Source organism: Notolabrus celidotus, chromosome 10 (genome assembly GCF_009762535.1).
Source record: "Notolabrus celidotus isolate fNotCel1 chromosome 10, fNotCel1.pri, whole genome shotgun sequence".
Classification (NCBI taxonomy): Eukaryota; Metazoa; Chordata; class Actinopteri; order Labriformes; family Labridae; genus Notolabrus; species Notolabrus celidotus.
This window is the reverse complement of record NC_048281.1, coordinates 29,530,422-29,602,510: the sequence shown is the minus strand read 5'-3', so window position 1 is coordinate 29,602,510 and position 72,089 is coordinate 29,530,422. Positions and strand designations below refer to the sequence as shown.

The 72,089-nt window shown below is 41.3% G+C and overlaps 3 protein-coding genes across 10 annotated transcripts in view; 1 reads left to right on the top strand and 2 right to left on the bottom strand.

The window, feature by feature from the left end:
• The window catches only part of ankrd50l (ankyrin repeat domain 50-like), a 144,627-nt gene extending 138,973 nt beyond the window's left edge, over nt 1-5,654 (top strand). For 5 of the 6 annotated variants that reach the window (XM_034693387.1, XM_034693388.1, XM_034693389.1 and 2 more), the window contains one exon: nt 1,051-5,650. In XM_034693387.1, coding sequence (XP_034549278.1) covers nt 1,051-4,598 — 3,548 coding nt within the window. In that variant the 3' untranslated portion in view covers nt 4,599-5,650. Of the gene's footprint in view, nt 1-1,050 lie in introns of all 6 variants that reach the window. The other variant, XM_034693386.1, reaches the window with a different exon arrangement.
• A 5,258-nt stretch (nt 5,655-10,912) lies between these two features.
• Nucleotides 10,913-13,743, bottom strand: LOC117820318. The gene is made up of 2 exons (XM_034694046.1): nt 11,806-13,743; nt 10,913-11,711 (listed from the first exon to the last, which is right to left on the bottom strand). The coding sequence occupies exons 1-2, from the start codon at nt 13,741-13,743 to the stop codon at nt 10,968-10,970; spliced, it is 2,682 nt and encodes an 893-aa protein (XP_034549937.1). The 3' UTR covers nt 10,913-10,967.
• Nucleotides 13,744-25,835: 12,092 nt separating this feature from the next.
• Nucleotides 25,836-70,738, bottom strand: fam160a2 (family with sequence similarity 160 member A2). Of its 3 annotated transcripts, none has more exons than XM_034693851.1 (12): nt 70,575-70,738; nt 61,244-61,721; nt 55,413-55,817; nt 53,576-53,806; nt 47,034-47,279; nt 45,121-45,288; nt 44,518-44,597; nt 44,003-44,172; nt 40,796-42,178; nt 35,036-35,214; nt 33,507-33,669; nt 25,836-31,145 (listed from the first exon to the last, which is right to left on the bottom strand). In XM_034693851.1, exons 2-12 carry the CDS (start codon nt 61,370-61,372, stop codon nt 30,841-30,843), a joined length of 3,459 nt encoding a protein of 1,152 aa, XP_034549742.1. In that variant the 5' UTR covers nt 61,373-61,721; nt 70,575-70,738; the 3' UTR covers nt 25,836-30,840. The 3 variants fall into 3 exon arrangements, with proteins under 3 accessions (XP_034549742.1, XP_034549741.1, XP_034549743.1); XM_034693850.1 differs by having other exon boundaries at nt 70,258-70,729; XM_034693852.1 differs by lacking the exon at nt 70,575-70,738 and adding an exon at nt 70,258-70,568 and having other exon boundaries at nt 44,009-44,172.
• Nucleotides 70,739-72,089: the final 1,351 nt, after the last annotated feature.

The window sequence follows — 72,089 nt, the reverse complement described above, 5'->3', positions numbered from 1 at the left end:
AATCACAGGATCATATGGGTGATTAATATATGAGATGACCATGCGCTCATGGCGTCTATTTTCTCTCTCGGGAGTTTACAACACACGTGAATGCTTATGGACAGGAAAAGTCAGTTCTCCGTCTCATTATACTTACTTTGGGCATTCACACACACTGGAACGGTTATAAACAGGGCAGGTAGTCGGAGCGAGAGAGTTTCGTCTCGATTTAATCCCCCTGCAGTTCTGCCTCGCTGTGAGTGCGCGCGCCTGTCAGCTGCAGGCTCCGTTCGGCGCGCTCCCGCGCAGATGCAGAGAGCAGAGAGCAGAGAGACGTCCACCCGATCAGTCTCTGACTTTATTACATATCCACTCAAAATACTGAGTTTAAGACGAAAACTAAAGACATTTTCTCTATCATTTTAGTTTATTTTAGTTAGTTTTGTAAACTCACAATACAGTTTCAGTTAGTTTTTCGTTTTTTTGTGAAGCCTCGTTTTTTATTTTTATTTCAGTTAACGAAAATGTTTTTTCACCTCTCGTTTTCGTTATTTCGTTAGTTTTCGTTAACTATAATAACCTTGGCACGATCAATGTAGTCGTATCATAGGAATATATATCGATACATCGATGTAGTAGATGAATCCTTACACCCCTAACACTTGTTGATCCTGTGTTAGCCGTGGTGAGATAAACTGTGCTCATGTTGACTGTTTTCTGAGTGTGTTCTTACTTTAACACTAGTCGGGACTTTCATTAAAACAACTAGGAAATTAGTTGCTTCCCTAGTCAGAGTACTTCATGGTGACAATCAGAGGAAGAGACAAAGAGGGTGAAACAAAAGTCAACACTGTTTTAAAAAAGTATGTTTAGATACTTTCATTGCATGTATTACAGGGAAATGGTACCAACATGTTCACACATTTTCAACTCGCTATAAGTTCCTCTGCTGCTTCATCACTCTGTCTGGTGTCTCCTTTGTCCACGGTGTCACTTCTGTGTAATGTTTATGCAGCCTAGAAAAAAAGTAGCATTTGGGGTTTAAAAGCTGCAACATTTTCTGTGTTCTAGGTTTCCGGAAAATCTGTCTGGATGATCTCCGCAAGCCCCCACCAGTCCGTGACGTGCAGCAGTACATCCTCTGTCGGCTGGATGAAGACGCAGCACTTCGCCGTCAGCTCACCCCTGACACGGCTGACATGCTGAATCTGCTGCACATCAAGAGCGGCGGCTGCGTGCTTTTCCTCGAGCGTGTGCTGGATGGTGTGGCAGGTTCACTGGTGGGTCTCAGGGAGATCCGGGACATACCTGGGACTCTAAATGGCCTCTACCTTTGGTTGTGCCAAAGACTCTTCCCACGGGGGCTCTTTCTTTACGTCCGGCCTCTTCTCAATGTCCTCCTGGCTGCCCCGAGGCCCCTCACACCCAAACAACTATTCACTGCGGTCTGGACTCATGACAACCTGCTCAGTCTACCGGACTTCCAGAACAAGCTGAGAACCCTCTCTCCTCTCCTGATCGATGGCCCTGAGGGCACCAAACTACTTTTTCATGCCAGCTTTGCTGAGTGGCTGACAGATGTGAAGTACTGCACACAGAAGTACCTGTGTAGCAAAACTGAAGGTCACAGTATGCTTGCCATGGCTCTGACTTTGCAGGGACCCTACTTGGACATTGAGGATACTTGCCAGCTAGCCACACATTTAGTGTGCTCAGGTCACCATAAAGAAAATCCTGCATTATTAGCACTCTGGATGCTGTGGGCAGGTGTGCCAGTTCTTACTCCTAGCAGCAGGAATACTCTCACCACATCCTCACCCCAACCCCCTATTCTGGTCAGCCAGGAAGTCCTTCAGCTGTTAATGAGGAGTGGACTGATCTCTGCAGCCTTTTTTGCAGATGCTGACCCAAGTGTAGAAGTGCATTGTATCGGCGAAAAGGAAGCTAACTCACAACAGGAATTTGAAAAGGAACTGTCTGTGAAGAAGATGTTAGACAGTGGGCTGTCTTTAAAACATATAAGTTCCACAGATGGACAGACCTTGCTTGCCAACGCAGCCCACGAGGGTTCTGCAAATGTAGTTGAACTTCTTCTGGCACACAGGTCGAATCCACTGGACATCGATGTTCACGGTCAAACGCCGCTGACTTTGGCTTCCAGGCAGGGTCATGTCAAAGTCTTGTCTGTTCTCCTGGAGTGGGCCAAGAGCCAGGAGCATGAGACTGCAATGCAGATGATGGAACACATCGACAATGAAGGCTGGACAGCACTGCGTTCTGCTGCTTGGGGAGGACACAGCGAGGCTGTCAAGCTTCTTCTGGATGCTGGAGCCGATGTAGATGGATGCGACAGCGAGGGCAGGACCGCTCTAAGAGCCGCTGCGTGGGGTGGTCATGAAGAAATCGTCCTGACCCTGCTGGACTTTGGGGCTAAGGTTGACAAAGTGGACAGCAAAGGCCGGACACCTCTCATTGCTGCTGCCTATATGGGACATCACGAAGCTGTTGAGATTTTGCTGGACCACAATACAGAGGTTAACTTGGCAGATGGAGATGGAAGAACTGCTCTGTCTGTCGCTGCCCTTTGTGTCCCTACAGCAGCTGGGGTCAAAGGTTACGGTGAGGTAGCAAGTTTGTTGCTGGAGCGTGGAGCAGATCCAGGCCACAGAGACCACGATGGAATGACACCATTGCTTCTAGCAGCCTATGAGGGCAATGATGACGTAGTTGAGCTGCTGCTGGAAGCTGGTGCTGATGTAGATGAGACTGCTGGCCCTGATGGTAATATCTGTGCTGCAGCTGCTGTCACCCCCCTGCTGGCGGCTGCAGCTATGGGACACATGAAGACAGTTTCAAGGCTGCTTTTCTGGGGGGCAGCTGTAGATGCCATTGATTGTGAAGGCAGAACAGCCCTCTCCCTGGCAGCAGCAAGAGGCACTGTTGAGGTTGTCCGTTCGCTGTTGGATCGAGGCCTGGACGAGAACCACAAAGATGACCTTGGCTGGACTCCGCTGCACGCCGCTGCATGTGAAGGCTATCGGGCTGTGTGTGCTGCTTTGACAGAGCGAGGCAGCATGGCACGTGTTGGAGAGATGGACATCGAAGGACGCACCCCTCTCATACTGGCTGCTCAGGAAGGTCACGGGAGCACTGTCAGGCTGTTGTTGGATAGACGTTCTCCCATCGACCACAGGGCGTACGATGGACATTCTGCCTTGAGTGCCGCCCTCCTTGAGGGCCATTCTGAGGTTGCAGATCTGCTCATGAGGCGAGGTGTTGATACTGATGTCCGAGATGCAGAAGGAAGGCCTCTGCTCTACCTCCTGGTGTTAGAGGGTCGCCTTGAAATGGCTACACTCCTTATAGAGAAAGGTGGAGTGCCCTTAGAGTCCAGAGACCCTGAGGGCCGGACAGCACTTCATGTGGCTTCATGGCAGGGAAATGTGGAGATGGTAGGCCTACTTTTAAGGCATGGGGCAAACCCTAATGCACAGGACGCAGAGGGGAGACCACCACTGCATTCAGTGGCTTGGACAGGACATGCTGAAGTAGGACGTCGTCTCCTAGAAGCCACTGGTGTCAATATAGACCTTGCTTGCCACCAGAGGGCAACAGCTTTGAGCATTGCCGCCCAAGAGGGACATGCTAACATTGTTGGCATGCTCCTGGAAAGAGGAGCAAACCCTGATCACATGGACAAATATGCCCGCAGTCCAATCAAAGTGGCTGGGAAACATGGTCACTTTAACATTGTCAGGCTTTTGGAAAGCTACGGAGCAAAGCCATTTGTGGGCCTGTTATCCTCTAGCACTTTTTCTCCCATAAAACCCAACAAGATCTCCTCCTCAGGCATCTCAAGTAGTAATAGAGGTGAAGTCACCGCCACTACCTCCTCCTCTTCAGTATCATCACCGGGCTCCACTGCTGAACGATTCCACTCCATGCAGAGCTCCCAAACTTCATCCACGTGCCACTCACTGGCCACAGTTCAGACGGTGCCAGCTGACAGCCTCAGCTTCATCCAGCAGATCCAACAGCACTCATTGCCCCGCAGTCGTAGCCGTCCCTCCACCCTCCCCCCACCTGGGAGCTCATGCATGGGCAGCCTCCATGGAAGCAACCAGAGGCATCCCAAAGGCAGCCCCCCTTCTGTTTGTACGGTCACTGCCATGGTGCACAACTTTGAACTGCCTCAGAAAGGCTTAACTGGACTTGAATATAATGACAAAATGTACAAACAAAACTCAAACCTTATAAAAGGTGACAGGACTGCTTACGCCGGTGGGAAATGGCAATCAGTCATGACCTCCCTCGGGATAATGCCAGGGCAAGACAACCCTGCAGTAGGTGCTAAAGGCCGGGAGAGTCCCCCTCTGGGCTACCCGTATAGGCTCCAAAGCTCACTTCAAGGGAAAGCTTGGGATTCTATACCCAAAAAGAACATTTTATCACCTAATTGCTACAGTTTTCCCCCGGTCTCACCTTGTAGTGCCTTGCCAGAAGATGTTATGGTCGCTATGACAACTGCTGATCCACAGCTTCATCTGAAACAGGCCATTAAACTGCAGTTTGAGGGCCCCACCAGTGTAGCCTTATACAAGAGAGAGACACCCCTGTAGTCGCCTACCCAGAACATGACTGAAGATACAGCTACACTCATTTCCCAAACTTTTTACTTTGTACTTTATAAAGAATTTGAGTGAGTGCTGAAACTATTTGGTCTTAAAATGTAAACATTGCAAGTGAAACATTTAAATTTCAAGCAATCTTTCCTATACTTTGGTTCCTCTGCCCTAAATGTGAGGGCTTTTGAATCATTTTCAAATCATATATCAGTTCTTTAGGTTTATAACTGACTGATTAATCTGATAGGAATCAGATTCTTGTAGGTAATAGACTAGAAGAAAATAGACCACAGTTCATTGAGGTGGCTCTGTCTGGTTTTCAAAGACTTTCTGGGTGGGCGATAAGAGACAAAGTGAGCTGTTTCTTTGCCCCAAGTTTCAGAAAACACAGAGGAAGTACAAACTGAACATCAAAGCTTACATTCATGCCTTTCTGTTTTTGTTATTGAGCCGGACTCACACATACAAAATATTGCTTTTTTCGTCATCACTTTCAACCTGGAACTTATTTTCCCCATGTGTTTGGATCTTTATTGCTCTGTATTGAAAATAACACTGCCTATAATAGAGCACAGGACTTTGTGGGGAGTTATGATTTAAATTATTTTTGCCAGTAAAGATCTTTTGTCTTAGTGATAAACATCTTTGTTAAGGAGCTTTAAGATTGTGGCCTTGATCTTTATTGAAGCCTTGGATATTTACTATAAACTGGCCTACATCCCCCATAGGCCTGTTGCTGACGACCAAAATCATTTTGCAGTAATGCAAGCCTTCCAAAGCCTGACCCAGAGTGTTTATGATACAAACTATAAAAGACAGCCAAGTTAACTGAACCTAGTTGGCTCCCCCAGTGTGTCTGTGAACAGCCAGGAAGGAAAGTAAAAGTTGGACCAAATTGGATAGATGTGGGAGGGTTTGTCTATTCCAAACTTGTTTGTGATCAAAAGAAATGTCTTTTTTATTTTTTATTTCTTCTTCATTTTCCTTTGAATTAATATTTAATTTTACTCATTCAATAAAATGGCAAACAGTGCCATAACATTGCCTGCCTCTGCTGTGTCTCTCTATCTGTGAACATGTCTAAATGTTTTATGTCCTGCACTTTACAACATAATGTCATGGAAACCTTTTGATGTGTAGCGTCACGCAGAGATTAAAAGGCTGTGAGTCGGCTGATGGTTGATAGGATTACAAAACCAAATGCTTAAAGTAAGTTTTAAACTAAAGAAAAGAAAGCTTTGCAGACACGTCCACATTAATTGACCCTCTATATCTCTTATATGCTTTACCTCTTAAATATTACATGAACTTTTTACAATGGGATTCAGAAATCTGTGCTGCATTTTACATATATACAGGTGTGCAGAGCTCTAGTCAATATGTGTGCTGACGAATGTCTATTGCCTCAGGCTTTGTTATATTACTCTTGCTTTGGAGTGCTCAGAGCCTGTTTTTCTCCCTATTGTGTTGTGAATGTAATTACCTTCTTACGTTTTAAGCCAAATTGCTGCTACTTTTAAGAGATTTATTTGGCAAGAATCACAATGCATTATAGTTTCGGACTCAGTTGGATTTACAACACAACCTGATACTTGTTCACAGCAGGTTATATCTCTTTGGTTCTGACAGATTTCTAAGGTTCAGTACTGAAAGTTTTCAAGCCTTACATGCAGGAAGTATACGATTTACCAGTTTGATAGGTTGGAGCTGCACATAGAAGGTTCCTTACCGAACTGAGCTTTTTAAAGGTGACATATTATGCTCTTTTTCATCAAAATATATTGGTCTAAGAGGTCTCCAAAACATGTCTTTAAAGTTTATTGCTCAAAAAAACACTTTGAAATCCGATTTTGGTCTGCCTGTAAACCCCTCTTTTTCAGCCCTGCTCAGAACAGGCTGTTTTCTGTGTCTGTGCCTTTAAATGAGAATGAGCTCTCTGACCACGCCCCCTCAGGAAGTGGATGTGGCCTCAGCTCTCCAGCACGTTGATCTAATGTTTACATGTTGGCTGAATATACACGGCTGCTCACAGACCTGCGTTACTTCAACCCTCTGAATTTGATCCAGAATCTGATCCTGACGGAGAGGCGCCTGCAGCAGGACCTTTCTGAAGGATTGGTCACAGATTTAGTGTTTCTTGTTGTTTCATTTGTCAGTATGTCGGCGTGTGTCTTGGTACAGTGACGAACATGTAGCTATGTGGCTATGCTAACTAGTGCTAGCACTTTTCCATGAAAAATAAAAATCGTCCACTAGATCTTCAAATCTGCAGACGTGGGGAGTAAAACAGACCTTTGTGTTTATTAAGACAGCCTACAACTAGCATGCCTCCCTCCTAAGCTCCTTGTTTGCACACGTGTGCAGGTAATGAAAAACAGGGGAGGAGTTGAGTTGTATTTTATACAGTCTATGGGCTGAACAAGCTCTGAGCTCTGACTTCTGTTACAGACTGGATGGCGTTGTGACGAATGAAAAACACAGAAAACTGAAACGGCTCGTTTCAGCACACATTTACAGAAAGGTGGAGAAATCATTTTAGGGGGGTTTGTAGACATGCCAGGGACACATATTTCAGGTAGAGAACCATTGCAAACTCGATTTAGCATAAAATGTAATCTTTAAGTCATTACTCAAAGCTAATCAAGTCGTTTTAAATGATAGAAACCACTTCACTTTTTCATGAAGCTTGGTGGGATAAATGCACCATGAGACATCTACATTAAAAGGACATAGTTAGTCCAGGTTTTATGTGCCAGAGGTCTCTAGGAGAGCAGATATGACATTAACATGTCACAGATTTTGCTTTGATAACTGCACAAACAAGTCCTGAGAGTTTGAGGCTGAATTCGATACACCCAATTCTTAACCATGTCTGTGATGACAGAAATATATCTAGTTTTTAAAAAGCTCTTTTCCTCCCTTTTTTTACATGACTTGTATTTTGTGTGCTGGAAAAAAAGACAGCTTGGTGCAGACCAAGAGATAGCAGCAACACTGTCTGCATGCTATAGTGTGAGATGATATGCATACCATATTGGTGCTGACGGGTGTGTTGCTGCTTTTTTAGAGGCTGGCTGAAAAGGTCGGCTCTGACTTTAACTATGCTGCTGTTTTGTATTCCCTCCAGGAGAAACATCAGCCTACTCACTTGTTTTAATGTAAGGTAAGTGGAAAAGCTAACAGGTTTTGGAAAAAGATAACCATCATTTCACACAGGTGTGCGGTACTCGTGAACATAAATTAAATGAAACTTCTTCTGGAAGAATGAAGCAAGAAGGAGGACACAGACTAAGAAATGAAAAGCCTCTTCTTCTTTTAAAACCTGCAGTGCTCTACAACAGTCGAGTATTCTGATGTTGTTGTCGTGTGCGTAGGAGCCCAGTCATTTCCATATTTCTTCCTCTACAGCTTAAGTATGAATAAATGAGTCGAAGCAGCCGCCTTGATGAATACAGTAAGCACAGGATTATGATATCCTCATGTAAATAATCTGCTATTTAAATAATGACTCCATTCAAAAATAAATAAACATATGGAAGAATTTTATGCGTATTTTGTAATGGAATCAAAATCTGTCATCGACTGGAAAAGAAGTCTCAAAATTCCTTATTTTGGCAGCTCATTAGAGTGCTGAAAACCCTGTTGGATATTTTATTTTAGTTCATGTCGTGCTGCAACTGCAAGCTATTATTGTAGGATGGAGAGGGATTTATTTGGATACTATTATGACAAAGCTTGATTGTCTGCCATGTAAATGAGATGTAGGACGTGATAGTAGGGGTAACAGAGGGCGAGTGAACTGGGGAAAGGGGTTATCAGACTGAGGAACAGGAAAGCTGGATGACAGGACGCCCAGCTGGCTTGGAAACAAGAAGGCTTGCTGACGTGGAGAACAATGGAGAAACAGGATAGCTCAGCAGCTAGGAAACAGCTGATGGGAAACAGGAAGATTTACTCTGCAGAGAAGGAGGTGGAATTCACAATGAAAAGTGCACATCAATGATCCAAGACGAATAGCAAGGACGAGGATCATGTTATGCTCTAGCCAGAAAAAGTTAGAAAATGTATCTTTAGTAGCACCTAGTGGCTGGGGCAATAAAGTACAACTCTGTGCCTCGCCTGAAAATCACCACATGGGTTTCCCCAAATCAATATCTTATCTATTTTAGATTTGATTTGGAAAGACCCTAGAAGCTTTCCCTCAAATGACACTGACATCATCTGTCTTGCGATGTGAATATTCTGCCACCTGCACAAATGTATAGCATGCCAAATATTCAAAGGTTTGGTTGTTTTTGAGATTGGGATTAAGTTTAAGCACAACTGACTGTATAATGCTAGTGAAAGGGTGCTGCAGACAAGATAGCTGGTGTTTTGTTCAGTCTTTAACTGGACCTTGCTAGCTTAATTTGCTCATGTGCTAGTTTATTTAATTTCAATGGATACCTGTCTGCCATATGATCATAAAAACTGAACGGTATATATATATTTTTTTTTAATGTATTTATTTTGTCAGAGACTTCAGAGCATATCCAGGAAATACACATAGCCACAACCACCTTGTTCAGGGGATGTGAGAATGCACCTAGAGACTTGCAGGAGATGTATGTCCCCAGGTGAGTTTAATAGGTCTGTAATTTCAGCAGTATTTGCGTCTATTTGGTGAAAAAATAATAATAATAATACAGCAAATACTGTTGCTGACTCATACATTACATATTTATGGACCTGACTCTGTGGGAAACATAACTTTGTCAAATAAGTGGAGTGTAATTCACAGTGCATTTACCACAGCAAGACAAGGCAGGCCAAGTTTATTTGTACTGCACATTTCAGGGACAAGGGAATTCAGAGTGCCTCACACAAGACGTTAAAAGAATCAGGACGGAGAGTAAAATCACAAATGAAATTGCAAGAGTGCATTTTAATATTATTTAAACAAGCAGTTAAAGAACCTGAATGAAATAATTAAAGCAGCTAAAACAGAAGCCAAAATATAGACAAAGTTTAAGGGTCAAATTTCAGTGCAGAGATAATTAGTTCAGAAGTTATAAAATAATAAAGAAGTATGAAAAAGATCAAATAAATAAAGAACTAATTAAACCGTACTGAAGACATTGAGCTGAAAATACCTTTAACACATTGAATTTGAAGTTTAGTGGAAGATGATTTTAATTTAATTGCACTGCGAGGAACAGCTTAGTTGATATAACAAGATGAAATGATACTGATGTGTTTCAGAGACATCAGTAAGACAATAGAGAGAAACATTTTATTTAACTTATAAAGCTTAATTGACTTTATATGCTCTATATTGAAGCACACTGTTCCTGTTACAAACAAACTGGGTCGTTTAATATATAACATGGTCTCTTAAATATCTCTAGATAAAGCATTAACTAATATTTAAAGGTAATACAACACAGTATAATTAATCTCATTTAGCTGTTCTTGATGGCAGCTCATTTTATCATGAGATATTTTCTTACAAACCCTTATTTCTCCTTCTGCACGAGCCAAGATCTTAAAGGCACCAGAGTATACGAGTCTGCAATAACGGTATGATCAGTGCAGGGGGGTTTGTGTTATGGTAATGAATCTCTCAGATGTGGAGGAAATTGACTCAAAATGCAAACAAAGCTCTTATGTACTTCTTCACTTGGCAACAGATATGAGCAAGTGGGTGTAAGACCCATGGGAGTCCTCCTTCAGTTCTCTCTCCATGTTATGCCAATTTGCTGATATTAATTTTGTTCCTCACACAGATTGGTTTCATGGTTGGTGTGCTGCAGAACTTACCTCATATGCTCCCACCAGCACAAAAAACTAAGCGAGCAGTGTTCCTCTGAATGAAACATCTGCTAAAAACACACATTTGACAAAATACAGTCAGTGTTGATTAATTGCCCGAAAAATGGCAGTGATTCAACTCGTGAAATACAGTCAATCTAAGACATGTGGGTGTGCATGACTGACAGCTGATGAAAGGAAGGAGTATGAAGACTAAAAAAAGCAACACACTTCACCTCATCAGTAAAGATCAGTGACAGTGTGGAACATTTTGAAAAATACTGAATTGTGACAGGTTTTTATTCAAACATTAAAACCTCATTTTACAATTCAAAATAAAAATGCCACACTGGAAAAGCAAGAAGTCTGCATCGCCTCAAAATTTACATTAGAATTTAAATTGATGACAGCTTTGTGATTGCATTCATGTTTGTTTTGTACTTTGTGATCTAATCTCTGCAGGCTGACATGTCCTTGAAAAATAAATGAAACACACACAGACATTAAACAGACTCTAATACATGACTTATACTTATTTAGGACACACAAACACAACATATCATGTTGATCTCTCTAGTCCTGGTGAACTTTGTACTGATATATCTTAATGCAATGGTGCATGCTGTCAGACACTGCTAGTTGACCCTCAGGTAGCAGGGTCAGGCCACGTGGACTACTCAAGCCGTGGCTCACTATAGGACACCCCACTCCCTGTGCTGGGTATAACAGGACTCTGTGCTGCTCACCCCAGTCCGCAACCAGCACATTACCATCTGTATCTATACAGATTCCCCAGGGGCAAGCCAGGACCGGTCCCATACCAGCACACACACCTAGAACTCTCACCGTGTTCCAACCTGGTTCGAGGACTTTAATACAAGGCACACGACCTGTTTCATTACCCCTCTCAGACACAGCTATCATGCCTGTGCTGGAGCAGGCTGCCACTAAGTAAGGCCGATGGAATCCGGTCACCACTGTGCGCTCGAGACGGCAGCCGGTCTTAGGTTCGAGCTTTAAGGCAATGAGGGTACCTTTTCGGATATCAGCTACCAGGAACTCATCCAGTCTGGTTACGGTGACACCCCTTGGAGCCTCCAGCTCATCTTTTGCAGAGCTCAACCCAGACCCTCCAAAAGTCTGGAGCAGGCGACCGTGTCGGCTGAACACAAGAAGGGCCCGCTCTGCTGCACAGCTAAGCGCAATCAACCCTTTAGCATTGACAGCAATGTCAAAGTAGTTTCGACATCGTCTTGCAGAGGCATCAGAAGTTGGGGAAGCCACTTGCTGGAGGACATTGCCCCGAGGATCAGTCACCTGTTTGAAGATGTATAGTTTGTTAAACATTAGTTGCCACTGAATTTGCCATCATACAGATTTGGTACGTGTCTGAAAGTTCCTTAAAACATACCTGGACACGAGCATTCCCACAGTCCACTATGAAGAGTTGGCCCTGGGATGTGGCATGGATACCACTCGGCAGGGTGAGGTCAGACCGGCCTGAACCCTGCTTTCCAAACTGTCGAATCAGATGGATTTCTCTGGGGTTGAATGCAGCCATGTATGGGCCCTCCTCTTCCAACTCCTCCAAGGCTGGCTCTCCTCTCTCCCCTCTGCCCCTCTTTTGTTCTTGGGACGTACCTTCTATGTAAGGCATGGATAAAGACCTTGTTACTAGATTTTGTTTGGAGCCAGACATTGGGATTTTTTTCTGTGGATGTTGCAGGGTGTTATAACTTCTGTATGTAGGGTATGCGAGTGTCTGTCCCATATCAGAAACCCTTGGTCCTCTACTAAGAATCGGGGAAGTAGTAGTAGGGCTCGTCATGGAGTTGTAGTTGCTACACTTCACCCTCCACACTCCTACGTTCTCGTTTGTCCCGCCGCTGATCAACGGACGCGTCTTGTGGGTCAAGTCCACTGCGGACTTCGACAGGCGACAACTGTAGTTCAAAGACCCTCTGTTCATGCTGTAGTCATGAGACGGGCTTACAATGAATGTGTAGCTGGAATCAAGGCTGTCTGTTGGGGATGGTGCTCGACCGGAGTCACCATGGGTCCCGAGGGAATGTTCATCAGAGGACTGGCTAAGGCAAGAGTGAGGTCGGCCCCTGGAGGTGAGGTCCAGGCAGCTTTGGCTGGTCAAAGGCTCTCTCTGAGTCATTCTTGGAGAGGATGGGCCACTGTTGTTGTACTTAAGATGTCTACTGTTGGAGTCTGGACCATATTTTCCTTTACCTCCTTCCTGGCTGTCTGAACTCAAGCAGCGACTGAGCCTAGTACGCTCCTGTCTTCGTTCTGGTGAGGGGGATGGCCTCCTATCAGAAACTCCAGTAATCGACTTCCTTTGACCCCTAGGAGAGAAGTATCTGCCATTACTTTTCATCTTGTACCCCTCCTTGCTATAAGTATCTGTGTTTTTAGGTATGGAGGGTACAGCCAGAAATATCTCCTCCCCCTGTTGCTGAAAAGAAGCTGCTGAATCCATTTCATCTTCCTGGGATGACTCCAGATCAGATTGTTCCCCCTTTGGCAGCCAGGGATGTATCCTTGTTGGGGAGAGCTTCTGCTCCTCCTCTGATTCCAGATCACTCCGGTTGGAGAGGCTGATCTTCCTGACAACCCTGCCTGTTGGTGAGGTCCATCCCTGCTGTGGAGTGCTTTTCTGTCCTCCAGAACTTTGATGGTTTGTTTCTTCACACTTGATCTCCTGTGAATGGAGTGCACACAGCTGCCCATGTGGCCCACAACCTCCAACATGCAGACCCAGGCTTTGTTCTTGCACACGAATATCACCAAAAGCAACAGCATTAGGTTGGGAGCTGGGTTTGAAGTTTACCTTCTTTAGGGTCACTGATATTTCCCAGGGTTGCAGGAACTCTGTGACCTCCTTGAGCAGAAGGTTCTGGTTTGATCCTTTTTCATCAGGGCCCAACTCCTGAATCTGTTTCTGAAATTTGTCAAGTTTCCGTAGCCTTTGGTCCAACAAGGACTGGCTGACCCGGGCTGCTGCCATGTTCTCCCTTTGGACCTGCTCCAGTTGCTGCTGAGTGTCTCGATGGTCTTGCTCTACCCTTTCAATAAGGCGGCGTTCTTCTCTGCGTGCCCCCAAGATGGCGCGCTCCACACCACGCTTTACGGATTCAGTCTCAGTTACATGGCGCTCTTGTAGGCGATGGAGCTCCGCCTCCGCCTGGGCAAGGTCGCAGCGGGCCTGTGCTGCCCAGCATGGAGGGGCCTGAGTCAGGAGAGCAGGGGAAGTAGCATCTGACTGACTGTCAGAACCTGGACGATGGGCTGGGAGCGGGGAGGTGGGATTGCTACCAAAAGGAGAACCCACATACATCATGATGGATCAGCCTTTAGTTGTCTTCTAGTAATTGGAGTTCAAGCTGAAAGGCATAAAAAAGAAGGACAAAGATGAAAGGTCAAATAAGCAGCAAAATAGTAAACATCACAAAGGCTTTAAAATTCAAGCCTCATTGTTAATACCAAACACTGGAGCAACACATCATGTTTTTGTGCAACCCAAAAAGTGTATTCATTCCTCCAAAGCTGTACAACCTTAACATTAAACAAACAGCATCCAGTTAATAATGAATGTATCCTAATGTTTGACAAATAAAGTACAAGTCAAAAGTTTGGACACACCTTCTCATTCAAAGTTTTTTATTTATTCAAATATTTTTTAACACTGTAGATTAATACTGAAGGCATCAAAACTATGTGGAATTATTAAATTCACAAAAAAGTGTTAAACAAAGCAGAATATGTTTTATATTTTAGATTCTGTAAAGTAGCCCCCTTTTTCCTTCATGACAGCTTTGCACACTCTTGGTATTCTCTCAGTCCGCTTCATGAAGTGGTCTCCTGGAATGGTTTCTAATTAACATGAGCCTTGTCAAGAGTTCATTTGTAGAATGACTTGCCTTCTTAATGTGTTTGAGACCATCAGTTGTGTTGTTCAGAGGTAGGGTTAGTACACAATGGATAGCTCTATTTGACTACTGTTGTAATCCAGATTATGGCAAAACCAGATTATTTCATAGTTTTGATGTCTTCAGTGTTAATCTACAATGTGGAAAATAATTAAAATAAATAAAAACCATTGAAAGAGAAGGTGTTTCCAAACCTTTGACTGGTACTGTATTTTGAATTTATGCGACTTCAATACAGTAAATTAAAACAATAGCCAACAAAAAAGACCTTTAGGGTTTAGAAAGCAGATCATCAGGGCTGTCAGCATTAACACGTTAATCGTGATGCAGTAGGGTCTGGAATTAACCTGTCCTTTTTTTAATCACTCACCTTTTTTCGTGTCATTTTTGGCACTAACTAGCAAGTGTACAGCTCTCCTAATCAGCTCTAATCTGAGTGTTGAGTTCATAAAAAAAGATCTTAAAACTCTTTTAAAGGTTATTTTCACTGTAACTGGTTTTATATTATTTTATTAATATAGTGTGCAGAAAAGTGGACTGTATATTTGTGCTAATCAATGTTTTAGTGGCACCCATAATGAAACAATCCCCAGCTAATACTACACTACATTACACCACTCAGAGGTGGTTCTCTTTATGTATGAATAGGGAGACCCGCAGTGTTAAACAAGGCAGAACATTAAACAAAACTTGTTCTTGTTTTACCTCGAGGCGTCTGAACAGCTACTATTTTTTCGATATGTGAACCAGAGATGTCTCCTATCAGAGGTCTTTCCAGGCTTTGAGAAAACCGAGTCCTGTGCTAAGGTGATACAGATATAAAGCAAGGCCAATACGGGAGACGGAGCTGTGGGCAGAACAAACGAGCTATGAGGAGGAAGAAAGTTTTGCGCTGAGAAGTTTATTAGCATTTCAAATGGCGGCAGACAGCCAGAAGCATCCAGAGTGAAGGCGAGAGTGGGAGGTAAAGAGACAGCCTGAGTGTCAACACAACAATACTTCTCAAATCCCCAGTACTGCAAATAGACCCTGCTTTGGTATTTTATTCATGAGCAGAACAGAGGGATGTGGGGAAACGGTGGTGAAAGACGGCTGTCCGCTGCGTGATGTATTGTGATATAGGAACCCCAGGGAGTCTCAATATGATAAACAGGAAGTAGAGTTCTTACCGGGAACACATTAAGACGTACGGCCTGAAATATTTTCATCATCTCAGAGATTTAGAGTGGTTGCCTGTCATATATAAATTATATATAATGCTTTTTTGTTACTTCATATTTTAAAGTTATATTTTTGGGACTTTTGCCTTTATTGGATAGGAGAGCTGAAGAGAGACAGGGAACGTGGGGAGTAGAGAGTTGGGGAAGACATACAGGAAATGGTCACGTCCGGGAGTCGAACCGTGGACCTTCGCGACGAGGACTACAGCCTCTGTATGTGGGGCGCTTAGACCGCTACACTGGAAAAAATGCCCCTCCAAAGACAATAAAAAAAAACTTATTTCAAGGTACTTTTACCTTGAAATAAGCAAAAAAAATCTGCCAATAGAACAAGTGAAAATGTGCCTGGTAAGATTTCTTAAAATAAGACGTAATATTAAGAAAACTGTAATCTTAAAATTAGCAGAAAACTTATTTTAAGCAATATTTGACCAGTGTTTCAAAGCTTAGTGTCTCAGAATAAGACAGGAATGCTAACAGTTAGTATTTTTTCACTCAAAAAAAGATTTTTGCACTAATACATTTCATGTCAACTTCTTCATTTGAGATGTATTCACCTTAATTTGAGTTGTATTATTGCGGCACTTCTCTAGGTTTAAGACCATCTTGTACTTGAAATAAGATTACAAAGTTAAATTTGAGCATTTTGAGATATAATGTCTTCTCATAGTGAGCTGGATATACTAATATTCAGTCATGTTGTTTTTTAGGATAAGCCAGCTATGCTCAAAAGGAGGTGTTTCATTGTGTGCATGTAGTTTGAGGATGTATATTTTTATCTGATTTAGAAGAAACAGTGTCTGAAAACTGAAACCCACCCTTAAAAAAACAACTTTTCTTTCTTTCTTTCTTTCTTTTATCAATGGAGCTGTTTTCTGATGGATTCTCCAATAAAATACATTTACTTAAATCAAGTAAAGGATTTGTCTTAAATCAAGATTATCCGTCTTCTACAAACAAGATCTCAGCTTGAAAAATGTCTGAAATGTAAAATAAACCTTGTTTCTTCTAAATTACAACTCAAAACAAGATCATCTCAAGAGTGTTTGACTTAACAAGATATTCAAGATGCATTGTCTTACAACATGTCCCTCTATCTTGCTCAAATGTTACTTGTTAAGTAAATTTAAATTAAATCAAGTGGGAGAAGACATTTTGACTAAAAATGAGACAATTTCACTTGTTAAGATTTTGAGTTTTTGCAGTGTAGGCCACCAGCGCCCCATGTAACTTCATATTTTGACAGTTTTTGAAACTAAATTAACCTTTGTGCCAAATAAAGCCTAAAATATTTAACAATAGATGTACTTGCTGCAGCTAAAGTTACTCATCACATTACTTATTAAAAACTTTCAAATTATATATTGTTCTAATCAGCTGGACTTTTGACACTTGAGAACTTTCTTCTTGACCTGTAATCTGGTAAAGCACTAAAAGAAGAACTCAAAGTGAAGCTCAGTGTTTTAGAGGTGTTTTTTTTTAATACAGTGTTCTGCCAGTGATGTTGTTTATACTGCAGATGAGTGAAAGGTGTGTTAAAGGCATGATGCCAGTCCCACCTCTTTGTGTCACAGCCCAGTTCTTCTAACTCTTGTTTCAAAACTACATTATAGATGAGGAGAGTCCAGTTTCTCATCATGTGAGTGCTTCTCTGGGACGATTGTGTCGCAGTGAGAAAACTCTATGTTATAACTACAGTTTGATCTTACAATGTGTCTTAAAACTAAAAAAGTAATACAAATAATGTAATGAAATTACACAAAATAAAAGTATTTGTGAAGAAAGAAAAAGAAAGCACTTTTCATCTTCCAACCCTCACACCGAACAGAGGCACTTGATCCAGTTTAACCTCATTATAACACCATTAGAATCATGCTGTGTATAATGATATCACACACAAACCCATTACTGTCTTACCTGTAGTCAGGTACCAGCGCTGCTACAGCCCCATGCTCAGCTCCACTTTACCACATCTTCCTCACTCTTACCACCCACCTCTCTTTGTCCTGGTTCCCCTCTCGTTGGCTGTTGCTTGGAGACGGCCAAGCCGACTCTAGTTTCCTCTGTATGCAAACTCTGAGTGTTCATCCACAATTCATATTTTCCTGATCTTCAGACAGTGTGCTTGTTGCTCTTCTTGGCATCCCGCTGTGTGTTTGAGAGACGACTATTTTAAATAATCAACAGGCAGCGTAGGGAGCTTATTCATTAATAACACAACAGAATGATGCCTGGGGAGGCAGCACTCATTAATGTTGTGTAACAATGTATAATCCTTTGCAGAGACCGGCTGTGTGTTGCTCTTGGATTTGTTTCTCTTACTTGGTCTCTCTCTGTATAAATGGATGAGTAGGGTCAGTTAGCTTGTTGTCTTTGTGTTTGGCAATTCTTCCTGCGTTGATGTGTTTTTGTGATGTTCTAATGGCTACGTCTGCAATTAACTAAGACTTACATAATCAAGGAGGATGGAGGATATTAAAAAGTGAAGGATGTTACAACACACATGGAGCAGGGTGAGAAAGACGTCGAGCAAATTGAGGGAAACAGGAACAACGCTGATGTTAAGACTTTACCATGAATGAAATATGAAGTTGAATGTGATCTCAGGTAGCAAGCAGGTAACTGTTCAGACTTTATCATGTCTGAATGTGTTGTTAAATGTTCATTTGACCTTTAAGAAGGCTGATTAGTTCTTTGTTCCAGCGGAGGCACTACCAACCGTTGAATCTGGGGAGATTTTTTGTAGCTGCATAAATCATTTTTAAATAGTGTCAGCTTGTTTGTATCTTAACTTGGTAGCCAGGCGATGAGCAAGATAATGAATATATAGATCCCTATGTGATAAAGAATCCTAAAGGGGTGAGATAAGACCTCTTATGTTGCATGAAAAGTTTTTTTTTTTTTTTTTTGCATTAGAACCTGCTCCATGAATTTGCCCATTGTGGGATGAATAAAGGAGCATCTCATCTTATCTTATCTCACTATCTATTATCCTTTTCTTGTCCATCTGTTATGTTGTCATTGTAATTTCCATGCAATTTTAATGTCTTAAAATATGCGAGTAATGACAAATAATATTAATAAATATATGAAATATTTTTATAATTAAATATCTGGATTTATTTTTTATTTATAATACCTCAAAAAAGTATTTAGTCAGCCACTGATTTTGCAAGTTCTCCCACTTAGAAAGATGAGAGAGGTCTGTAATTTTCATCAGAGGTACACTTCAACTATGAGAGACAAAATGAGAGACAAAATCCAGGAAATCACATTGTAGGATTTTTAAAGAATTTATTTGTAAATTATGGTGGAAAATAAGTATTTGGTCACCCACAAACAAGCAAGATTTCTGGGTCTCACAGACCTCTAACTTCTTCTTTAAGAAGCTCTTCTGTCCTCCACTCATTACCTGTATTAATGGCTCCTGTTTGAACTGGTTATCTGTATAAAAGACACCTGTCCACAGCCTCAAACAGTCAGACTCCAAACTCAACCATGGCCAAGACCAAAGAGCTGTTGAAGGACACCAGGAAGAAAATTGTGGACCTGCACCAGGCTGGGAAGAGTGAATCTACAATAGGCAAGCAGGTTGGTGTGAATAAATCAACTGTGGGAGCAATTGTAAGAAAATGGAAGACATACAAGACCATTGATAATCTCCCTCGATCTGGGGCTCCATGCAAGATCTCATCCAGTGGGGTCAAAATGATCATGAGAACGGTGAGCAAAAATCCCAGAACTACACGGAGGGACCTGATGAATGACCTGCAGAGAGCTGGGACCAAAGTAACAAAGGCTACCATCAGTAACACACTACGCCGAGAGGGACTCAAATCCTGCAGCGCCAGGCGTGTCCACCTGCTTAAGCCAGTACATGTCCAGGCTCGTCTGAAGTTTGCCAGAGAGCATGTGGATGATCCAGAAGAGGATTGGGAGAATATCATGTGGTCAGATGAAACCAAAATAGAACTTTTTGGTAGAAACTCAACTCGTCATGTTTGGAGGAAGAAGAATGCTGAGTTGCATCCCAAGAACACCATACCTACTGTGAAGCATGGGGGTGGAAACCTCATGCTTTGGGGCTGTTTTTCTGCAAAGGGGACAGGACGACTGATCCGTGTTAAGGGAAGAATGAACGGGGCCATGTATCGTGAGATTTTAAGCCAAAACCTCCTTCCATCAGTGAGAGCATTGAAGATGGAACGGGGCTGGGTCTTCCAGCATGACAATGATCCCAAACATACCGCTCGGGCAACGAAGGAGTGGCTCCGTAAAAACCATTTCAAGGTCCCGGAGTGGCTCCAGACCTCAACCCCATAGAACATTTGTGGAGGGAGTTGAAAGTCCATGTTGCCCAGCGACAGCCCCAAAACATCACTGCTCTAGAGGAGATCGTCATGGAGGAATGGGCCAAAATACCAGCTACAGTGTGTGCAAACCTGGTGAAGACTTACAGGAAATGTTTGACCTCTGTCATTGCCAACAAAGGTTATGTTATAAAGTATTGAGTTGAACTTTTGTTACTGACCAAATAATTATTTTCCACCATAATTTACAAATACATTCTTTAAAAATCCTACAATGTGATTTCCTGGATTTTGTCTCTCATTTTGTCTCTCATAGTTGAAGTGTACCTCTGATGAAAATTACAGACCTCTCTCATCTTTCTAAGTGGGAGAACTTTAAAAATCAGTGGCTGACTAAATACTTTTTTGCCCCACTGTATTAAATTAAGGATGATATAACCCCTTAAAGATTAAACCCTCACATGATTTAAGGCTGAAATGTGACCCTTTTCTTTGAAATTGAAACCCAGTTATTTGTTTCATTTCTTGTTTTTAATCTGATTTATAAGACAGCTTTTTATTATACGTTGATCAGTGGAAGTGTGGGGCTAACTCCTCATCATTCATCTCTGTACTGCTGGAGTCCTTCAGCAGCTCTTTGGTTTGTGGTTGCTTAGACACAGCTGCATTTGTCCCCTCAGTTTCTTCTTCTGCATCTGTTCATCACTAATGGAAAACGAGGACAAGAGTAACAAGAATGAACAGTGTACCAACACACTGCTGGTTTCATGAATTTTTTTTTTTTCACGCTTTGTTATTTTCAACTTTACTCGACTAATCTCTTCGAGGGCTGAACTCTGAAGGTTCTTCTGCTCGCCAGAGATTGAGCAAAAAGCTTTGGTACCTGAACTAACAAGGAGATGATTTTATTATTATGAAAGCTGTAATAACTGAGAACAATGCATTGTAATTATGTAAGTGTGATTGGAAAGTGGTCAACATTTGAGTATAGAGGTCTAATCAGCTCGCCAAAAGGAAGGGATTAACAGTTTGAGAAATAGGTCAGATAGTTTGTTGTGAGAGTGGAAATCAATTTTTAAAGGAGTTGGTAAAAAGTAACATTATGTAACCAGTAATGTTGTAGTCTGCAGTTGGTATTTGAAAGCCTGTAATTAATGAAGGCGTTCGTGAGCCCATCTGAGAGGGCTGTGAGGGAACCTCGGGCCAAAAAGGCTCGGGACCTCTCGACTACGTAACTGCAGCTGATGAATCACCTCCACGCGAGGCAGGAAGGTGGTTTAAACCAGTTTTGGATTTGAATCAAAGTGTTCTGACTTCTTAAAGAACAACCCTCGTCCCAAATACTTGTCAGTTGACTTCTCCATGATGTAGAAATATTCAAACATGAAATACTGAAACCTGAAATTAAGATTCAAGTGTGCAGGTAGAGACGCTGCGGCTGAACACATGTTGGGATCGGCTGCATCAACCAAAGTGGATAAATAATAAATGAGATCTGCTGTGAGTGTGAGTGGAGCGTGTTAACATGTGAGTGCTTTGTAGTCTGTTAACACAATCACATGGGACCCATATAATATTCTTCAACTTCTTTTTGTCTTTCTCACTCAATTAGTGTTCCTGCTGGTCCTAGAAAGCCTTTAAAGGCACAAATTTAAGGCTTTAAAATATCTCAGAGGTTCATCCTTCCCATATTTTGTACTATTTTTGATAGCATTCGTGTGAAATAGGTCTTTTGGAACCAGGGACTACTTACAGGTGAGAACATTTTCCAAGGACCCCGTCATAATTGTAACATAGATTAAGCACATGCTCACATTTGCACTCTTAGATGCCCTTGGAACTATTTGTATTGTAAAACATATCAATCTTAATACTTCAGACCTGTTCCACAGTGATAAACAGATAACACTTCACCATCTGTGTTTCCTGGCGGATGTATTCCTCACTCTTTCGCTGGGAAAAGTCTTTAGTTTTGTACTTATGTTCCGGGTGATCAGATGTTAGCTTGGCTGGCTTCATAGCTTTGTTCGCTAGCACTTGAAGACACGTGGCGCATTTTAGTCTCCCGTCACTGTTTTCAATAAAACCAAACTCTACGTATATACCTGTCGTCATATTGTCTTAATTTAGCTAGCTTGGGCTTAGCATCACTTGACAACGTGTACTGATTTAGAAATGGCTCCATGCTAGCAAAGCAAAGCAGAGTAGTAGCAGGAACAGTTGTGATCGGAGTGATGTGTGAATGAGTGATATGTGACAGATTGATGCGACGTGTCACAATCACATCAATTTCTATTGGCCCAAAGTTCACTAGGATAGGAGTAATGGGCACAATATCCTGGTTTCATTGGCACAAATGGTCCTCATCTGTATACATGCTGTTTTTAATGAAACAGCACAATTTTAAAATGTTTTATAATTTATTTTATAATTATTTTACAGACCCCCACACTATGGTTTGCGGACCCCCAGGGGTCCTAAGACCCCACTTTGAGAACCACTGTCTTAGACGATCGACAAACTCTTGTGGAAAAAAATAGGTGAGTGAGGAAGTGCAAAAAACTGCAGTTCCTTAAAGGTGACATATCATGCAAAATTGACTTTTTAATGGTTCTCTACCTGAAATATGTGTCCCTGACATGTCTACAAACCCCCCGAGAATTAAAAAAATCCATTCTGCCTCTGTTTTGATTTCTCCACCTTTCTGTAAATGTGTGTGAAACGAGCCGTTTCAGACTTCCGTGTTTTTGTTACATCACAACAATATCCGGTCTGTCACAGAGTCAGAGTTCGGAGCTTGTTCAGCCCATAGACTGTATAAAATAATACTGAATCCCTCCTCCGTTTTTCATTACCTGCACAAATGTGTGCTAACAAGGAGCTTAGGAGGGAGGCATGCTAGTTGTAGGCTGTCTTAATAAACACAAAGGTTTGTTTTACTCCACATGTCTGCAGATTTGAAGATCTAGTGGATGATTTTTATTTATCATGGATAAGTGCTAGCGCTAGTTAGCATAGCCACATAGCTACATGTTCGTAGCTGTGTACCAAGACACACGTCGACATGCTGACAATAAAACAACAAGAAACACTAAATCTGTGACCAATCCTTCAGAAAGGTCCTGCTACAGGCGCCTCTCCGTCAGGATCAGATTCTGGATCAGATTCAGAGGGTTGAAGTAACGTGATCTCTGAGCAGCCGTGTATATTCAGCCAACATGTAAACATTAGATCAACGTGCCGGAGAGCCGAGGGCACATCCACTTCCTGAGGGGGCGTGGTCAGAGAGAAAACGGAGTGTTCTGAGGAGGAATGAAGAAGAGGGCTTTTCAGCCATGCCAAAATCTGATTTCAAAGTGTTTTTTTGAGCATAAACTTTAAAGACATGTTTTGGGGACCTCTTAGACTAATATATATCGATGAAAAAAGTGTGATATGTCACCTTTAAGTGTCCACTTGAGGCTGGCATCAAAAGCTGAATAAACTCCTTTAAGCTCCATGTTAAGAAGTAAAACTTTATAGCTAAGTGAAATATGATTACAGCCTGGTGGGAAAATGATCATTCTTCTTTGCAACATCTGTACAAGGGGTGAATTTTATTTTCTAACTCGTCTGTTTTTATTAGATTAAGTTGGACAGTCATGACAGATCAGGGGCACGGCTGATTTGACTGAAAGTTTAATGAACTGGAGCCACAAAATATATAAAGCATGGACGTGGTCTCAACAGCATCACCCTTCAGTCTCTGAGGTGGAGATTTAACGCCCATTAATGGATGCTGCCATAGTGGAAAATGCTGACTCAATCTAACTTTTGGTCGACTCAACAGGAAGCACAGAGGTGGAGTTGAGATGGGTTGTTAGCCTCCTCGCTAACAGCTCATTTGGCCACCAGCCAGTTAAGTCAGCCATGACCCTTATTATGCAAAACATGTGACCTCAATATCTTCTGAACTAATGCATTTTTAAAACAATTCACCCCCTTTACAGTGTGTGCTAATGGAGAAATTAGCTACTGAGGCCACAAGAGATCCTTTTTGGAATGGATGTGTATGTGGTTTCTGGTGCTTTTGGAGTAAACCTCAAGTGGACACCTGAGGGACTGCAGGTTCCAACACTTTATGATTGGCTTCATATAAGACTGGAGGTTGGTGTTTTATGGGAGCCTATTGCCAGGTGCCATGTCTCTGCTGGTTTTTAGTCCAAAGGTGACTGGAATCAGCATTTATAATATGACAACCACCATCTCTGGAGATTTTGGACACATGGAGGCAGAGGTGGTAAAGAGCTACAAGGGAGGAGAGCTGGTATAAGGAGACGGAGGTTTATGGAGAGGAGATAGAAGCCGTGTCTCTCCTCTCTCATCATGGGCAACGTAAGATCTCTAGTTAATAAGATGGACGAGCTAACAGGACTAGCCAGGAGTCAGACGGAGTTTTGGGATTGTAGCATGGTGTGCTTCATGGAAGCGTGGCTGCATCAGGATATTCCTGATCACAACGTCTCCATTGACGGCTTCCGGACTGTCCATGCAGACCAGGATAGCACCGAGAGCTGTGGGCCTTCGACCATGTTATCTGTACAGGGAGATCTCACATGTCATACTGGTAGCTGTTTACATCCCCCCTCTGCCAACTACGACAACGGCGTTCATCGTTCTCAATGCTGCCATAGCCAGACTCCAGACAGACCACCAGTGCCCTCTTCCTGATCTCTGGGGACTTCAACCATGTCTTTTCTACATAGCTTACTCTGTCTTCTGTACATACTTTTATCATTATTATTTTCATTGTATTGTATTTATATCTTATTAATTACTTCCTCTATTAATATAATTCGATATTCTTACTTATTGTGTATAGGAGCAACTTTAATGGCTGAATTTCCCCCGGGATAAATAAAGTATTTCTGATTCTGATCTTTGGGCTTGGGCTGCACGGTGGTGCAGTGGGTAGCGCTGTTGCCTCACAGCTAGAAGGTTCCTGGTTCCAATCCCTGGCCTTGTCTGAAGTTTGCATGTTCTCCCTGTGCATGTGGGTTCTCTCCGGGTTTTCCGGCTTCCTCCCACAATCCAAAAACATGCTCAGGTTGATTGATCACTCTAAATTGCCCGTAGGTGTGAGTGTGTGCATGAATGGTTGTCTGTCTCTCTGTGTTAGCCCTGTGATAGGTTGGCGACCTGTCCAGGGTGTACCCTGCCTTCTGCCCAAAGCCAGCTGGGAGAGGCTCCAGCCCCCCGTGACCCCTAACGGGATAAGCGGTCAAGATAATGGATGGACGGATCTTTAGGCTTCCCAGCGTCTCTTCAATGGATGACACCACTGAGACCACATCCATGTTGTATCATGTGATGCATTTTTGGGGGGCGGCAGTAGCTCAGTCAAGACTTGGCTTGGGAACCGAAGGGTCGCCGGTTCGAGCCCCAGTATGGACGAAGTTTGGCAAGTGGACTGGTGGCTGGAGAGGTGCTGGTTCACTTGCCTGGCACCGAACCCCCAACTGCTCTGGGTGCGCTGGTTGATGGCAGCATCCTCATTCTGACATCTCTCCCTAGGCATGTTCACTGCATGTGTGTGCATTTGTATGTATATACAAAAAAAACTGTATGTGTAGCATGTCCAAAAATAGCATAAGTGGAAAAATTTAATTTGGGAATAAAGTACCTTTCCTTTCCTTCCTTCCATAGTTATGATCTGAAAAAAGGACTTCACTTTCAAACTTGTCTTTTCAAAGCACTAAAAAGTTTGACCTTTGGGTATCTTAGTATCTTATGGGAGAATTGAAGAATGATGGATTAGATGGAACCTTTGTCCACTTTAAAGCCCCAATCATTGAGGAGAAGTCAAGTAGATGCTTGTTTACTAAAACAAATCCAGGGAGCTCTGCTTTTCTACTCAGGGGACATGCTGTTCGTACAGGGAACAGATTAATCCAATCACAGGACGTCAAAGAAAGGACACGGGGACACAAGCAGTATTGCTAGGCAAAGAATTTATAAATTAATAAAAACATTCCCTTTGTAGTGTTCTTCTTACAGCTTCTCCCACTTTGTATTTCTGTCCTTTTTTTCGTAATGATTTCAAAATATAGAAAAATATTTCTGACAACATTCATCATTACATTACTTTTAGCATGATTTTCATTCTGTCCTGTTGGTTATTTCACATACCTCTGCATTTTTTCAACCCATCACTTTTTTTTTTTTTTTTTTTTTTTTTACAGTATTTACACATTAAATCAGTCAACATCATCTTTCAGCCTCTATCAAGGGGGGAGTGGGGAGGGGGGACACCAGAGCATGATTTGCATAGATCACAGGGGAGAAATCAGTCAGTGGGGGAGTCAAAGCTGAAAAAGAAAGAAGATTTCGTGTACATCCTGCGATTAAAGCAAAACAAATCAACGTGAATCATTTTCAAACATGGCACTAAGTGTACGAGAAATCAGACGTGAAAACAAAATCCCTTCAAAAGAACTGAAATCAACTGAAGTGTTGTTTTTGTACAGAGAACTTAAAGAATTAAAGAACCGTGTGCTCGCGTGGTGAGTAAAATGTGTTGCAAAGTTGAAGTGGAAGCCTGGTTTGGCACACATCGTGTTCCTGCGTACACAACATATTCTTCACAAAGTGTCCGGGCAGTGGAAGAGCCAATCAAAACCCAAATGATCCAATCCCAGTAAAGTGACAGGTGAACACTTTGGCATGCTGTTTTCTTTCTGTTACACCTTAAAGAAACTCAAAACACAACATGCTCTGAGTTCAGACTGACGGGAGGAGTGGTGAAATTTAAAGGATGTCAGGAATCTGTTTTTTTTCCCCCCCCCCCGTTTGACACATCTCTCGTAGCGTTCAAGTACGTCTGCCTGAAACACAGACGGCAGAAATCAAACAAAACAAAAAGAAAAAAAATAAATCTGTGACAGTGAATACAAAATTTGAAGCTTAGCTTTGGGTTTACAAAAACACCATTTCTCTGTCAGTTAACATCAACATTTCATCAAGCTTAAGTCGAGCTGAGGTGACGAAACAGAAGCCACTACTGCTGACATCTGAGGTGTTTACTGGTTACAGAGACATTTAACATCTTGTTTTTAAAAGGAGAGCAATCATTTGGTTTCGTCTTGTTACTTCTTTTTTTTCTTCTGACAGGCAGTGAAGTAACTGCAGTTCAGATTATTCTGCACTCGCTTAAGCATCCACTCGTGTTAGTTTCCGTGGTCAAAAATCACAAAGAAAAGGAATTTAATCCACAATTAGAGATCACAGAGATTAGAATAACTATTTAGCTGATGACTTAATCCACTTTTTGGGTATTACTTCTTTGAAATTCGTCCTGTTTTTTCAGACGAGCTATGGGATTCAATGTATTGAAATAGTTGCTTTTAGTCCCTCCTTTAAACTCCATCTCAAGACATCACTGGAATGTGTCTTACAAACAGATCTTTCTCAGAGATGGTGCTATACTCCTTCACTGCTGACACTTCCTGTCAAGTTTAAGCATCAACAAAAATCCTAGTCTGTCAAACAGGTGACTTATTCTGACTTATAAAAACCTATTCCTCTGAATCAGCACTAGCTTCCTAGCGTTACAATGATGGGATAAAGATGTAATAAGATACAGGTAAACATCATCTACTGACATGGAGACGCAGTGTTTGCTGATGGGCTGATGTTGCATTTTACCGCCGATGCATCCGTGCATCTGCAATGTTGTTTGTTTGAACAGGTTGTCCCCCTGTTTAATCCCTACTGCTGTCTAAGCAGATGGCGGGCCCCCTTCTTGTTCTCTGCCTCTCATTCTTCTTCATGGATTGAGGAAAATGAACTTCCCTAGTGCAAGTTAATCTCATACAGTCGTAATGTAAGCTTGATAATATCTGTCAGGGCTCCCTGTTCTATTTCACTAAGTGTTTACTCTCATATGAGGCTTATTTCTAACTTCTCCTCATCCACCTCTTACAGTCTTAGAAATGAAGTAATTAAAAAATGCTGAATGCATGAAGAATGGTCGGGTGTCTTTAAGCTGAAATCAGAAATGTCTCCAGTCGGATAAATAATGCCGATGATTAAATTTTGAAGCGGATGTTGGAGCTTTAAAACAAAGGAACCATCCTGTCCTGTGAGACCTCTCTAAAGGAGATCTGGTTCATTGAAGCATGGGTCTACTTCTCACAGGGTTAGACCCTGGCTGCTGTGGCACCAGTCATCTTGGTGAGTTTGTTTTTTCCCCCTGTTTGACCGCCTAACTCTTACTGCATCTGATTTATAGTCAGCATTGGCACTTTTTTTTTTCATCATCTGAAAGCACAGTCAGCATGGGAGAGCGCTGCATGAATCTAGTTGCACATTGTTCATATTGTGAGCTGTGGAGGTGTCTTACAGAGACAATCAATGTTTCAGGTATTGTCACAGAGAGAGAGATTGTCTTTGGTGTTGGAGAATGCAACAGAAAAACAGATCAAGAACTGAAACTGCTTTGTTACACGGTGACTGGAAAAAAAAAAACAAGTAGTGAGAGTCTGAACGTTTACCATCCAGCTCAGAAACTCGACGCTTTGTAAAAATAGCGTCGTTAAAAAAAAAAAAAAAAAAGCACAATCTCGAGAGTTAAGTGAGGAACCTGGAGTGGAGTGAGACCCTCTGGCTTTTTCTTCTTCTGCTCACAGCAAACATTTATCTGGTTTTGAACATGAACAACAGCAGAGCGAGGTGAACAGATGGACGGACTGATGGCAGTGGGTAAAATACAGAAGTGACTCCTGGACCGGTCTGATCAGCTGAGAGGAAACATTCAGTGTGAAACGTCTGCAGGCTGGAGGATGACTCACTAATACCTACAGCATGGGAGTGATTTAAGGTCACCTATAAACCAAAGAAAGCTTACTCTACACTATTTATTACCCTTTTTCTTATAAACCTGGCCTTAAATTTGCATGCAGAAACTCTTAACTAATGCTTTTTAAAAAACAGCCTATAAGGATGTTACAAAATGTGTCTAGAAATCTCATAGAAAAGTGAATTACAGCAGTAATGAAGTACTACATTTACAAACACAAAGACCATGATTATGGCTTTGACAAGTCGAGAGAGACTCGACTTTGTGAGAAAAGATGTCAAGAATTGATGAAGAATTTCAAAGATTAAGACTTCGCAGGATGGCAGGCGCTTTTAGCAGATCCTCTTCTGCCAAATGGAGACAGATCGGCTGGTGTGTGCAGGAAATCAAGTGATTTCACTAAAGCAAGGCTATACTCTGATGGATTCAGCGTTGCAGTCATAGAGTTGATTCTCCTAATAGTTCCTAATAATGTTCTCTGAATTTTCCTGGAGGTTTCATAAAAACAAACAAGAGAGTTAACATGAAATGACAGTTTGTAAAATTGAGGATTCTTACTGTATAAAATCAATCAAAGTCTGAAAGTGTCTGAGGAGTACTTTACTTGGCAAAAAGCTTTAACACTGTGCGGCTGCGACTTCACTCAACCCTCAGACACCAGAAAATAAATTAAACCCCGATCACAACACTGGCACTGACTCCTCCTCCTCCTCCTCCTCCTCCTCCTCCTCATCCTCACACACATTTATACTTGGTACCTAACAATCAAATGAAGAGTTGGTAGCAGTTACACTACTGACAAAAGGGGACTTAGTGTTATAAATAGCAGCTTGTTAAGTTCCAGTATGAACTCTTGCGTGTTCAGTTTGGCTTGTCTCGCTCAGAGGAGACATTTCGCAGCTAACGAAAAACACAAATGACAAAAGTTGAAATGGAGTTCGCTCCTACGAGCTTTCACTTTAAGCTCACAAACAAAACATCCTATTAAAAGAAGTCAGTGAACGCCTCATGAGGTCTTTTTCAACTGTCATTTCAAAAAAAAAAAACGGAAATTGTTCCTATGCTTCCGAGAAGAAAAAGAAGAAAATAAAAGAAGCTTTCTGTTTTCTCTTTCTCGAGCAGACTCTGGGGTCTTTTTAAAAAAAGACTAAATGACACACAAAGGGTTTGAATTGTACAAGCAGTGCTGCCATTTCAAAACCCCGCTGTCTCTTTCATAGCAACAGGTGAGCGGCTTACTGATGGCCTGGAGAGCTGGCGTCACCCTGGTGTCGTTCACTAAAATAAACTCACACGCACACACACACCTGCTCCCACATGTGGCTGATATGTCTCCAGAATGGTACAAATACGAAAAAACAAAATGCTTAAAATGAAATGTTTAAAAAATGGCAACAACAATCTAAAGTTTCCAGTTTGTGTCGGCCCGGCTGTGCCAATCAGTGACCGAGATCGTGGCCCTGGCTCACTTTTGTTTCCAGTTTTCACTAAGGTCTCTGCAGCAGCGCAGCCTTTTCAGAACTAAATGGACACTCCAGAAGTTCGCCGGGAACATTTCTGTGAGCTTTCTATTTTGGCCGATCCTTGAAGGAGGACAAAAAAAAGCTCTGTGTGAAAGCTTGTTGAACAGAAATGGTCGAGGCTTTCATCGTTTTCCTGCTAAACACTTTTTGGTGAAGAGATTTTTCTGTGGAGGACAGATCCTTCTCTCCTCCGTGCCGCCTGAGAGCACTTTCTCTCAAATTAAAAGATTAAGAGTGTCAACTAGCACCAGTATGTGCACCTATTTCTACCACCTGTGGCTTAACTGTGTCACATTATACCAAGACATGGTATGTGTATGTACAAGCTCCCACATCTCAAGCATTTACTGAGATACTCTGTGTATAATATGTAAATATAATACATGATATGCACAGTATCGTAGAAGTTTACAGATGAGGAACACTTTCCAGTCTTTATAGGTTACTGTAACAATTTGGTACAAAAATGCCGATATCCCTCGAGCTGTTTGTGTCGTTACAGTGACAGAAGTCTCAGTGCCACAGTCCTCTTGTGACGGGGAGTCCTATAGAGCTCTTTAAGAGCCTAATCAAAAAGACAAATGGAGGCCGGGAGCTCGTTCAAGGAGGAGTTTACCGTCTATTCCTCCTGGCTCTGAGGAAAAGGCAGATTGACGGCGTGCTCTTGAGCCAGCGCAGCCAGCTCCTTGAGGAACTCGCAGAAGATGACGGCACAGTAGACGGCGTTCTTCACTCGCAGAGCCTCGGCTTGCTTCTCAAGGCCGGACGCCCCGCTGCCTCCGCTGCCCCTGAAGAGAGCGCTGTGCAGCGATTGGCCGCCGTCTCGTACGTGTGCGAGGGCGAGCTGGGCGGCGTGGCGAGCTCGCGTGGGGCTGTTGGTGTGACGGAGGATCAGGTCTCCGAGGGATGGCTTACGACTTTTCACTGGAAGGACACACACAGTTAATAAGACGTTAGAATAAAAACAAGAACATGTGACCCAAAGTACACCTGAGACTCTTTGAAGACCTGGGCCCGTGTGCACATCCAGCCATTACACAAACGGGACTATTAGTCTTAACGTACCGTTATGGAACGGCCCATTTGGCTGTAGCGTTAGCCACATGCATAACCTCAAATAATTTGACAATTAACTCTTTGTGCCATGAAAGCAAGGCTGGTGCAAAACGTCATATGTCCATGGATCCTCCTGGAAAACCCTGATCCAACAAATTTGAATTGCACATACCTACTACGCATAAACAACAATAAACATGGCGAGCGGTACTGGAGTGACTGAGAGAAGATCAAGAAAAAACTATTTTTCAGCAGAAGAAGAAATTGACATTTTATTACAAGAATATAGATTGAATAAACGGCTATAATCAGCAAGTCAATCCTCAAAGATAACAAACAAGGAGAAAGGGAAAGTTTGGTTTAAGATCTTGAACCGGGTAAATGCGTGTGGTGTTTCTTTGTAGAAGACCTACAAAATAAAATAAGCAACATGAAAGCAGCTTTGCGCAACAAGCACCACCTCCAACGTGGTCCAGGTGGGGGACTTGTTAACGGAGTTGTTTGGAAAGGATTCACTTCACGGTGTTGCTGGTAGGTTACCTAAGAATTATGTCACGTCTCCTAAATCTAAATTTGCTGTATATTTTGACATCGTCAGACTTTTCCAAAGGATTCGTTCAATCCCTAAATAGCCGTTGTCTTCGCATATTTTGTCTTAAAGGTGACATATTACGCTTTGTTCATCAATATATATTGGTCTAAGAGGTCCCCAAAACATGTCTTTAAAGTTTATGCTCAAAAAAACACTTTGAAATCAGATTTTGGCATGCCTGAAGAACACTCTTCTTCAGCCCTCCTCAGAACGGTCTGTTTTCTCTCTGACCACGCCCCCTTGGGGAGTGGATGAGCCCTCGGCTCTCCAGCACGTTGATCTAATGTTTACATGTTGGCTGAATATACACGGCTGCTCAGAGATCACGTTACTTCACCCCTCTGAATTTGATCCAGAATCTGATCCTGACGGAGAGGCGCCTGCAGCAGGACCTTTCTGAAGGATTGGTCACAGATTTAGTGTTTCTTGTTGTTTTATTTGTCAGCATGTCGACGTGTGTCTTGGTACACAGCTACTAACATGTAGCTATGTGGTTATGCTAACTAGCGCTAGCACTTTTCCATGAAATCTTCCACTAGATCTTCAAATCTGCAGACGTGGGGAGTAAAACCGACCTCTGTGTTTATTAAGACAGCCTACAACTAGCATGCCTCCCTCCTAAGCTCCTTGTTAGCACACATGTGTGCAGGTAATGAAAAACAGAGTTGAGTTGTATTTTATACAGTCTATGGGCTGAACAAGCTCCGAGCTCTGACTCCGTGACAGACCGGATATTGTTGTGACGTAACAAAAACACGTAAGTCTGAAACGGCTCGTTTCACACACATTTAAAGAAAGGTGGAGAAATCAAAACAGGGGCAAGATGGATTTTTTTCATTCTCGGGGGTTTTGTAGACATGCCAGGGACACATACTTCAGGTAGAGAACCATTAAAAAGTCGATTTTGCATGATATGTCACCTTTAAACGGTAACACATAAGCACGATGTCCCCCATCCTTTATAACAGCCTAACAGGTGTGGTAATCCTGCCATTAGTGGTGGGGTCTACCACCATTAAATGTAATGCTTTGTAGGGGCGTTAATTTGGCTAATTGATTTCTTTTTTCACCATTAGCACAAATGGCCAGTATTCATCGCTAATGTCTGGACATGCATACGGGCCCAGGACAGGTAGACGTGGAGGACCTTGAGGACCTTTTTTCAGGAACTTTAGGGTGTAATAAAATCGGCTTCTTTGCACACAGTTCATACATTTTTCCTTGTTTGGAGGATTTTCAGGATAAGATTGATCACACACCATGAAACTGAAAAATGAAGGTAAGTAGTGTTCCAAAATGCAGAGTTGTATTTGCTTTTGAAGAATTGATTTTGATCTTATTGTAAATAAAATGATGAATTGATTCAGTCTTGTGGAATAAATTAATTTGTATTATCAACTCGAAAAATGTTTTCAGAAAACACCTGAACAGATCTGTTTCTATTCCTGTTATTTAAGCTAGAACGGACAAAATGTTCTCTCTAACTTGTCAAAGTCTGTCGGATTTCATACCAGAGACATACGACACACACATACACACACATACACACACACACACACACACACACACACACACACACACACTAACACTAACACACTAACACACTCTGCATGTGCACCTCCTGTTCCCGTGCTCACCCAGTGAATCAGAGCGCCGCAGGGTTGGAACTCCTGCAGGCGAGTCTGCCCAGTCCACTTTGCCTCGAGCTACCAGGTATTGTTGAGCTTTCTTCAGCATGGCAGGGAAGTCCTCATGGGAGGCTGCGAACGCCTCAATACGGTTCTTCACAGAACCAAGAACCTGAGGGGAGAGGGTGAGAAGAGATTGAAAAGCAGATACTGTCAGTGTTTTTCACAATGACTGGAATAATAGTTCTGACAGGAAATAGAGCATCGTTTCCACATCGGTTACATGGTCTCAGTTTTCAATGATACCTGGAACTTTAATGGAAAACAGCAGTTGTGGTTTTTTGTATGATGCTGGTTTATTTACATGCATCACAATGTTTTCAATGTGTTTAACAAAACAGAAATGTCTGCTATTTACTGTCAAGTCCAGTTATAGGTTACAGTCTGAGACGGTCTGAGAGGCTGTTTACACGTCAATATAATCGACAGAAAACACTAAACCACTGTTTCATTTTGGCCATCCCTTTACTAGAAAAGCATGTTTTGGGCAGCTGAAAACGTTCTGAAACCAGGTTCCAGTGATGAATCTTTTGAAAACACCACCCCTTCTGGTGCCGGGTGGACTGGTGATACGTGGATCCTATGAGAACTGTGACATCATAGCCAAATTACCAGTTTTGAAGCGTGTGTTCACCACATAGACTGTAGAAATAATGGACGTAGTCGGCGGGAGCCATATTGGAAATGCTGAACTCAAACTAACTTCTGTCGAGCTAGTGTGAGGTAAAGAGGCGGGCTTTGAGCCTCCTTGCCAACAGCTACAGTGTTCCCGCCTGTCAATCAAGTCAGCTGTGCCTCTCAAAATGGAAAACAGATCGAGAAATTAGTTATCCAGACTACACTCCTCTTTTGTACCAGGCTATTTCTGCTGTAAAGATCGGCTTTTTTGAATTGGTGTGTATGTGGTTTCTGGTGTGTCTGCAGCCACAGCCTCGAGCGGACACTTGATGAACTGCAGTTTTTAACACTTCTGCATGGTCTTCAATTCTCACGGCGGGGGGTTGCTGCTTGGTTCACCATCATCTTCTTTTCTGTTTATACTCAATGCTCTGCTGAAAAACACCTCTAGCTGCAGGTGCATGGTTATCTGTGGTGTTTCATTACAAAGGAATACCTCTAACTGCTGGCCTGGCATGCATACTGTAGTGTTTTCATTCACTTTGCAGATACTAATGACTGCAGATTGTTTTCAGAATGCAGAGATAGACTTTTCAGATTTTAATTCTTGTCTGAACGAGGCCTGATGCTCTTGGAATAGAAGTCAGCACAGAAGTGAGGTGGGCTGAAAGAGGACAGTTACGTCCAAAAACTAAAAGCCTAAGATCTGTGATCAACTGTAGCAGCATCAACCCTTTCTCTCTGGTCTGTCTTGAGCGCCTGTTTTAGAAATGTGATGCACTTCAGTTCAGTTGAAAGTGTCGGTTGCATTTATAGGCCAACATATCTCCTTTGAGTTGGGGGGTGGGGGGCAGTTTTACCTGGATCAGTGACTTGACACTGGGCTGGAAGACCATGTTGGTGTTGAGCAGGAAGGAGCGGAGGAGCGGCTGAGGGTAGCAGGCCAGCTGAGCCACGATGCCCGTCAGCAGGATGTTGACGTACAGCGAGTTCTGGAGCATGTTCTCCAGCTTGGTGAACAGAACCACCATGAACGGACCTGCACAGAGGAAGAGCGATGCATTATGAAACAACAGACTTCTGAAAGGAAACTGAACTGCAGCTGCAAGTGAACAAACTGGGGGTGAATTCAGAGAAGTCGTTGACAGCCTTTTGTAAAATGACTGACGTGGCGTTCAGGCTGACAGACTGCAGAGAGAAGGCAGCAGGGAGCCGTAACAGCATGAAAAAGGTGAAATGGGGACAATTAAACTAAACACCATTCTTTAGCAGCACCGCAACTGTGGAGAGTGACAAGCTCTTATTATGCTCTATAACTTCAGGACTTTGACTTCCTAGAAGCCGTTCCAATACAGAAGTTTTATTATGAAGAAGGAAGATTGTTAAGTCTTTTGTTGGAGACTGCGGCTAAGAATGTTTTCAAGAACGGTTACCCATGAGGCATGTACCAGGAGATTCATGTTTAACTCTGCTTTGTGTCATTCTTCAAAATATGCAGTGGTACCACGAAACTAGGTGCTTTAATTATGGCCCTGTCACACCTTGACGATTTAGCCAGCGTATAAAGTAACCAAAATGGCTCCTGCCTACCTGGAATCCCTCACTCAGTTCTACACTCCCTCTTGCCCACTATGCTCTGCCTGTGAAAGACGCCTGGTGCTCCCAGCCCAGCATGGCTCTAAATCTCTAGCCAGACTCTTCTCCTCTGTTGATCCCAACTGGTGGAATGAATTACCTAACTCCTTACGATCCGCAGAGTCCCTTTTCTACTTATAAGAGATGTTTGAAGACTCGACTGTTCAGGGAACACTTAACCTGACCCTTCTCCTATTTTTCCTCAGGGGTAGAATGAATCAGAAGGTCTAAAAGACAGCTCTTATTGAATATTTAGCACAAAATATTGAATGCTGTTGAATGTTGAATGATATTGTTGACTTGAATTATTTGTTGTGATTAGCTGAGGCTACATTATCTTAAAAAAAAACGAAAAAACCTGGCACTTCTTCTGGCACTAGATGGCAGAACCTGTTGCCAATCAACTTGAAGCACTTTGTCGCACTGACTAAGGTTATTTCCCTCCAGTCTAAATTCTTGCTTGTGTTGGACGTCGCTAAATTGTAGAATTGTGTAAATTGTGTTGTGAGTCGTATGCAGCGTATGGATCATACGTCCGGCATACGCCCGCCATAAGTTGTAGGTAAGTTATGTGATCATTGACAGACGTCCACACACGTAGAGTGTGAGAAGCCTTGGAGCCCTCACTCAGTGTCAGACAGCAGAGCCTCTGAAACAGAAGCTGAAGCCAGCATGTCGGAGTCTGGTGGTGTTCAACCTTAAAGCTGCTGTTGTTGAATTAAATGAATTTCAAAATCTGATGTTTTGAAAGCACTGCAGTCAATAAATGTAACTCCTTGTAAAGAGCAGAGGCTGTGTTCCTGCTGGTTTCACTCCTCTGATACTCTCCACGGCTCATCATGTTCTTACAAAGAGAGACTGCAGAGTTTTTAATGACACACAAGTTTTTTAGATAAGATAAGAGATTCCTTTACTCAAGTGTTACAGTAACAGAGTAGACAAAGTGCAAAAGAAATATATAAAGCAAACAAGAGCCTATAAATTAACAATTATTAAAAAGTTATTAACAATTAAAATTAAAGAGGTAAAAGATAAGCATTTCTTAAAATCACACACATATATATATATATATATACATATATATATATATATATATATATATATATATATATATATATATATATATATATGTATTACTGATTATAGAGTCTGACCACTGCAGGAAGAGAATAATTTAATCACCAATGAAGAGCATCTCATTTCAAAACGTATACATTGTCATTAACGAGGGGCAGCCTTCTTATACACTTCCTCTGTGTTATTACGCTGCCGTGCGCTTTGCACAAGTGGACTATAGTTGGGCATAAGTTATGAATATGCTATGTATACGCCCAAAATTGAAAAAAACATCAGCATATGTCAGTGTTTTAGAGGCATTTTGATACTTCGGGAAAACGATGGCTAAATCGTCAATGTGTGACAGGACCATTACAGGTTGATGTGTGCAAGAAGTGTGAACCAACATTAGCCTTAGCAGCTGACGACTAAAAAACAGACATAACACATCTAGGTAGTCTGTTACTTTTAACATCAGTCTTAGTGACTAGGGATGGGTACCTTTCACATTTGAACCGATACGGTACCGATACCCGGTACCTGGGAATCGGTACTGGTACTCAACGGTACCAGTTTTCAGTACTTTTGTGTGTTTATGTGGTAATAAATGTTAATTAAAAAAATAAAAAATAAAATCTCAAATTTGTTTAATTTAAAGCTGCTGTGAGGAACTTTTAGTTTGTATCGATTCTGGCGCCCCCTTGTGGAAAAAGTGATACCTCTTATCTCTTGTCCTGTACATGCAAAATAAGTGTCTTCAGACAATAACCTTGTCCTGTTGTCTTTTAACATTAAGATTTATCAATCAATGTGATTATTTACAATGAAAACAGTGAAAAAAGGGTGTTTCTAAAGCGAGATGTCAATCATCTGTTCTGACACCTACCCCCTCAGAGCAGTTTCAGACATTAAAATGACAACGGAGAAGGTATCAGTGTTGTTGTGGATGGTCTTGTTTGCTTTTGGGGGTCATAACGAGGCATCAGTACCAGTTTCAGTCTGTTTCTCAGCCAGTTAAAAACTCCTCATAGTGCCTTTAACATATTTATTTAATTTAACATGAAATGAACAGAAATAGGACTATATAGGTGATTAGATATATTAGCTGACACGTGCTTGTGGCGTCTAATTGCTCTTTCGGGAGTTTATCAATGAACACACGTGAATGCCTGGGGATGGAAAAAGTCAGTTCTCCGTCTCTTTATAATAACAGGACACACAGCTTACTTGTTGGGCATTCACGCACACAGGAACGGTTATAAACAGGGCAGGTAGTCGGAGCGAGAGGGTCAGTCTCAACCATAGACTGTAAATAAAAACCACAGACTGTATAAAATAAACTAAATCCTCCATCCCTATTAGTGACTGATGAAAAGATGGATGGTGTAACAGCTCTCCAGAACTTGAGCCAATAAACGTAGAGCTAAGCCAATAAACTGTACGTAGATCTGAGTATGGATTTGTCTTTCTTTGCTCTGAAGCACTTTGCTATATCTGAAAAAGGCACTACCCAAATAACCTTTGTTTGTTTGCAGGCTGCTGAAGCCAAAGCCAACAGGCCCCTGAGCTTATCCAGCTTAGTGAAGACATGTGCCGAATGAATACTAGCGATACTGAGTACAACAAAATCTAAAGTGAGCACACATAGGTTATTTCTGGAGCCACTTTTAACATATTTTTAAGGACAAAGAGGGAATAAAACATCAGGTCAACATCTAAAAGAAGGACATGCCATTAGGACAAAGACAGAATAAGAGATTAAAGGTTATAGGCTGGATATAAAGGTGTCTTTTGATTTAAGAACAGTGATCTACACATGCTCTGTCACCTTGTAGTTGAAGTTGTGGGATATACTGGATACGTTTTCTGCTCCATCTAAGAGACCTTGGAGCTAAGTGCCAGTGAAAGAGGTCTGGGATGTGAGATAAGGCCATTAAGAGCCTTTCAAGCACTCAGCGACGTCTTAAATCCGATTCTAAAATTAACAAGGAGCCGATAAAGAATGGCAAGATCCCTGGAGTGATGCAATCGAACATTTTAATACTAGTCAGCAACCCTGCAGCTGCATTTTCAACCATCTGCAAAGAGGGTTCAGGATGGCCTGAACACAGAGAACTACAATAATACAGTTATGATGGCATGGAGACCTGAATTAGTTTTTTCATATCGTGGAGGGAGAGTCTTCTTAACTGATGTTACGTCTTTGACAACAGAACTGCTTTGTTTGTGGAGACAGAGCACAGAATCATAAAGCACTGAGCTTAACAACACACAGTCAGCTGCATTCTGGGTATTCATCCAAGATTAAATCAGTTTTGTTTTTATGATTTTGAGAAAGTTATACATGCTTTTATTTCGACTCGTCTAGACTACTGTGACGCACGTTATGTAGGCGTTAACCAGGCCTCTCTGTCACGGCTACAGTCAGTCCAAAAGGCTGCTGCTTGACTTTTAACCGGCACCCGTACGCGAGAGGACACTACCCCCATCCTCACCTCCCTCCACTGGCTCCCTGTTCATTTTAGGATTCTTTTTTTCTTTTTTAAGTTATATGTTTTGGGCTTTTTGCCTTTATTTGATAGGATAGTGAAGAGAGACAGGAAATGTGGGGAGCAGAGAGCAGGGGAAGACATGCAGGAAACTGTCGACCAGCTGGGAATCGAACCGGCAACCCCTGCAACGAGGACTATAGCCTCTATATGTGGGGCGCTTAGACCGCTAGGCCACCAGCACCCCAGGATTCATTTTAAGAGTAGCTCCACAATATATTTCCGACCTCCTGCAAAGCTACACTCCCGAAAGGTCTTTGAGGTCAGCTTCTTGTGGTCCCTAGACCTAAGACCAGGCTGAAAACCAGGATCAAACTGTGGAACGAGCTGCCCTGCCATGCATGCTAGACTGTCTCCAACATTACCGACTTTTAAATCCTGTCTTAAAACTTATTTTTACTCTTTGACTTTTAACCCAGCATGAGAGTTGTGTGGTCTCTGTCTCTGTCTGTCCACTTATTGTATTTTTATTTGTACTTAGTGTTTTTTTTATGTTTTTAAATTATCTTCCAAAGGGTTTTATTATGATTATTTTATTTTATTCTATTTTTATTTTCTGAAAGCGTTTTATGTTCTGTGTGTTTTAAATTATCTACCGCACTGTGCAGCACTTTGCTAAACTGCAACAGCAGTTTCTGTTTCATTATCATTATTGATATAATATATTTATTTACTTTCCTATTATTATTATTTATTTCTTCCTTCTTTCATTGCTTACTTTTTATAGGTTATTTCTGCCCTTTTTTTTTAAATCAACATCAATTGTTGTTTTGTTGTTGATGTCTTGTTTTTGTTTTTACCTTTCTTTTCTTTGTTTGTCTGTTTTTTTTCTTTGTTTTCCATATTCGTGCCTTGTTTACTTGTTATTCAGTCTACTATCACTTAGTCACCCATTTTCTTGAAAAGCACATTTTTTGCACAATAAAAAAAAAATAATAATAATAAAAAAAAAAGCATGATTAAGTTAAATCTTCTTCCATTCATACATTTAAATGATAAGCCTTCATTGTAGTATCTCTGCATTCTCATTTAGTGAAAAATCAAACGTGCAGAATCCACAAAGAAGAAGTCTGATTTCATTACAGCTCAAAATTCCCTGCACTGGTTTCCATCAACACATTATTTTTTCATCACCAGCCACGAAAACTTAGTTCGGTCACATCTATAATCCACGTTTTTATCTTGAGGCGACTGATAGAACTCGTCTTTTGGATCCACTCTTAATCCACTAAGGTCAACATGTTTTATTATTCAGGGCTCCTTTTCTAAAATTCAATCAATAAAGCCATCACAGCTTTAAAAGGTCTCCTCAGCAATTTACAAGTCTAGTCTAAAAACCCTGGTCCAGAAATAGAGTGACAATAACAATGTGAGTCTCACCTGTGTACGGCTGAGAGGAAGGCTGATTGAGAGGTCTGGCAGGACTACAGAGCCCCACCATAGCCCCTTCTCCCTTTGTGTCTCCTGTCAGCTTCACCTCCAGCTGCTGTTCCTCCTCCTGCCGCTCAGCCGACAGCATCTCTCTGGCAGTTTCTTCCTGCTGACAGGCCGCTCTGCTGCGCTCCTTCACCCGGTCCTCCAGCTCGCTCAGCTCCCGCGTGAAGGCCTCGATGCTGATGCCCTGACCGTTGGAGTCTCCGGGCGGCTGCGGTTCTCCCGGCGCCTGCTCCAGCAGCTCCTGGATCAAGCTCTCTACAGACTGTTGTAACTGATTGACTTCTGGAAGATCTGAGGATGCACTGTGTGGGTATGAGGTGTCGCTGGTCGGCAGTTTGGTGTCAGACGGTTGCTGAGTGACAGAGCTCTGAGAGGCGAGCTGGTTAGCGCAAAGCGATTTAGCATCACTTATGTCACTGTTGTTAAAAATGGACTGAGTGAGAGCGGAGCAGCTTTGGGAGGGACACGTGACCAGGGATCCGTTTTGATTTGCATTTTCATCCAAATACTGCTGCTCCCCCAAGTCTCTCTTCACTTTCTTCACCTCCAGTCCTCTGTCCTGATTGTCTGAGCAGCCATCTCCACTCATTGTCCCGTTATACATAGCCTGGTAGCTAACAGTGATGGCAGACGTTGGAATGTGAGGAGCAGGGGGCGAGGCGGTGTAGGAGGTGGATAAAGGGGCAGCTGAAGATGAAGAGGAGGGTATGAGGCGAGGTACGGGCTTTGGCAGAAGCTCCTCTCTCTGCAGGCTGCGTTTCTTGGAGCGCGGCGTGAGGCTGATGCAGTTGTTTTTGCCGATCGTGACGTCCCACTCCCCACTGTCCCGCTCCGAGCTGCTCCACTCTGATCGTGCTGCGGCCACTATGGCCGCCCTCTGCTGGCCTGGAGGGGTGCCGCTGCTTCCTCCCTGCTGGAAGGAAAAGTGCTCAGGGAACATGGCCATGGAGGGGTTAGAGGTAGGGGGAGGTGGTGGTGGAGGGACTGTGTTCGGGGAGGGGTTCTCTCCATCATAAGGCGCCGACCAGTCACGGCAGGCCCAGGAGCAAAACTCAATGCCCCGTCGGGCGTCTTTGAGGTACTCCAGGTAGCCTGAATCCCAATCTAGACTCTCTGTGTGAGGGAGCTGAGGGTGCATCGGGCTTTCAGGGGAGAGAGGGTGGGAGCCAGGAGGACCGGACTGCATGGCCTCCATGCTGGTCGGGGTGGAGGGACCACCTCCTCCTAATCCACCTCCGATGCTTGGTTGGCGGATGAAGAAGACTAAGCGGGACGGGGTGCTGGGTCTGGAAGGGGTTGGAGACTCCGTGCTGGGACTGCTCAGTACTGTGGGATGACAAAAAAAAGACAAAGCTTCCTTTTCAGCATCATGAGTAAACAGATGAGGGGGGATATCTGCTTTACAAATCTAAAATACTAATCTAACCTCTATGGGGAGGGGTTTTTGAAAACTGTAGGGGGCGCTAGTGAGCACATTTTTTCGACTTTTTTTGCGACACCCATAAAATGTCGCAATTTTCCCAAGGCCTGATGAGTGCGTTGGATGAGGTGAGATTACGTGCATTTTAAAGTCACAAAAATCAATTTTCCGACATTTTTTTTTGATGCCCCGCCACAAAGTCTGACACGCCCACAATTTTAGTCTGAGCCTTTAATTGTTTTAATCGTCAATGGGTTTACTATAGAATGTGCCTAGTTTGGACTAAATCGGAGAAAAGCTCTAGGAGAAATTAGCAAAAGTATGCACCCTTGCACGGACCCATTTTGGCCCCATTTTTCATGTTCAAAGCTAGGTGGCGCTCTTCCTGTTGAGTTTCGAATATGGATGCAAGAGGCTTTTTTGTGCGTCCTGATGCCGTGAATATGCGTAGTACTTTTCATGCATGTAGCTCAAAAAAACTCAATGCGTAGGGTGTTATTTTTTACCTCTAGGGGGCGCTACTGAGAATTTTTTTGCGAGACCTATAAAAACAAAAATATCCGCGCTTTCATTCATGTTCAGGGGTCCAAAAATGCGTTTTAAATGGCGGAAGAAAGAACAATCCTTAGGGTTACAATAGGGCCTTTGCCACCATTGGTGCTCGGGCCCTAATAATGATCACCCTTCTGGGTTATACAGGTAAGTCTCATTTTGTCTAATGATCCTCAATCAGTCCCTCCAGGATTTCGCGGGATTTTTTTGTGATTGTTGCGGCCGAAAAAGCCTGAATTTGCGACAGCTTTTTGAAAAAATTGCGGTGAAAGTTGCGATTATTGTTTTTGCTTTTTTCCCCAATAACGTCTCAGGGGCAAGTAAATATGCTAAATTACAGTTGTTTTTAGAAAACATTCTTGATGTGACCACTGACTGTATTTTGATTATCTTGATTCACAGAAAAATGCCATGAAAGGACTGTATTGCACATTTACGACGGTCCCTGAATGCACCTCGCAGCGACTGATGCACAGTCAGTTCACGGCACTCTGAAATTAATTTGCATCTTTGATGACAAGGAGTTGATCAAAACTTACTGAATGTGTCTGATGTTTCACCAAACTGGATTAAATCAAGCTGTAGATGCAGAGCTTTTTACGGTAACCACGGCAACAACGTCAAACATCAAATAGTAAACAGACGTCCCCCGGTTGTGTCTTTGTCACTAACACACACCCGGGGTAAAAATCATCAATGAAGATGAGACAGATGCATGGAGGTGAGGAGAGCTGGTTCATAAAGCACACCTGCTGCAGGTAGAGACCAAGCGAACACTGAGCCCCTCAATCTATAAATAATAACGTCATGGTCACTTGTCCTGCCTGCTGTCCCCTCTCTTCACCCGTTCTCTGTGCATGTTTTGTTGTTGAAAAGTGCAGATCAAGTGAGGACTTACGTTTATGTTCCTAGGAAGTCAAATTGATGACAAAACCGATGACGTCAAATTTGCGGGAAAGTTGCGCTGATTGTAAAAAATTGCAGGGCCGCGAAAAAATTGCGCTGATTGGTTGAATTTGCGTTGATAGTTGCGATCGCGAAATCGCAACTTCTTAGAGGGACTGCTCATTAGGCGTAAAAAGAGATGACAGAATTAGCAGCACAATCACAACAACCTGACTCGACTTAAGAAGTGTTGATTTTGAAGTGTTGGTGTTGCTTCTTCTTCTTCTTCGCACCTTTACCCCAGAATGGATTATCCTCTTCCCGCTCAGCAGAGGACGCTGCATTGAACCGGCAGCACTCCGGGATCAGGGACAGGAACTTATCTGCTGACTTTCCGTACATGTCGGTCTCCCTGATAGCGCGACGCTGACTCAGCATCACATGGGTGCAGGGCAGTAGATACCTGAGAGGAAAGTTAAGCTATTGTTATTTTTGTTTGTTGTTAGTATTATGAGCCTTCACATTCTTAGACTATGTCTGCAGAGAATATTTTTATGAGCGTGATCATTGATAATCAGTGTTAAACATGTACTCGTATTCAATACCGTCAGTTCTGTTCATTTTGTTGCTGTAGAAAATATAATTTAGGGGAAAAAAAACTTATTTGGCCTTGTTTTTGATATAAGAATATATTTTTTATAACATTCCCAAAAATCGATCACAGAAAATTCTTAAAACGTGCATCCCTAGTAAGTATTAAATGAAGATGTAAGCACTCTTGAATAAAAGCTGTGATGTGCGGACGTACCTGAGAACAAGCTGCAGCATGATGTCTTCACAGTTCAGGGAGAGAAGAGTCCTGAAGAGGCTGAGTGATACCATGCAGAGCTGCAACACAAAGACAGAGGAACTGCTTTTCAAATGAATAATATATAAGAGTATTGATTTTAAAAGACAGTTAAAAATATGTGGTTTCCTTCTTTTTTAAAGCCAAGAAAAACTGCTCCAGACTCTGTTCTAGTGTTCTCTTTTGAGTGACAGCCAAAAACACAGCTTCCCTTCAGAGCTGGAACCTTTACTCTCAGTTTTATCTCCCCTCCCCCTCAAATGATGTTCAAACTACAAAAAGACAATAACTGAGAAAAGACTCACTGAAACTTTATTAACTCTAGAAAATGTAAGATTAAGTCGACACATTCTCTTGTGGATTGTTCCATCGACTACAAACACAACACAGCTGCCCATCGCAGCAGAAATGTTGACATTTACTTCTCATGTTTGTACTGAAACAGCAGATACATGTAATCAAGTTCTCGCTCTGCACCCACGCACCGCCCACACATCAGAGTTTATATAAGGCCCTCTGCATCTTTCACGTAAACAAATAAACATGTATAGCGTATTTTTATACCCTTGAGTTGCTGCTGATGCGCGTGAGCAGCGTGTCCAGGATGGTGTCGTTGTCGTGGCGGTGCAGCAGGATGAAGCGCAGGAAGGTTTTGAGGAGGGAGGTCTCTGACACGCTGCGCAGGAAAAGGTCAAGGTAGGCGGTGCTGGCGATCATCTCATCCACTGATGACTACAAATGAAGAGAAACACAAACGCTCATGATTTAATACCTATAAAAAAACTGCAGAAATAAGGCGTCGAGGAGGCGGAACTAAGAGAACTAAGATTAAAAACACACAAACAGGCAGACTTCAAAAAATGTTTAAACAGCGTTTGACTCATCGCAGGAAGAAACAAAGCTTGGCAAACAGATCAGTCCTCCCTGTGCTCTGAGTCTCCTGATATTCGACACCCAAACAAGCTCTGAAGAATCCTTCCACTGACTGGAGAGGGCTCACTTTATACCTGAAATGTAATTACCCGATCCTGTCTTACATAAGAGATTGTTTACTATCACAAAACAACTACAATTATCGCCTCGCTGCTGTATGCTTCCGCCAACGAGTCAATTTGCAGTTAACGTCCGCCCACATCTTCCACTGAGTAACAGAGTGTCTGTGGACAGAGCAGGGGATACAGCTGTGTATTAAAAGTAATTGAAAAAATACATAACCCTCATAACTACACAACAGCACAAGCAGGCCTGCATTAGACAGGAGGAGCTGCAGCACAGTCTCGACGAGGACATGATACATCTCTCTCTCTCTCTCTGAATACATGTACCACTTAAAACTGGAATAACAGGCCAATCAGAATAAAAATGCTTCATGTAAACATGTCACTTGGAACAGGCTGGTACAATCTGGTCTATTCAGAGAGAAATTTCATTCAGATCTGGAGGAGTGCTTAATGCAGCTTGATATTGTGATCGTTACTCATGGAAACACTTGAGCTGATTGTTTCTCCCTGAATGAGGTTACACTACTCCTCCTGTGCATGTTCACTCAACTTGACAGCTTCTTTATTACTGGAACTGATAGAAACACATCAGGAGCGAGGCAAAACTGATCTGTAGCAGACAACTTTTTACTGAGAGATTGTGCTTTTAGGTTTTAAACTTTATTTATAAGACATTATGTACACTGACGCAGAGGGTGGGGACTGATTCCTTGCTATTTTCAACACATTAGACATAAGGAAAACTCTGCACGTCATAATGGTTATATTCTGACTAAATGCTTGATGCACGTCTTACTTCAATCTCTTTATTCAGAGAAAACATCTTGTTCATGAAAACAGTGAAGTTGAGATTTGTAGACAGAATGATTTGAATCAGATTGCTCAAAACTTACGAAATAAAATCTTCTGAATTGTTTTGCACCAAACCTGTGGAACTCTCTGCCCCTAGACATTAAAACAGCGAGCTCTCTGTGTGTTTTTAAAAAGTAAACTTAAGACTTTTTAATCTGGCTTTTTACTTGGAGTACTTTCCTCTTAGCCCTGGACTGCATTAATACTTTTATTATTTTTATGACCATTGTTTTAGCATCATTTTTTATTTATCTTATTCGTTATCTTGTTCTTTTTAAATATATTTTTTTATATTACTTATTTTTCTGGTATTTATTAGATTTTATTTAATTGATTGATTTTATTTTAATTGATCTTATAAAAAAATATTTTTTTAGTTTTTTTAAATATTCCTCTCTTTTGTTTTAGCCTTGTATCATTTTATCTGTTGCTGTTGTTTTCTGTCTCTGTTCTGAAGCACTTTGGGCAACATGCTTGAAAGTATGAAAGGTGCTATATAAATAAAAATGAGTTGAGTTGAACATAAAATGCTTCTAACCTTAACTCATAGCATGTCTGGTTTGTAATCATTCAAAGTAGCCACGGTTTTATGGTTTTAGTTCTTTCCTCCAACCCCCCTCCTACCTTGTGCAGTGCAGGGCCCATGACCGGAACGAGGAAGCCGTTGTGGAGGTAGTCCAGGAGCTGCGATTGCACCAAAGGATGAGCCACCTGCACCACAGCGTTACAGAACTCCAGCGAGTTCATGAACAGTACGAGGGACGATACGCCCATCCAGTCCTCCCGCCGCAGTGCATGCCAGTCGTCTCCCCTGACTTCTATCTTCCTCGGCAGAGAGGAGTAGAGAGCGCTGAGGCCCGTCGCCAAGACCTGAGGAAGAGGAGAGAGAGAGAGTTCAGGTGAGAAGGCGGATTACAAACAACACAGGGCCATGAGGTTTGGAGATTTTCACACATAGATCACTGATTATTGTAATACCAGAAGCTCAAACAGAGCTCAAACAATAATAAGAAGTTGATGTGTGGACTGAAAATGAATACTTTGCTCATAAATTAAATGCTGTAGTCAATTTTTTCAGCTAAATATTTAGGATTTTGAACAGGTGGTCCCACCAAGAACAAAGCTTTTAACTGTTGCCCTGAGCTCAGAAAAAAAACGGATCATTTTTACTCAATGCTAGATGTGGAAATAAATCAGCAAATTGAATTATAGAGAAATTTTGGGTCAAAACAAGGTGCTGCCGAGTAACTAATCCTGTAATATATCCTTCTAAAAATGCACAATAACTCTTCCTAGCTTTCCTTATTTCAGTCTCAGAGATGGTTTGTTTTTGTTGAATATAAAAGTAGGAAGTGTTCTCTTGTATCTTAAGTGAAACACGTTGTGTTTTCATAACACCACCAGTTACCCACAGAGTTGACAACAGCTCACTAAACAGTCGCAGTCTAGTGATAAGAGAGGGACAATCATCCCAAACTTCCAACTATGTGCAGAAAAAATGGACAACAAGTGCGTGTTGTGAAGTGGTGGTGGAAGCCCTCATGTCACTCAGTGTTTTGAAAGCAGCTGCTGGCATTTCAAACAGGATATTTTTCTTGCTGAACTAGTCAGATATGTGACGTAGACATCAACCGTTGTGTCCTCCAATATGCAAATGCAAACACTTCATTCATCAGAACTTGTCATGCTTTGAAAAATCAGAATGGTAGGAAAAGTCGTACAAGACAAGAGGCAGAGTGTAGTTATTGAAGAATTTAAAGCTACATCTAGAAATGTCAAAGCGGAGCTGAACACAGAGAGTCTCAGACAGAGAGGAGCATTTGGTCCTTGATGCCACCTCCGCTGGTCCTTCTCGCCTGTAAGTAGGTCAGACCGAAGCTGCTGGAAGGAGGACGAGCAGAAAATAGCTGAGCTGGCTCTTTAACATGGGAGCAGAGCGGCGGAGGGAGAGATAACAGTTCTAAAGTTTTAAAGGTGAAGAGCTGCACAGACGCTGAAATTCGTGACCAGATTAAGAACGACAGCCCCGGCTCGCTAGTATGCACTCACACCTTTACTTCACACTGAGTCACTGTTAAAGTAAAATACAGCATATGAAAAGGAGAATATTTAGCAGACCTATATTTCAAAAGGAGAATAAAGACACCCAGTGGCAGCTGTAAAAGACTCCATCAACAGAGGCAGAGTTCTTCTTTTTTTTTTAAGTTACATTTTTGGTCATTTTCACCTTTAATGGACAGGACAGCTGAAGAGAGACAGGAAATTTGGGGAGTAGAGAGTGTAGGAGGACATGCAGTAAATGGTCGAGGCTGGAATCAAACCTGCAACCTCTGCGAAGAGGGCTGAAGCCTCTGTATATGGGGCGCACGCTTAGACCGCTCGGCCAACGGCGCCCCAGAGAGGTAGATTTCTAACAGGGGAATACAATTATTTTAGTACAAAATACACACACGGTGCAGTTCACGTTAAATCCTTCATGCATGTTTTTATTCTGCTACTGTGTGAATGCCTACATGTTGTGCACTTATAGTGAAACATTTCCTATTTTCTTTGCACAATGTAAAATGACAATAAAGGCTTTCTGTTCCTATTTCTTGTTAGCTTTCCTTCACAAAATTCTCTATCTTTTTAAACATTTTCTTATAAGGAGCTCAAAAGCAATGCTTTGTGTGGTTGAAATGTTCTTTTTTTCTTATATAATATGGTTAATTTTGATGCATATTAAGGATGTAAATTTCAAGTATTTTCAGTGATCTATCTGTGGAAATGTTAACGATCAATTATCAATTAATCATTAAAAAAAACCTAAACGTTTTCCATGTCAAAAACAATGCCAAATGCATTTTTTACCCTGAATCAAATTTCCTTTCACAACACAATGTATATAACTGACAGTATTGAACAGCTACAGACCATATTGAGGTGTACAAAATGTAAACACCCTGAATATACAGCTCTCTCTTGGTTGTTCTTTTTTTGACTTTTTATTTTTTTTGACTTTGTTTCATATCTGTTTAGTTTTCTTTGTATTTGGAGCCTGTCATGACTTTTAATGACTCATTTGTTGGTCATGGACACCAAACTGGCTAAGTTTGCAGTGGTGTTTTTACTATTTTTGTTCCTGTGTGTGTCCGTGTTTACATACGAGATCAGCTGTCAGCAGCCCGTAGCATGTTTATGCTAAACGATGCTAGGTCTGATGTTCCCTGCGAGCTGAGGAGAAGGAGGCAAAGATGACGTGCTGGTATTGAGGTGCAAGCTAAAAAAGACGACATCGACCTGTCCTTCCACCCACCGTTATGGGGAATGTAAGATCTATCTACGATAAGGTGAATGAGCTAACCCAGCACCAGAGGGAATACTGGCAGAGTAGCATCATGCTAACAGAGCTAACACTGGACACAAACGCCATATTGGAAGGATTTCACCTGCTGTGGGCGGACAGGATACAGGAGAGCGAGACTGAACATACTGGGGAAGAAGGCCAGCTTAGTCTTGGACCCTGTGGAGGTGGTGGTTGACAGGAGAATTATGGCCGAGCTGTCGTCTCTGATGGACATTTTTTTTCTATATATATTCTTGTTGAAATTCTTGTACTGTACACCTTCTTTTTTGCTGCTGTAACTCCATGAATTTCCCCGTTGTGGGACGAATAAAGGAGTATCTTATCTTATCTTATATCACCATGTGGAGCAGGCTCATAATAATAATCTCTGTGAACATACAGTCATAAAAGTGAAGGCTCAGGCTACAACAAGGGAACTGAACAGAAACATATTTCAGACTCACAGTGTCCAGTTTTCTGTCTACTCGTTCTTATTGAGATAAAAATAAAAATATGAACGTGGTCAGGTGTCAGCTGGGAGCACAATTGAGTCATAATCAGTCCGGCGGCGGAGAAAAAAAGCGCTCGTGGAGACCTGTCACTCAGCTGCAGCCCCCAGCTGAGCGTCTCCACTGTGCGCAACACCTTCAGTCAGCTGATTCACATCCAAACATGCTTTAAACTTAAAACACCTCCCTGAAAGCTGAACCAAATATGAGACCACATGATGTTTGTTCATGTGATAGAAAATCAAAACAATATTGGGCTTAAATCCTGAGATACATAATTACAGCAAGAGCGATCGAATGTTTATAGACCTGAGCTTGCTTTATGCTAAAAAATGTATTGCAATGTTATGGAAAAACAATCAAAGACCAAGTACTGCTCAATGGATAAGACAGATGTTGTCAAGCCTTCCACTAGAAAGGATAACTTACATATTAAAGGGTAAACAGTATATTTTTGAGAACATATGGAAGCCTTTCATTAACTATGTTAAGAATTTAGATTTAATAGATGATCAAGTGAATGACTAAACTAAGTGGACAATGCAGTTTCAAAGCATGTTGAATCTTTCTTTTTTTCACTAGGTGCTTTTCAAAGTCTGTATTTAATGTATTTATATACTCCAATTTGTATAGACTACCATCTATTGTAACAGGAGAAGTGTTCTTGTATTATTATTATTATTATTATTACTATTTTGTTTTGTTTGTCTGTTTGTTTGTTTTTTCTTGGGGGGGGGGGGGGGGGGGGTTGTTTTTTGTTTTTTGTTTTTTTTGTTATGTCTTGGGTTTTTTTTTTTACTTGTTTGTGATGTGTAAACGCAGCAGTTGTATGTCTTGAGTATAAAAAGCTGTAATTCATGCTGCTGAAAACTAAATAAAAACATCGTGGTGGAAAAAAGAAAATGAAAACAAAAAAATATGGACAGGTACTCGATTAATTGTTTACATCCCTAATGCATACGGTATCTAAACGTGCAACTATACTGTTCCATCCTGTGGATTAGTTTGGGTTAAATGTGTTTGATCCATCATCCTGATAGTTGTAGTCGGGTGAAGTGTTAATTTTGAACCTTTTGAGACAGAGCTGACTGGATGTAGATAAGAATGAATGTTCTTTCAGAGTGCATTGTCATGTCCTTCCCCTTCCTTTATCACTCTCCATCATTGATGAAGCAGAGTGAGACAGCACACTCACACACTCACACACACACACACACACACACACACACACACACACACACACACACACACACACACACACACACACACACACACACACACACACACACACACACACACACACACACACCTCCATCTCTTCAGCATTGAAGTGAGTCCGGATGCTGCACTTTCGACTTTCTCTACCATCACACAAAGTAGTAGGTTATTCATTTGTGCGTATTCTTCTGTGTATAATATATCTAAGGGCCAATATGAGCTGAATAGTGAAGTCAAATATCATAAGCTCAGTTTTTAGTCTCTGAACTGAGAGTGTAATAAATGTTTGCTACTCTGCCTCTCTTGGTGGAAGTGACTCATAAATACGTGAATAAATAATACTTGATAGTTCTGACGTTCAGCCTGGTTGGTTTTGATTAAAGCTTGATTTAATCATGATGGGTTAAGCTATTAGCATCATACTGTGAGCTTATTAATGAGCAATTGAGAAGAAAAAGAAAAAACACTTGATGGAACAAAAAACACCACACAAATAAAACACTCCATGTGAGGACACGGTTAAAATTAATGTAGTAATAACAACCATTTATCCTGGTTAAGAAAAAGTGCAGCTTGCATTTGCTTCGATTTCAGTCTATGTAAAATCACAGACCAGACTTAAAGCGTTAAAACACTACACTGAACAATTACAGGACTTAAAGGTGACATATCCCGCTTTTTTCATCAATATATATTGGTCTAAGAGGTCCCCAAAACATGTCTTTAAAGTTTATGCTCAAAAAAACACTTTGAAATCAGATTTTGGCATGCCTGTAAAACCCTCTTCTTCAGTCCTCCTGAGAACACTGTTTTCTCTCTGACCACGCCCCCTCAGGAAGTGGATGTGCCTCGGCTGTCCAGCACGTTTTTATTTACAGTCTATGTGTCCAGCACGTTGATCTAATGTTTACATGTTGGCTGAATATACACGGCTGCTCAGAGATCACGTTACTTCAACCCTCTGAATCTGATCCAGAATCTGATCCTGACGGAGAGGCGCCTGCAGCAGGACCTCTCTGAAGGATTGGTCACAGATTTAGTGTTTCTTGTTGTTTTATTTATCAGTATGTCGACGTGTGTCTTGGTACACAGCTACGAACATGTAGCTATGTGGCTATGCTAATTAGCGCTAGCACTTATCCATGATAAATAAAAATCATCCACTAGATCTTCAAATCTGCAGACGTGGGGAGTAAAACCGACCTCTGGCAGAAAGGCAGCAGGACCTTTCTGAAGGATTGGTCACAGATTTAGTGTTTCTTGTTGCTTTATTTGTCAGTATGTCGACGTGTGTCTTGGTACACAGCTACAGCTATGAACATGTAGCTATGTGGCTATGCTAATTAGCGCTAGCACTTATCCATGACAAATAAAAATCATCCACTAGATCTTCAAATCTGCAGACGTGGGGAGTAAAACCGACCTTTGTGTTTATTAAGACAGCCTACAACTAGCATGCCTCCCTCCTAAGCTCCTTGTTAGCACACATTTGTGCAGGTAATGAAAAACAGAGGAGGGATTCAGTATTATTTTATACAGTCTATTGGCTGAACAAGCTCCGAGCTCTGACTCCGTGACGGACCGGATATTGTTATTACGTAACAAAAACACGGAAGTCTGAAACGGCTCGTTTCACACACATTTACAGAAAGGTGGAGAAATCAAAACAGGGGCAGAATGGATTTTTTTCATTCTCGGGGGGTTTGTAGACATGCCAGGGAAACATATTTCAGGTAGAGAACCATTAAAAAGTCCATTTTGTATGATATGTCACCTTTAAATCGACATGATATCTGGTGATGTAACAGGACGTGTTGCTTTGGTTACTAATAACTTTAAATACAGTGAGTTTGTTGCGTGCATGAAATGTTTGCTTTAAATAGCCACCTGCCCCTTAGAGATAAGTAGTGCCAGCAGTCTGTGTCAAGTTCAGGTTTTTGTCACACCTAATATCACATCAAATGTGTCAAAAGTGGGAGCCACAATCAATCAATCTGCTTCCCTTATAAACCTGTCAGATGAGACTTTCATTACTGCTCTGGCAAATAAGAACCGACCCCTCAGTTAACGTTTATAACACAGCACTTTTCATAGTCATGAGGACTTTCTCTTACCGGGCAGAAGTACGAGTTCTCAGCGATGTAACGGGCCACGGACTCGTTGCTGGCCGAGGTGGCCATGACCAGCAGCAGCGCGTCTCTGGCCTGCTGCCCGATGGCTCCGTCCCGGTGGATGAACGGCACGAGGAGGGAGAAGATCAGCAGGTTGGTGGAGCCCTGCTGAGCCGGTGCCGCACGGAACAACATCTCCAGAACGACGGGCTGCCGGGCCATGGACACGCAGATCTGGAGGAGATTTAGGAACATGGTGAAAAAAGATGCTATGATGGTTTTTAGCCTTACACAATGGTGGGTTATAACAGGGGTTTCCAAACGTTTCATGCCGCGACCCCCAAAATATAGATGCCAAAGGCTTGCGACCCACACTGTCCCTCAAAGTGATTTAATGTGGCTTCATTTTGCTTTTAAAAGTAAACTTAAGACTTACCTTTTTAATCTAGCTTTTAATTTGGAGTAATTTATTTTAGCCCTGGACTGCATTATTATTATTATTATTATTATTATTATTATTATTATTATTATTATCATTATTATTATTATTATTATTATTATTGTTATTATTTTTTATTATTATTAATCATTATTATCTAAACCATTGTTCTAACATGTATTTATTTATCTTATTTATTTTGTGTTCATCTGATCTTGTTAACTCTACCTTATTTTTAACTTTTCTTTCCACTCTTACTTATTTCATTAATTTTACTGTGTTGATTTTCTTTTTTAAGTATTTCTTTCTTAATCACACCTTTTATAATTTTACCATTGCTGTTGTTTTCTGACTGTTACTCTGTGAAGCACTTTGGGCTGCATGTTTTTATGTATGAAAGGTGCTATATAAATAAAGTTGAGTTGAGTTGAGAGTTGAGTTGAGTTGAGTTGAGTTGGGTTGAGTTGAGTTGAGTTGAGCTGGTCTGCAGACAATGAGCCTACCTATATGAGCATGTGTCTGTGTTTCCTGTGCCCTTACGAATTAACCTACTGCTACTGATGCTTTTGATAATTAACTGTTAACTAACCCTAAACTTAGGAGTCATTTGGCAACAAAGAAGGCAGAAAACTCATTACATTTTCTATTTTCAATGTTTTATTTCAAGGTTAGCTACTATTTTTGTTGATATTTTTTACTATAATGGATAAAATGTAACTTTAAAAACAAAACATTCTATAAGACATCTCACGACCCTCCATTTTTGTCTAGCAACCCCCCACATGTAGCATTAAAGCTGGAGTTTCAAATGATCAAACCACACTTTGAGGAAAAAATACAAGGAAAGAAGTTAAAGTGATAATAACTGCTTTATAAGCTAGGTGATGTCAGCACCTGGGTCATTATTACAAAAAGAAACTGTGACAGGGTCATTTAGCATCCTGTAAGGGTTTGTTTCCACAGAAATAACCAACCTACTGTACATTATCTCTCATATAACATGATCACTGAGTAAATAAATACTGATTTAATTAGATTATTTAAGATTAATGAGCAGTAACACTGAATAATTGTACTCTGTAACATGTCATCATGGAAAATGGATGCAGTCTACATTAAACATCCAAATTCAGTGCCTTCATGCGCACTGAATTTGCAACTATTCAGTGCAAGTAAATTAGCAATGTAACCTTCCTGTAGTGAAAACTTGCTGCAGAAGTGTGCTGGAGTTGCCTAGCGACACAGCTCTAATCATAGTGTACCTTGGTCAACATGTGTTCCTTTCTGATAGTACTGAAAAAAGAAAAAGGTGAAGTCTCCTTCTCAGCTTTGAATGACATGTAGCGCCTGTAGGTATCCATGCACACGTCAAAGAAGCATATAGATAAAAGGGAAACACACCTGATTGAGCAGCAGGACCAGACTGTTCTCCAGGCCTGAAGGACAACCAAGCTCTGGATCAGCACAAGCTCCCAGCAGCCTCAGCAGAGGATGGAGGACCGCTGTGTGCTGCAGCAAAGGCTGCTGGGACTGGCCGATGAGCATCTCATACAGCTTGAGCAGCGCCCCCTGGCTGTCCGGGTCCAGGCCTCGTCGGAGGTGCCACTGAACCAGGTGTTCCAGGATATTCTCGGTGACCACCAGCTCCAGGATGGGGCCCATGGGTAGCACTGTGGTTCCGCCGTCTGAGCTCTCAGCGGGACGCTCCTCTGCCAGCAGACACAACATCTGGTCGGTGTGATTCCTCACCGCCGTCAGGTCGTCGCTGGAGGACGACGGCTCGTGCTGCTCCAGCACCCAAGAAACCTGAACAGAAAGCAATATTTGAGTCTGAATATTCCTGTCCTTCTGATTAAAAAGTTACTGGAGTGTAACATTTAATTTGCACTTTTTGATTTCAGTCCAAGTCTGAGTTCTGTATGCATCTCTAATGTTGGCCATTGAACAGTTGAATTCATGCATCTGGTCATTCTAGGACAAACTGCAGGTTTGTTGACTTTTATTTTGCTGCTTCAGATCAGAGTTCTCTCCTTAGCTCACCTCACTGTGACTACTCTTTAATAACTCTGAATCACTGCTCTATTTTTATATTGACTTTTCTATTAAGTGTTTAATTTCTGAGTGGGAAATGCTTTTTGTGGTCTCCCCCAAGAAATGACAACAGATTTCACAAGCTGCTAAAACTTCTGACATGCAGTACAGAGCATTTTAGAGACATATGAATTACAGTCACTCTTCACTGCAGCTGTGATGAAGGGCTCAAAGTGATGGCAGTGATTAACATGCCTGAAATGACACTAAATTGCTCACTTACAGAAAACAAGGGAGTTCAACTTCACTGTCAAATAGCAGTGTGAGAAAATAGCTATATTGACCAATGAGGATTAAGGTTTCTCAACACTTATCTAGCGGTCTACCAGTCAGTGTGACTTCAGCAGGGATGATCTGCAGATCTGTGTGCAGCCTGTGCTGATAAGAGCTGAAGTCTAATGAAGAAGATGATGTTGCTATAAACTGAGTTGGTAACAGTTGCACAACACAGAATGTTTCCACACTTATTATTACCACAAAAGTGTTTGAGTTGTTTATCTTTTCACATGTGAACTGTAGTTCTAGATGCATGCTGCACTTCTACTGTTGTTTTTTCACAATAAGAGAATGTAGAGGATTGTTCATGAAAAAATAATATACTCTTGTTTAATATGCTACATTACTTTTCAATGGTTTCAATACTACTTTTTAATTGTTGTCTGTTTTTAATTGATCATCATTATTTCAAGTTTTTATCTTTTATTTGCTTGTCATGCATTTTAATGTTTCTTTTATATGCTCGACGTATTTGTAAATGAGGGCTTTGCTCTCAATGATTTTTGAGTTTAAATAAAATAAAATAAAATAAAGATATTTTTTTCCCCTGAACAAAACGTGTGCATAAGAATCTCAGGTGTTACATTTTGTAGTACTCTATTTTTCCCAACATTAGGCTTATATCAAGTTTAATTAATAACTTAAAATATTTCACTTCCAAATTAAACTATTGGTTTAAAGCAGTCTGTTAAAAACGACTTAAAAATAATATCTGTGATTTTTTTACTGACAGAAGCAAATGTTTATTCCTCATCACAGAAAGTAGTGCTTTATTACACAGACTGTAGCAAACATATAACCGTATTAAGTGTTAAACAAAGCAGAATATGTTTTATATTTTAGATTCTGTAAAGTAGCCCCCTTTTTCCTTCATGACAGCTTTGCACACTCTTGGTATTCTTTCAGTCTGCTTCATGAAGTGGCCTCCTGGAATGGTTTCTAATTAAAGGTGACATATTATGCAAAATTGACATTTTAATGGTTCTTTACCTGAAATATGTTTCCCTGGCATGTCTACAAACCCCCCGAGAATGAAAAAAATCCATTCTGCCCCTGTTCTGATTTCTCCACCTTTCTGTAAATGAAAAGTTTCAGACTTCCGTGTTTTTGTTACGTAACAACAATATCCGGTCTGTCACGGAGTCAGAGCTCGGAGCTTGTTCAGCCCATAGACTGTATAAAATAATACTGAATCCCTCCTCCGTTTTTCATTACCTGCACAAATGTGTGCTAACAAGGAGCTTAGGAGGGAGGCATGCTAGTTGTAGGCTGTCTTAATAAACACAAAGGTCGGTTTTACTCCCCACGTCTGCAGATTTGAAGATCTAGTGGATGATTTTTATTTATCATGGATAAGTTAAGTGGCTGTCCAGTTAAGTGATAACTGGACAGCCGAGGGCACATCCACTTCCGGAGGGGGCGTGGTCAGAGAGAAAACATAGTGTTCTGAGGAGGACTGAAGAAGAGGGATTTTCAGGCAGACCAAAATCTAATTTCAAAGTGTTTTTTTGAGCATAAACTTTAAAGACATGTTTTGGGGACCTCTTAGACCAATATATATTGATGAAAAAAGCGTGATATGTCACCTTTAACATGAGCCTTGTCAAGAGTTCATTTGTAGAATGACTTGCCTTCTTAATGTGTTTGAGACCATCAGTTGTGTTGTTCAGAGGTAGGGTTAGCACACAATGGATAGCCCTGTTTGACTTCTGTTGTAATCCAGATTATGGCAAAACCAGATCATTTCATAGTTTTGATGTCTTCAGTATTAATCTACAATGCTGAAAATAATTAAAATAAATAAAAACCATTGCATGAGAAGGTGTGTCCAAACTTTTGACTGGTAGTGTATGTACTGTATAAGTAGATCCTTAAGGAGAAATTCAAAGGCCTGAATGGAAACTTTGTATTCTCTACAGCACGCAGTTGTAAAAACCTGCAGACGCTATGAGCCAGAGCAGTAAGCTCTCACTCCGATCTCTTCTGTCGCCTCGGAGGAAATCCAACAGTCAGAGTTTGGCACGGATCTGTTACCTATAAAACCTTCAGCCTCCGATTGGACATTAGCCAGTCACAATGTTACATTAGACGGAAACACTCAGCATTACTGACACAGCCAGCTGAACGTGTGAATGTTCACACTTGGTGTCAGGAGAGATAATCATTCACTGAAACAAAGAGGGAGGCTTAATATTCTAACCGCTCTCACAATCAGTTATTTTTTAAACCAACTTTGTTAATATTATTGTCTGTGTGCCCTTCAACACAACAAACATAACAACAACTTTTCAATCCCTTTGTTAGATTGTGGATTAAGATTAAGTGCTTAAATATCAACCGAAAACTGTTGTGTTCTTATGAAATCTATTTAATTATTAAATAATACAAGCATCCATAATTGGAAAATATTAAACTGTTTTCTGCTTCTCTTAATGCAGTTTTATTATTTATATTATTGTAAATCAATCAGTATATTTAAACTGTCTGTGGGATCAGACAAGATTTTTCCTGAAGGTTTCAAATGTGGGATAATTTGCCTCTCTTTTTTTGAGGATAAATAGAATAAACACGTTAAAGCAGCTGGGATGAGATAATGTGAGATTGTAACATTTTCAACAGAAACTTTTTGATTACATTTTAAAATCTTATTTTTAATATTTACCTTGTTTTATTGTTTTTTGTCTGTTATAACTGTTATTTAAATCAACAGTTTTTTTATGAAGCACTTAGTAACTTGTTTTTGAAAAGTGTTATATGATTGAAATTATTATTATTATTATTATTGTTATTATCATAATTATATTAGGCCGAGGGGAAGAGCTATGAACTTTATTTATGCTTTCATTAATTCATTTATTATCAACATCAATATTACTTTTTATTATTGTTATTATTGTTATTATCATTATAATTGTTGTTGTTGTTATTATTATTAGGCTGTTATTAAAGCTGGGGTTGGTAGTCTCGGAAAACCAGCATGAATTTGAATGTAGCTTTTCCTCATGACTCCGTCTAACCCCTCCCCTCCTCCCTCGGAGCTCCTCCAAAACGACGCCCCCCCCCCCGCTCACATGCACGAGCGCCGCTGACTTGCGACCATATGATGGTGACTGATTCAAAACCGGTCCTCACCAAAACATTATCATAGTGAAAGTTAAAAACACAAACAAACATGGCTGCTGTTAGTACTCACAACTATCATGCTAGCATTATCCAGTTGTACTGGTGACACGATATCAGGAGAAAAGTTATAACACATGTAATACTGTAACAGCTCTACTGTTTGTTAAACGTGTTCAGTGTAGATGTTCTTAATTCCTACAGTGTTGACAGTCAGTGAAGGCATCAGGAGAGGTGTAGAGTGTGTGAGTGGGAGAGAGGAAAGACAAGAGGAGAAGTTTTTCATTCATTCAAACATTGATTGTTGTTTTGTTGGTTGGCGTGATCACGGCCGACAGTGACCGGTTATTAAAACTCAATGTGTTCACGAATCGGCTCGTCATCCCTACAGCGTCCGGACGGACGCTACAATAAATATATATTTTCTGTAGGACTTACTGAACGTCATTAATTATTCTGCTTGTTGGTGAGAGCTTTTTAGACTCTGATCCGGACTACAGTCCTGAGCAAAGCACCTCATCAGGTCAGAGGGGACAGGCCCGAGGACGAGCGAGAGGGGCAGTCAGTAGAGTCAGGGGAAGTAGAGGCAGGAGACGGGGACTCGGAGGAGTGCACGCCGGGGAAATGTACGCGCAGGAGGAGGGCAGAACGGCTGGACGGGATTTGATTGGTTTAAAATTTGGGGACCCAAAAAACGGTGATTGGTTGGTGTTTTCCCAGGTTTACTCCGGCTGTAGATAGCAGTTTTTTTTCACTCTTTTTTAAGAACACATTATGGAATGATTGCCATCAGGACATAAAGATCATTTTAACCAGTATGACAAAAAGTGTATCTGAATCTGATTACCAACCCCAGCTTTAAGAGTTATCATGAACATTATTAGTGCTTTTATATTTTATTATAATTAATTTGTTTATTATTATTGTCATCATCATCATCATTATTATTAGTATTATTATTATTATCATCATTATTATTAGTATTATTAATATTATTATTATTATCATCATTACTGTTATTATTATTGTTATTATTATTGTTGTTGTTGTTATATTATTATTATTATTAGGCTGAGGGTTAGAGTTATCATGGACATTTGTTTTTATAAGATATAATGATATCCTTAAAGATCCTCATGTCTTCGTGTTCACATATACTATGAGTTCTGATAAGAGGGACTGAGAAGAGGTCAACTGTCCCTGCAGAGCTGTGCGTCACAGTTTGAATTGTTTGTGTTAATAAGCATTCTGTTGAGTCACAATGATGTGGTGAATAATTCTAACTCTAATGAAGTTAAATATCACTGAACACACTCCATACTGCAGATGAATTGGTGTCCACAGCTTTGCAACAAAGCAGCTAAAAGGTACAGTGTGAAGTTATTACACAGACTTGGTAGAAATGAAATATGGTATTCATAAGTGTGTTTGAATGAGTGTATAATCACCTGAATATGAAAATCAGTTTGTTTAATGTTAACTCACAATGAGACTTTTACACCTACATAAGGAGCAAGTAGCTCTCCGCAGGGACCAGCATCTTGCACCACCATGTTTCTATAGTAACTGTCATAATGACCTGTATTAGTGCCCTGTTCTCTTCATGGTAAAGGTTATGTGTTGATGACAGATGTTGGAGCTCCATGACAGAGGAATGAGAGAAAAATGTACATCCTGGTTGTGAAAAGTGAAAGAACACGCCACAGAGTTGAAAATTCAAGAGAACAGGTGTGTCTGTATCTCACCTGTCTCCAGTGGTTCTCAAACACCATGAGGCAAGTCTCCGGGTCTGCTGTGCACGGGCTGGAGGGGGCGGCGCTCCTGCCAGACCGACTCCCGGTTGCCCGCGGGTTCAACCTGCTCAGCCAGCTCATACTGGAGCCAGTCAGAGGCAGGCAGGTGACAAAGAAAGTACCAGTAAAAAAGGTCCAGGGGGAAAGAAACTATAGAAAAGCAGAGGAGGGAAGGAGGGCAGAGAAGGAAAAGGTGATGTGGGTAAGAAGAGAGCGGGGATAAGAAGGGGGGAGAGGGGGGAAGGGAAAGAGTATATAAAAAGAGAGGAGGAGGAGGTCGGCTGCAGTCGGCTGTCACTTCTAGTCAGTGTACGTCTACGGAAAGCTTGCTGTTGCTTCAGAATCTGAGCGACCCTGTCCTCCCTGTAGACCCTGTCATCCGGTCTGAAGCCAACACCACTCCATAGCCAGTCAGGACGGGCACTCTGTGCTGGGAACAAGCAAAATGAAGACACAAAACTCATCAACATAAAAGTCTGAATTTACAGTTGATTAGTATTATTTTGACTTGAAATGCCCATCCCTAGTTTGATTGCATGAATATCTTTCTGTATATCATTTAAGGTGGCTTTGAAAGAGTACAGCCAAGACACTTAATCACCAAACTTAAAGCTTATTGAAATGTGGATTGGTCTCTGAGCATGTGCACGGCATTACATTTAGCTTCATGAGAGTAAAACATAGTGAAAACATATCTCCTCCGAATGAAACAGCCAACATTTCAATATGTGAAATAAAGATGTGAGCGTCTGTTTTGGCTTGAAAATCCGTCTGAAAATGAAAGAGAGAGTTTCAGGATACATTGATGGAAAACAACTCCCACACGATCCCTTACAACTGCTGCTCGATGATGATGGTCCAAAACTGGCAGACGTATTAAAGTGACAGCTCTGTTTGAGTGAACTGTTAATCTGCCAGCATGCACCCACCCTCAATCCCTCAGAAACATCCTTTCATTCACAAATATATAATTTATGATGGAGTGTTTTTTTTTTTTTTTGTGTTTTCACAAACAAACAAAAGTAAGCGCCCACAGTATGTTGTTACCAGGGAAACCACTGGGTTCTTTTCTGGAAAGACTAAATCCAGTCTGCTTGAGAAGATCATGAGATACACTGTTTTGAGGTTTCACGCATCAGCATGAAGACGGTGACAGGTTATTAATGAAATCTGGGACGCTTCTCTGCTGCAACTAAACTTGTACTTATGTCTGGGTTGCTGTAACAACTGAATTTCCCCCCTCAGGGGATCAATAGAGTAATATCTTATCTTATCTTATCTTCTTCCTAAACAACTGAGTTTGTTGTTTTTGACCCCAAACTTCAGAAAAGTCTGTGTTTGAATCAAAAATGTAAATGTTTTGTGTATGTATGTATGTATGTATGTATGTATATATTTAATTATTATTATTATTACTATTATTGTTATTATTATCATTATTATTATTATTATTATTATTATTGTTATTATTATTGTTATTATTATTTTCCTTTATTATTACTGATCTATTTTTTGTTTTATTTTGTATATATATTTTTTATATAATATATAAAAATAATATTATATATATGACATATTGGACCTGTATTGTAAAGTTAAAAAAAATGAAAAATCTTATGATAATTTTTTTTTTAAAATTTTTAACTACTAAATCCAACATACTTGAGTAACTGATATACTGACTGACGGGTGTCTTACACTGTGAAAGCAGGAAAACAAGGAAAAGAACTGATATGTTGTCAAAAACATCTTCAAATACTCTGTTCTGATTTGTTTTCCATTCTCAATAAAGCTCTCAAACATTAAATCTGTGTTGTTCTACCCCGTCTCTAAAGCTCCAAAAATATCTGCCAGAAGTTCAGTCGTGCTTTTAGTGCATAACTGTGAGGATTATTAGCGATCTAGTGAGCAGATGGATCAACAGTTAAGAAGTGGATTATGCTGCAGGAGTGGTTTTTGATGTTTTGATGCCTTTTAGTGTTGTGACCAAGCGGTTTCAAAATATGAAGCCCATGCGGAAGTGTTTTACTGCAGTTCATCAGAGTCCGCTTGAGGCTGGCTGCAGAAACACCGGAAACCACATACACACCGATTCAAAAAAGACGATCTTTACAGCAGAAATAAACATGTTTAGAGCCTGGTAAAAAAAGCTGCTTCGGTCTAAATAGATCATTTCTCTATCGGCACCATAGACTGTATAAATAATGGACGTAGTATCTAGGGCTGTCAACGAATATTCTAAATTCGAATATATATTTGAATATTAAAAAAAAACGGAGATTCGATTGTGAAAATTAATATTCGACTGTGGAAAAAAAACACATCAGCGGCTGCTTTGCGAGTAGGCGCACTGCATGACGGGTCAGGGACAGGTCACAGGAGTCACACATGCACAGTGTGAAGCAGACGGCAGAGAGAAATCCTTCAGTCCCCGGATCCTCAGTGCACTCTGAACGCGTCTTTTCCTCCGCTGGGAACATAGTGAATAAAAAGAGATCTGGCCTCTTCACATGTGGACTGTCTTGTGTTTTTAGCAAATAACCTGTCAGGCATAAGACCCTACATTGACAGTGGACTAAAAGAGCCTGACAATCAGTGACACTGGGGTAAAATGCAGTTTTTCCTCTTTTTTTTATACAAGCGCCAAGAAGGTAAGTGGACTACTTTTTCATTTTTAACTTTAACTTCAATTAATGTTAATAATATTTGCTTCAATCACTGACTATATTAGGGACAAGAGTCGGGACCTTTAATTGCTCGCAAAAGTCTTGTTCAGCAGGGAGAGGGGGGAGCGAGCGAGCGAGCGAGCGAGCGAGAGGTCCACGGTCTTAAAAGTGTTACGGTATAGACCATTAGGTCATTTACTTGTTTTGTAATGTGTAGGTATGTTTTAGGAATGTTAAATCTGAAATAAAAACACATATACAAGTAGTTATGTCTCCTTGTATTAGTTTGTCCACCTGTTATTGACATAATGCGCAAATATAGATATTCGAATGGTTCGAACCTATGGGGTTGTTTTAGAGCGAATATTCAAATGTCATTTTGGAACAATTTTGACAGCCCTAGTAGTATCTGTGATGTCACCCATCTCTTCCTGGGAGCCATATTGGAAATGCTGAACTCAACCTGACGTTGAGCGAGTGTGAGGTAAAGAGGCGGGCTTTGAGCCTTCTCGCCAACAGCTACAGTGTTCCCGCCTGTTTAAGGACATGACTGACTTGACTGACAGGCAGGAACACTGTAGCTGTTGGCGAGGAGGCTGAAAGCCCGCCTCTGTACCTCACACTAACTCGACAGAAGTTTGGTTGAGTTCAGCATTTCCAATATGGCACCCGCCGACGATTGGCTTCAAACAGTGCTTCAGAACAGATTGGTGACGTCAGGGATACTACGTCCATTAGTTATACAGTCTGTGGTTGTGACTCTGTGTGGTGTCTTTAGCTGCTGCTGCTGCTTTCTGTCAGGTAGCAACAACAAAGACATGACCAACAGGTCGGTTTGATGCTTTAAAGTTTGAACGTCTCTCTTTTTTTTAGATCAGTCATGATTATCAAAGTCAGACAGCTCATTTCACTGTGATGGAACAACAGTTAAAGTCGCACTAAATGGATCTTAACCTCTTCCTTTATTTCCAAATGTTTGAAAGAAGACCTTTGAGCGGAGGAAGTCGAGTTGAAAACCAGCTGAGTGCAACGCTCGTATAAAAAAAGGTGGTTTAGATTTTACAAGCTGCTTACAAATTTTTTTTTGTTATGATTTGCAGCCACATGATGTGGACTGGGTTCACATGACTTGGACTTGGGTTGGACATGAGTAACAGATTTAACTTCTTCTAGCATGAGTCACTCAAATCAATGAGGCTCCATGCTTCCATGTATTGAATCTCACACAGTCTCTTTCTGGATCGGCACGCAAACAGCAGGAGAAAAGGCGGGTTGAATCGAACATCCAAACTATGTAATGATTCACCAGCCTTCAGCAGATGAGTCAAAGTCAATGATACTCACTAAATGACATGTTAGCAGTAACAGAAATGTAACCAACAAAGAGTCCGGACATCTTCAGCACAACGACAGAGTGAAAATAAGCCGAGTGGAAATACAGTCGGCCCTTCATTCGCCACAAATGCAATTACCTCAAATGCAGGTCAGGCAGGCTGCTGCAGCATTAAGGACACAGCTTTCCACTCAGCTGATACAATACATCAAAAATATGTTCTATTTCAGGTCAACAAACACACAGCGTCATAAAAAAACACCCAGAAAGTCCAAAGTCCAACGACAAGACTCCACTCAGAGGAGGCGGACCCTTACAGACAAGAGTTTGTCGAAGGTTAGTGATCAAACAAGAAACAAAGTGTAGAGAGGTAGAGATGTTCTTTTTTAAAGTTCAGACAGATTAAAGGAAAAGAAAAAACGTCAAAGTTTTCACAACAATCTGACAGCCGCGCCTTCTTCTTCCTGCAGGAACATCCAGGTGTAAAGAGGTGTGACGACGGGCAAGGGTCCAAGACTCTGAGAGCTCTGTCCTTCACATTCCTCACATTTCAACCTCTGTCCCCTTCTGTAATCATGGTCACTGCTCACGTCTTTGTCTGCAGAGTTAAAGCTGGGGTTGGTAATCAGATTTAGATACACTTTTTTGTTATACTGGTTAAAATGATCTTTATGTCCTGATGGCAATCAATACATAATGTGTTCTTAAAAAAGAGCGAAGAAAAGCTGCTATCTACAGCCGGAGTAAACCTGGGAAAACACCAACCAATCAGCCTTTTTTGGGTGCCAAAACTTTAAACCATTCAAATCCCGTCCTGCCGTTCTGCCCGCCTCCTGCGCGTACATTTCTCCAGCGTGCACTCCGAGTCCTCGTCCCCTGCCTCTGCTTCCCCTGACTCTACTGACTGCCCCTCTCGCTCAACCTCGGGCCTGTCCCCTCTGACCCGATGAGGTGCTTTGCTCAGGACTGTAGTCCGGATCAGAGTCTAAAAAGCTCTCACCACGGGTGCTCTGACAAGCAGAAAAATGAATGACATTTAGTAAGTCCTACAGAAATGTAGATGTATTGTAGCGTCCGTCCGGACGCTGTAGGGATGACGAGCCGATTCGTGAACACGTTGAGTTTTAATAACCGGTCCCTGTCGGCCGTGATCACGCCAACCAACAAAGCAACAATTAATGTTTGAATGAATGAAGAACTTCTCCTCTTGTCACTCCTCTCTCCAGCTCACACACTCTACACCTCTCCTGATGCCTTCACTGACCGTCAACACTGTAGGAATTAAGAACATCTACACTGAACACGTTTAACAAACAGTAGAGCTGTTACAGTATTATATATGTGTTATAACTTTTCTCCTGATATCGTGTCACCACTACAACTGGATAATGCTAGCATGATAGTTGTGAGTACTAACAGCAGCCATGTTTGTTTGTGTATTTAACTTTCACTATGATAATGTTTTGGTGAGGACCGGTTTTGAATCAGTCACCATCATATGGTCGCAAGTCAGCGGCGCTCGTCCATGTGAGCGGGGGGGGGGGGGCGCGTCGTTTTGGAAGAGCTCTGAGGGAGGAGGGGAGGGGTTAGACGGAGCCCTGAGGAAATGCTACATTCAAATTCATGCTAGTTTTCCGAGACTGCCAACCCCAGCTTTAAAGGAACTGTGCTTTTGAGATATGGTGAAGAGAGAGTGACCAACTTTCAATACAGACATGTCCCATTCACCTTATGTGCATTAGAAACCAGTCAGTTGCAGAGATATCTGTATGCTACCTCTGCTTGTTAACACTTAAGGCTGATTTATTCTTCTGCATCGCCCCTACGCAGCAGGGGCTGACGCGGACATGAGCCCCACATACTTGTGCGTCGATGTGTCTGTTTCGCGCAGCAATTCTCTGCCGAAACGCCTGAGGGCGGTGTGGTCTCTCTCATAGCGGGTCGCCTCCTTCCGGCCACGCTAAGATCTCTGTTTACTTTTCCACAGAGATTCAGAGCGTGTTATGTTAATCTACAGCTGATACATGTTGCTGTTTATCATACAGACATTACATGAAGAATAGAGAGGAGGAGATGAAATACACGGCCGATGAGTGGGGATCCCGGAGGTGATGTAAATGCAGGAAATACAATGCCGCCCGAGCGGACCAATCCCAGGGCTTGTGGTCTGCTTCGATTCCATAGACTGTAAATAAAAATGGACAGCGTTGCTCCGCCTCTTCCCGTTGTACGGTTCTGAAGCCAAAAAATCCCCCTCCTCGCCATTGTGCATGAATCAAAGGAAACCAGGAAGTAAAACCCCGTTTTTTAAACTCTAATAACTAACGAAAAAGAAACTTTTCAGGAAAAAGAGGCCTTGGACACAAAACACTCAGATACTAACTACATATAACCACAGCATACAGATGTGAGAAACATTCGTACGACGTGTATTTATTTTTTAAAGTTTGACTGCTCCCCCATTCAAATGCATGGGGGAGACGGATTTTTTGACCTATACTGCAGCCAGCCACCAGGGGGCAGTCACACTGCTGAAAGCCTCACCACCAGCCACCGGAACCTCTCCCTTGGTAGTTACATTTTGGAGGAGGTGCACATCAGCTATGTGCGTAGGCCTCTGCGTAGGTACAGGAGCTACGCGGACCTCCAGCGTAGGCTGCGCTGTCGATTCGACACAGAACTTTAAATCAGCCTTTATTATCTGTAGAAATGCTTCCACTGTGCTACCACATCCACTCACTGTGAGAAAGTACTTCTTGACTTCTTGCCTTCAGGAGCTGTGTGTCTAATAAAAACAAACATTACAACTTGTTTTTAAGTGGCACACAAATTCAAACTCTGCACTCAGACGGTGTGTGACAGATTCAAAAATAAGCAAATGAGGGAAACCCGATAAATATGACAGCTACACAGAGATGCATTACCAAATGTTGTCATGCTCCGACAAACATGTCAGCGGCTGCATCAAAGGGAAGGTAAACAAACTAGAGATGCATCAGTGTGTCGTGTTGTCTTAACACAAAGCAGCTGTGGTAGGAACTTTGAAATGAGAGTCTGGAGTTGTTTATGAAATCATATGAAGCTTATACCCCAGTTCAACTTCTAATCTGGTTTAATAGCTTCAGATATTAATGACAGAGGCAGACAATATTTACCCAACGGTGCATGTGTACAGTATATTGGAAGAGCAGCAGATATTCACATTTAAGATGATGAACAATTTATTTTTAAAACCTGATTAAAAGTATTGGGGCTTTAATGTTGGCCTATCCTATAAAACCTGTGCAGTGACTTTGGAAATAATGGATCTGTCATGAGGATTCAGCAGCTTCACTGGTTAAATGAGTGTGCCAAATTATAATGCAAGTTGGCGATAAGAGCATATGACTTGTGAAAATCAAAAACTAGGCACCATTTTAAACGTTCTATTGATTGAAAATAATATTTACTACAACTGTATTCAAACTTCAAGAAGAACAACAGTTTTCTTTACATTTGTATACAAAATAAAACTGTTAATGTCTTTGAAACATTTCAGATGTCCCATATAACCTCCTTTTCTTTCAGTGAGGGTCAGAGGTCACTGGTAAACTGATTTAATGATGTTTCTGATGACTTCTCTGCTGACACTGTGAGCTGTAGCTTGTATGACTTTCCAAAGATGCTCTTTTGAGTTGTATTTCTTGCCATCACTGTAAATTATCTTCTTTATTATTGACCACAAGTTCTCAATCGCAAAAACTGCAACTTGCATTAATTTGGAACACAGTGTATTAATTAATTAATAATGGTCTAATAAGGAGGTACAAGACTAAAGCATACCTTCATTAATTATCTTTTACTTGTTAACCACTTCATTGATTTATTTTGATAACTATTTGATCCAGAAAATGTTGAAATAGTCACAAAATAAACAGAACAAAACCTTAATTTGCCTTTATCACATCAGACTGGATGTCACAGGTCAAAGCACTAGATGCTTTTAGATGTGCCAACATCCAGGCTCAAAACAAGAGGTGGCTGCTCTCTCACTGTGGAACAGTCTGCCTCCAAATATTAGAAATGAGCAAACCATGCACACAGCTCTTTGCATTGGCTTTTAATTTGATTTATTTATTTTATTTTGCTTTTATTTTTGTGGCTTTTTTGTGTTATGTATTGCCTTTTTAATATCTATTCTTTTTTAAACAAATATTTATATTTATTGATGTGTTTTTAAGCTTTTGCAGCTGCTGTTGTTATAAAATGTGCTGTATAAATAAAGTTTGACTTGACTTGAGATGTCTGATCAGACATCAACTATCTATACCTCAAAGTTTTCAGCTCTCTGTATTTACACATTTCGATCGAGTCTTATTAAGTTATAACATTCAATAGATATATTCATGCAATTGAGTGAGTTATCTCTATCATAATATAATCAGTTACAGTGTAAATAAGTCTGTAATGACAGCTGTTTGCACTAAATAAACAACCCCTAACAAGTCAATTTCAAAGTGCTTTCAAGTTAGAGGTTGCCGATTTAAGCTTTTTAAACATTTGTCAGTGGTACAGATGATCATCAAAGCACTTTGTGGGGTAGAGTTTGCAGAAAAACACTCATCTTCCTCACAGATCAGAGTCCCCCAACAATCACTGCAGTGTTTTTAGTCAGTCTGACAGCCTGTTAGCTCCCCCAGCTTCAGCATGAAACCATCAAATCTACTTGCCCTTAGTGTGGTTGATCAATTAAAACATTCAATCGATAGCATTTGGACTTTACATCTGATCTTTAAGTCATCATCCTGCGTCAGATCTCATATTAGCTAACGGAGAATAACAATCAATGCAAGTCAATGGCGAGATGATGTAGCAGGCTAGTTGATACTGCACACATAATTAGCTTACATGGGAATGTCAGCCGAGTATTTAGTTATTTTAAGACATGAAAGTGCACATTAACAAAAGATGAACTCAAATCTACTCACCTTTGTTGTTTTAAAACTCTCAACAGTTATTAAAAGGTGTAGATTTCCACGGATCCCTGCTAACGGGTTGCTAGTGAGTTAGCGTTGCTGTGCTGCTAACGGCTAACCGCTACTGAATTCCACAATGTCAGAGCAATAAACGCTCGAGCGGCAGGCAGAACACCTGAAGACAACAGGCAGGCTACACCACACCGTGCCGGGGAAGCTAGAAGATTAACCACTCCTTCATTCTGACCGCCGTGCATCCTGTTAGCGACAGATAAACATCCCATTTGATGATTTCTCAAACACTCTCCTCTCTCCCGCAGCCATCTTACTTTAGCTCCGCCCACACGGCTCCTCTGACTCACACCCACCGCGACGACGCTGCGAACTCTCTGCCGCTCTGGCGATCCTCTCTGCCGCTCCTCGCCGCTCTCCTCACCTCTCTGCCGCTCCTCTCCGCCGCACCTCTCTGCTCCTCTCTGCCGCACTCCGCTCCTCTCTGCCGCTCCTCTCGTGCCCAAATTAAGGAGCAGAAACTTTGTTATCAATTTGACCTACACCAAGAATATGATTTAAATTGTCTACAACACTTACAAATATTCTGATTCATCATTCTGGGTCACTAATGGGTGTAGGGTGTGGCTTGTTAAACTTGTTATTGAAGATGTAATTATCTTGTTGTTCATGCCAGTAATTTAAGGGCGTGTTTTAATACGTGTTAACCTAGGGGCGAGACACAAATAGGGGGTCGTGAGATGTCCTCCAGAATGTTTTTTTTTAAGTTATCTCAAAATATGTATTATTATTATTATTATTATTATTATTATTATTATTATTATTATTATTATTATTATTATTATGTATCTTTGTTTATTTACTTACCTTATTTTCTTATGTTAATCTTCCTTTTAGTTTGTACTGTTAATTATTGTTATTTGTTTATTATTATCATTATTTTTGTATTTTTTTGTATTTGTTTATTTTTTCTTTACTTTGTTGGTTTTGTATTACTTATATATACTTTTTTTAAACTTGTGGTGAACAAAGAAATACTGAAAAATATTCAATAACAAAGTTGAATGACAAAGGTTATTTAAAAATAGTACATTTTGTCCATTTATAGTAAAATATATTGACAGAAATAGTAGCTAAACTTGAAATAAAACCTTGAAAATAGAAAATGTAATGAGTTTTCTGCCTTTCTTTTTTTTAGGAGTCACATGACTCCTAAGTTTGGGTTAGTGAACAGTTAATTATCAAAAGCATTAGTAGCAGTATAGGTTTAGTTAACCTGTAGTTTTTCTTATTCCATATTTGACCAACTGAGTAGACCAGTGCATTTCAGTGGGCTACCAAAGCTGATCATACATTGGTACATAAAAAAGACCTGTGCCACATGTGGATAACTATGTATTTATTTATTCATATTTATTTTGAATTTACTTTTACCAATGGTTTCCGTTTATTCACTCATTGTTTTTATTTGTTTTACTGATTTTAATAATAATAATAATACATTTTATTTATAAAAGCGCTTTAAAAGATTCTCCAAGCGCTTTACAGGAAAATAAGATAAAATTATACAATAAAAAAGCAAAGAAGAGCAAGGCAGCAAAATAAAACAAAACAAGAAAAAAAACAATCAATTATAGTTTAAAAGCCTTTGTAAATAGGTGTGTTTTGAGTCCGGATTTGAATTTGGTGAGTGAGGGAGAGAATCTGAGGTGTTGGGGGAGAGAGTTCCAGAGGGTGGGGGCAGCGACAGAGAAGGCCCTGTCCCCCCAGGTTCGGTGCTTGGGTTTGGTGAGAGGGGTGAGGAGGTTGGCGTTGGTGGAGCGGAGGCTGCG

Excerpts from the sequence above, each read along its gene's own strand:
- LOC117820318 (XM_034694046.1), bottom strand. The coding sequence starts at position 13,743 with ATGATGTATGTGGGTTCTCCTTTTGGTAGCAATCCCACCTCCCCGCTC. Across the intron at positions 11,712-11,805 it reads GTGGGAATGCTCGTGTCCAG|GTGACTGATCCTCGGGGCAA; the intron begins GTATGTTTTAAG and ends ATCTTCAAACAG.
- fam160a2 (XM_034693851.1), bottom strand. The coding sequence starts at position 61,372 with ATGAGCTGGCTGAGCAGGTTGAACCCGCGGGCAACCGGGAGTCGGTCT. Across the intron at positions 47,280-53,575 it reads AGAACTCGTACTTCTGCCCG|GTCTTGGCGACGGGCCTCAG; the intron begins GTAAGAGAAAGT and ends CCTCTTCCTCAG. Across the intron at positions 33,670-35,035 it reads GTGTCAAGTCACTGATCCAG|GTTCTTGGTTCTGTGAAGAA; the intron begins GTAAAACTGCCC and ends CTCTCCCCTCAG.